The following is a 70,193-nucleotide window of genomic DNA, read 5'->3' as shown; positions in this document are numbered from 1 at the left end:
ACAAAATCAAATCCTAGCATGAATGAGGAAGATGAGAGTGAAACGAAATGAAGTAGTGGGAACTGATTAAAGAGAAATCGGTCAATGGAAAATCTGAATCGACGGTTTAGGCTCACGTCAAATCCGGATCAACGACTTAGGGTTGCGAAGTGCAAGCAAGAAGAAGATTGAGGGAAGTGCGAGCAAGAAGAACACCGAGAGAAGTACGAGGGAGGAACCCTAGGATACGAGCAAGAGATAACCATGGCCGCGAACGCGATATCAAGAGCTGAAAGAGAGAATCCATGGCCACAAACGCGAGACCGAGGTCAATTGTGAGCTGAAGAGAGAAGCGTGGTTACACAAGATCGAGATTGATTGTGAGTTAAAGAGAGAAACGTGCTTTTCTTTGTTTAATATATTTTTATTTTTTACTTTTTAATATATAATATATAATATAAATGTTCATATTTAATCAAGGGGTAATAATTCGCTGTTTAAAAATGGTAAAAGGGTTTCTTGCAAAAATTGTTGCAAAATTAAAATAATAGAACATTTTTGCCACTTTTCCTGCACATTTTTCCTACACATTAATTTGCTGTGAAATCATTAGCGAAAGTTTTCCTGCAAACTGAGGTAAAAAATAATGTTGCAGCAAATATTTAGATATAGCTATGAATAAATGTCGGTAGGTAATTTTGCAAGAAATTTAACAATTACCTGTGAATATTTCTTTGAAAAATGAATTCGCAGAAAACAACTTCTAAAATGCAGCAAAATTCGCAGGAAATGCCTGCGGAAAAAATTGATGGAAAAATATGTTGGTAATAAACACATTTATAGTAGTGTGTACCATACACGATAGATAATCATGTTCAAATCGAGAACATCCATATTAGAGCATCTTTAACCATGATATTCACTAAAGTATTTACATTTTACTTTTTACAACTCTCAATATTATCACATCATCTATATCATTTTATTAATTTTTACTCAAACCCAACAACTCTTAAAAGTTTATATAAAAAAATTATTTTATTAATTGCATGTTTTATTTAAACCTTTTATAAGCAATAATAAATGCAAACACACTTTTCATGACTAAATTGAGTATCTTATCTCACATACCCTCACTAGCCATGTTGGAATTAAAAATATGCTCCAATGGTAATAGATACCCTCACTTTTCATGACTAAATTGAGTATCTTCTCTCCCATTGGAGATGCTCTTATAGTGGGGCAACTCTAATAAAGCTCTATTGCAATTTGCAAATAACCAACTTAATATGACATGATTTCAAGATTCATAATTTATACATGGCTTAATTGCACATATGCTCCCTCATCTTTTACTATTGTGCGAAGTCACTCCCCCATGTTTAAAATGAGCGAATTTCCTCCCTCATGTTTCAAATTGTGCTGCCGTTAGCTTTCCTTCCAATTGCTAACGGCGGTTGCTATTTTCACCTCCTCCTTTTACTAACCACACATGTTGGAGAGAAGGGTGAAAGAGAGAGAAGTTTAGGATTAGAGAGAAGGCTCTTCTATGCTGGAATGATTTCCTTTAATTATATATATATATATATATATATATATGAAAATTAATTTTGGTACTTACCTTTCAATTTTTTTTATAGGCAAAATGAATTATAGGGAGCATAAGGAGTGTTCCAAACCCCTAAAACATAATTACATCTAGATAAGACTGCAAATTATTAAACAATAAAATATGCAGCTTGAGGATAGTAATAGAAAATATAAAAGAAACATTAACAAAAATAAATAAATGTAGTTCTCCTTCTACCATCCCAAGTCAACTATCAAATGATAAGGGTGCTTACTTCTCCTTCAAGAGACAACTGATTCACACTAACTTTATCTCATATGAGCTGTGAGAAGGAAACACAATATAGATGCATCCCTAGAATTAACTCTGGAAGATTAAATGAAGGTATCATGACAATAAGTCAGTGATGACTAATAGAAATCCAGGGCGTTCAATAAATGACAGGTGTCAGGTGTTTAAATTGTGTTTCCTTCTCACAACTCATACGAGAGAAAGTTAGTGTGGATCATTTATCTCTTGAAGGACAAGTAAGCGCTCTTATCACTATAATAATTATAATTAACTTGGTATGGTTGAAGGAGAACTACATTAATTTTTTTGTTATTGATTTTGGTTTGGCTGGCATGATAATTGACTCAAAATGAGTTGTTTGTGTGGATCTAGATCTGTTTAATAAAATCAGTGTTTGATAGTTAACTTGGTATGATTGATGACATTAGCTAAATTATATTTCTTTCTGATAGAGACCTTCATGTTCCTACTTTTCTATTTTCTATATTCCATTAGTGTGATATAAATTATGTTCACACTTTTAGCTACATTGAGCTGAAATTTAGTGATTTCTATATGTACATTGTATCAAGCTTGACATTTTTTTGCTTATAGGATATGTAGCTGGAAACGACTTGAAGATTTTGATCATTGTTTATTGTGCTGTTAATTACCAGGTTTAAACTTAGAAGTGATCTAGTTCCTAAGGAGGGATGATCAACACACATTAAACAGACAATCTGGGGTTAGGAATTGAAGGTTTTCTTTTTAGAAGATACTGAATGTTAAATCTCCCTAAATTTCTCAGAAGGCTTGTAAATTTCCATGTTTGCAAGTCTAAAGGTTAACTTTTCAAAGAGCAAAGTGGCGGGGATATGCATTGATAGAAGGGTTCTTGGTAGCTTTAATTTGCTTCTATGCTACATTGCAGACAGATGCAGTTGCCTTTCATATATCTCAGTATACTAGTGGGAGGGAATCCTAGAAGGTTGTCATTTTAGGAGTGAAGCCTAACATTCAGTCCACTAAAACAGATGTAGAAGAAAGATAGCATCTCCATCAAATCACTCACTATGATGAAATCTTAATGTTATCAATTTTTTTATATAGAAGACTTGGTCTACCAATACCAGGCTTTTTTTTAACTACTTTTACCACATGTCTATTTTTTTTTACGTATCTCCAATTCTCCATAACCAATAATCACTTGTGAGACTAATTCCTCATTCCATAATTAACACATTAAACTGCTCATTAATAAGTTTTTAAGTTTATAGTTTGAATATAATATGGTCGATGAAAATTTATATCATTTGAATTCTTATTTTTTTAGCTACGTCTAAATTTTTTTAACTCAAAGCAATTAAGCTTATGATGACAAATATCATTGTTCGAGATTTCTAAACCAAGCTATAGCTTAAGGAATCTAGGTTTTAATTGAGGGGCATCTTATATTGTTTTATATAGGTTTGGACACCTTGGCATCATCAGCGTTGTTACCCATAATGTGTTAGTTTGATCGAGGACGTATAAAATCAACCAAATTGACTTTGAAGTATATAAGTCACTAGAAAAAACAAGTGATATGAAAATCCTATTCTAATTATGACCGACAATGTCTAAGATCAACCAATATTGACTCCATTTTATAAGTCACTTGCAAAACTATTAAGAAACATGCATTAAAAATGTAAGGCGTGCCTGTTATCAGAAATATCCTCACATATATTGTTCCTCTCATCGCAGTTGTGCAGGCCTATGCTAGCTTAATTAGTTTTTATCGGTGCTTTATGTTTAGCTTCTAGTGAAAAAAGTACATTATCTCTTTAATTTGTTCATCACAAATATTCCTGATTAAGATGTAAGTTTAATTATACTAAGAAAGTTGATCTTAAGAATTCATAGTCTAGCTTCACATAATAAGAATGGTGATAGATTTACTAACCTTTATCTATGATGTGAGATTGATCCTTTTGAAGTTGTTGTAAAATGTTCTTGATCAGTGATGGAGAACCTATTCTATCTTCTTCCCTTTCTTTATATGTTCAATCTTTAGTGATAGAAATTGTAGAGTCAAACTATTATGGGTATAGATAGGGACAATGTTTAAATCCTTTAACATGATATATAATAATGCCCCCATCAAACACTATTTATAGACTTTTTACCAAGAGTCATTTCCTTTCATTAAAATTTTCATTAAAAGAGCCACATCTCTTCACTCAAATGTCAAATAATATATCATCATTTCATATGAGACATTTCTAAGATAATATCGATTACAATTAAGACAATTATGTATATAATAAAATCTCAAATTTCAATATCTAAGTATCATCCTAGGCAAGTTTGAAACTAGAGTCCCAATTTAGTGTAAAGTGCTAAAAGTCATGATCAATTCGAATGGCAAGTTTGGAGGAGTAGCTTGAAGTTTATCTTCGTAGAACATGTTAATTAATTTGAAGCTTCAAGATTATGCAAAGTTCAAGACAATTGAAGTCGTTAAGAAGATTGTTGTGGGAGACAGAGAAGCCCATGGGCCGAGGAGGACACCAAGAGATATTGACACTGCATTTTAACCTAAAATATTTAAGGCATTAGGTTTATGGGTCAATCTCCTTATAAACTCTCCCTATTACCTTGACTTCTCCGATGTGGGACTTGATTCTAACACTTGATTCCAACAATCTCCCCCTCAAGTGTGAGTCCCTCAACCACAGCATCCATGGTCCTTCCGTCTGCAGAAGCTATCCACCATCGCACCGTCGTTCGTTGCCAACGGAACTCGCCGCCTAGCCATTGCTAGGAAGACTTTCGACACAAGGAGTTACTATGGTCCCACGAACCATCGGCTCTTATACCACTTGTTGGGAGAGTCACGGCGAGAACCCGTGAGTCAAGGCCGAGGGGAGACATCAAGGAGATCTTGGACACCACATCTTAAACCAAAACCTTAAGGCATTAGGATCTCCTCGTCAAATGTGAGTCCTTCAACCACATCACCCATGGTCCTCCCGTCTGCAGAAGCTATCAGCTGTCACTAACCATCGGCCCCTCCGCAAGTGTTACCCGACCGTTACCATGGCCCCACGAACCATCGGCTCTGATACCACTTGTTGGGGGAGACAGGGGAAGCCCATGGATCATGGAGCAAGACACCAAGTGATATCGACGCTACATCTTAACCCAAAACCTTAAGGCATTAGGTTTATGGGTCCATCTCCTTATAAACTCTTTCTATTACCTTGACTGCTCCGATGTGAAACTTGACTCTAACACTTGATTCCAATAAAGACACTAGCGCTCAGGATCGAAAGCAGTTTCATGGAAGCAGTTATTTCCATCCTGGCCCTCATGGTTGTGCCAAATGTATGTGAGTATGTGACTATATCAGAAAGTTACTTTTAGTTTCAATATTGTAGATCTAGTAACAATTACTTTCTTTAATTTCAACTACTCTATTACTAGTTTCAGTAGTTTGTAATTCGAAGAAAATGTTGAATGTGGAATTACTGAGGAACTCTAAACGCCAATGTCAACAGAATATAACCACGACTACTATAAGTGTCAAATAAATTGATCTTCATTTCGTTTTTTGGCTGTTTCATGCAAATTAATATTACTTGTCGATCCTACTTCTACTTTAAGTTCTTGTAGATCCACTTTAAGTTATTTTCTCGTTTTCATGTTTTGATTTCTAATACTAAAGAATATAAATTTATCTCATGCTACTTGTATACTTATATACTACTTCAATTTGTATACCACTAAATTAATGAGCTCAAAAGCACCATTATTTATGTTACATCTTTAGATACATTTATTTATTTCACTTTAGCTAATACCTATTTTGTGACGTAATCAACTGCCATGGATAAAAAATCCACTTGATCCTTAGATGGTTGGAGCAATCATCCATTGTTGGTTTTACCTTCTTGATCCACTTGATCCTTAGTACATTTCTTCTTTTGTAACTTTTGTTTTCTTATTTCAAAATAAAACTTATTGTTTTCTTGGTCTATAATTCTTTTTTTTTTGGTAGCTTTCTAGCTATGTGGTTAGTGACCATCCTACTCGGCCCATGTTTCTCTCAAAAGCCCAATAGCTAATCTATATTATCCAAACTTCCACACACCATTGACAAAAAAAAAACACCTTCCACACACTATCTATGAAATGAGTTGATGTTATACAAAAAAATTGTCTAAATAATAACTCATGGAAAAGTTTAGGGTTAAAAAACTCATGATATATGTGAATCAATCGCATTTGAAATGAATGGAATAAAATTTTCATAATGTTTTTGTTTATTTATAAATAGTCCTATTAGGAGGCGTTTGTTTCAAGATTTGAAAAGAGATTCCCGGGAATATGAAGGTTGGGAATGAACATTCCTGCGTTTGTTACAAGATTGGGAACTATGATTCCTGGGTATCAATCATTCCCGGGAATAAAATAACTTCCACAATTTCCATGATTTCCTTCATATTAATTCTCACGAAAAAGGTTGGGAATCTTGCATTTCCATGGGAAAGATAAATGTAACTTCCCACTTCTCCCACAATTTATCATTTTTACCTCTATTTTTAAGTTTTTTTAATTTTTAAATTAAGAAAATTTTAAAATGTTCCCGGGAATACAAAATACTTACCAAACACATTTATAAAATTTACTCAGGAATAACATACCCGGTAATCATATTCCTAGGAATCACATTCCCGGGAATGTGATCTCAAACCTTGAAACAAACGCCCCCTTAGCCTATTAGTGTGAGGTTAGTTAACCCTTATGGGTAATTTAGCCAATCCAAAAAAAAACTTCCTAAGCTACACAGAGTCATATCATACGAAGCGCAAATTTAAAAACATGCCAAGTTCAAGCATAAATTGACCTTACACCAAAAAAAAAAGCATAAATTGACCAGCTCGGTTCGAAGATAGCCACACCCATGAGTATTTTTCTTTTTTTTCTATCCATTCTTAGAACCTTGTATTAATTTAATAGGACATGATTGTTAATTTGAAAGCGCACATGGATCGTACCACAAAGCAGTAGTAGTAGTTGGCTAACATATATGCTCAAAGTCGTTGTGAAAGTCTTCCTGCCAAAAGAAGTGCTTTTCCTGAAAAAGAAATGTGAAAAGTGGACATGCAAACCCCCCAAAAAGTCCAACAAAAAGTCTCAGATTCTGCACATTATCACATAGGAGAAGAGGGGCATGAGTATAGTGAGTGATAAAGTTGGTTTTAGACTAATTTGTATACATGTTCTCACCTGTACATACGAATATTAACACTCACATCAAAATAAAAATGAAATGAAATCTTATTATTAATTGAGATAAAAATTTGTTCACATTACATTCAACTCTATTCAAACACACACTAAGATCCATTACGTGCCTATTTATTGATTTACCTTATGTGGTGGGACGTGGTAATTAAGGTTTTGGAATATTTGACATAATAAAAGTTTAGTAACATGCATACCATGTACCAAAAAAAAAAGTAACATGCATACCAGACTTCAAAATGGGTAGTTTTCTTCCCCTGAAATACTTTATAACTGATTGGATTAAATAAGGTTTTGGTCCCTGCTTGATACGCTAAATCTGAAAATGATCATTTTCCGGAATAAAGTTTGAACTTAGTCTTACTGTTTGAGAAACTACCAAGTTTTAGTCCCTGCAAAGAGGCGGTGCTCCGATGACCTTTACCCTATAGCTTCACTGATCCTAGTGTAAATGTCACATGGCTTCACCAGATCTTGTCGGAGTTATGTTAATTAGTGAGTTAGTGGAAAAGGTCACCGGACCGCCACCTTCGACAGGGACCAAAACCAGCAGTTTTTCAAACAGTATGACTGAGTTAAAATACTCTAACTATCACATTATACACTATCTTTCGTTGCTTATGTCTAATCTCTTCCAATAACCTTTGAATCCAAAGTGTTTTAATTTCTTGCATGCTTTGGTAGCTTACATGTATTCTGCTTCTGTACTAGATAAAGCTACAACAATCTGCACTTTAGATAATCAACTCACCGCTCTTCTTGCAAGTTCATGTGAACACATAACATGTAGTCGATTTTCTTTTATCAACATGATATGCATAATCTGAATCCACGTATCCACTGACCACAAACTTCAATCCTCCAAAACACAATGCAACATCGAAGGTTCCTTTAATGTATCTCTGAATCCTTTTCACAACATCTCAATGTTTTCTAGTAAGATCTGCGACAAACTGACTGACTGCTTGACCAATATCAGTCTAGTACAAATCATAACATACATAAGATTTTCTGTCGTTGATGCATACAATACTCGAGAAAAACCCATGCTTTATATAATGCATATATTATCAAAACATAACTTTGGAATTTTCCAAATTTAACATGTATTAGGGTCCAAAACTTCCATTCAAAACCATGGGATGTGATAATTATACCAACAAGAAATATCTCATTCTTAATAGCATTAGTTTTTTGAGGGATAAGTTTTTAATATTTTTGCAGCACTAAATATTCAATACTTTCCCTGTCATAACATGTAAATAATTTTGTTTTTTGTTACATTGTTGTGTTTACATAGTGAACCCTAAAAGATCAAACTAAGAACAAATAAATTCAGAACTTAGTCTTTTGTATTCGAGTGAACTGACTTATGTATATATACATATGTAAACTGACCTAACCGCCCATTAATACGTGGTTACAAGGACCCCATACCAAGAAAGTGTGTTTTGACCTATACAAAACAGTCACCCTCATACAAATATCAATATCTATGACAACAGTCTCCTAGCTAAGGCAGTGAGCCTAATTATGCTTCTAGTCTACCTCGCCTAGACAAGTTGGTATCTTAAAGCAATTCAGCGGATAGAGAATTGGGCCTAGTCTTCAGACCCACTTTACCTACGCAGGTCAGTCTTAATCGATCGACCATACCAGTCCACAATGAAAAAATTGTAGTTTTTAAGACCATTTACAATGAGGGTGTTGAATTTCATTTTCAACAGTTGAACCAATGCAATGGGGATGTTGAATGACCCGTTGAACATTCAACGAGTTGAATGTTTTCAACTGGTTGAATGAATAGTAAGTGGGGGCCACTTAATACACTTGGCAAAATCTCATTGGTTGTTGTGATTTCCATATTTTTATTTTATCCTAATTACTTGGGGTCAATTATTTCGTAGTAAAATATATTTTTTAAATTTTTTTTTCACAAAAATTCATCAATTTTTTTGTCTATAAATAGAGACTTGATTCATTTGATTTGAACACAGAAAAAAACGACATTCTTCCCTCTAGTTTTTCTATTTAGCCTCAAATAAATTCTTTTTTGTAGCTCTAAATATATTTTTAGTGAAACAGATCCCAACAATAACCCTTTTAACACCCAAAATTCTGCCAATTACCCTTTCGATAATTGTTATTAATATATAATCACAAAAATAAAAACATAAAAGAAAATAAGAATATATAAATAAAAGTGGTGGGGTAGGGTGTTGAATTTTATTAAACATTGTAGTGAGTTAAAGTTGAATGTGTGTTGAATTATAAGGTGGAAGAGAGAGAAAATGATGTGGAGTGTAAAAACTAAAAAGTGAAAAAAAAAAAAGAGTGTTGAATCTTAAAACCATTGTATATAGTCTTACGGCATGTTTTTTTGGCTTTATCTCTCGTTCTCTTTTTTTTTTGGGCACCAAACTTTTTTTTGTTATTTTTTATTCATGGAAAGTTTGATATAAATGTAGGCCCAAATAACCTTAGAAATGCCGTTCTCTAAAGGGTATGAGTGAATTGACCAAAAAAAAAGGGTATGAGTGATGGGGGAGGTGCTTCTTCCTAATTCCTGTCCTGAATGCATATGCTTTGTTAACCTGTTAGGGTGAACCATGCATTACATTGATAGTAACATCTCATATATGCTTTTAATTAAAGGGGTGGAGGAGTAATTAAGGAGAAGAGGCCCCTAGCTCGTGAAAGGAACACCAACCTAATTATAAGTACAGTGAAGTTAAAATTACCAGATTTGCTTGTAATTTCATCATTAGTGGAAATATATTTACTTGATATGGAAAGACAAATTAATGAAAGAATTAACCTTGTCTTCTATTTGAGATACATATCTTTAAGCCGATTGTTGATGACTAATGATTATTTCCATTTACGTCTGGCCTGCTTCTTGAAACATATGCGGAAAGAAATTCAAATTATGAAGATCTAGGTAACTGTAGTAACACAACAATGTACTATTATCATTTCAAAAAAACAATGTACTATTATGATTGAGTGCTTAGCTTTTAATTATACTCCTCTGCCAAACAAATCCATGATTGTTTTTGGGCCACTGACATATTTGATATCATGCATTTCCAATTATCCAGAAGCACAAGCTCACATAACATCAATAGAAATAATGGAATAGACAAAAAAAAAACTCAGTGAATTAATTAAAAAGCGAATATTAATTGCACCCCATGTTAGCTTTTGTAGTGTAAAACAACCTATTGATAATGTAGCCTAACAAGTAAAGTTGGTAGATAGTTGAACTCCTTAAACATTTAGTCGAGAGTTTAAGTGTATAAAAAATAATTTATTAAGAGATTTATTCACTTAATACAATCTTCAATCCTTAAAAGTACATGAATGCAAACTAAGATTCAAAATACTACTAAATAATTGTAGACAAAGTTTTTGAGTTAAGTTACCATAATTCTAAAACTAAACTAATTTAACCCAAAATTTGTTGTGGCCCAAACAGCTATCACCCATCATCATCTTCATGTTAAATGCAATTTACAACTATAATGTTGACTAAAAGGGAGAGGAGCAACATGGGGAAAGTGAAACAAAAAGAAAGTAATAGCAAAGCTCCAACATAGGTCCTATTTTTAGGTCCTATAAATAAGCAACCTTACCTTACTCTTCATGGCAAAGTCCTTCAACCATTCAAAAGTACTTCACCGCCTCTAACGTTCTTCTCTTCTCACTTCTTCTCTTTTCAAATTTCAAACCAAACACAAACTAACTCATTAATCATGGTCGACGTGGACCGCCGAATGACCGGTCTGAACCAGGCTCACATTGCCGGTCTAAGAAGACTCTCAGCCCGAGCCGCCACCGTTTCCGCCGCCGCCACCACCGTACGCAACGGCCTTCTCTCCTTCTCACCTCTCGCCGACAAAGTCATAACCCACCTCCGCACCTCCGGCATAGAGGTCCAACCGGGTCTCTCCGACGCCGAATTCGCCCGCGCCGAGGCCGAGTTCGGCTTCGTCTTCCCACCTGACCTCCGAGCCATTCTCGCCGCCGGTTTACCCGTCGGCGCCGGATTCCCCAACTGGCGCGCCGCCGGAGGCGCGCGCCTCCACCTCCGGGCATCACTGGACCTCCCAATCGCGGCGATTTCGTTCCAAATCGCGAGAAACGCGCTCTGGGCACGGTGCTGGGGTCCGAGACCCGCTGAACCCGAAAAGGCTTTACGGGTCGCGAGGAACGCGTTGAAGAGAGCACCCCTCTTGATCCCAATCTTCAACCACTGCTACATTCCCTGCAACCCTTCCCTCGCCGGAAACCCCATCTTCTTCGTCGACGAAAGCCGCGTGTTCTGCTGCGGTTTCGACCTCTCAGATTTCTTCGACCGTGAGTCACCGTTTCGGGGCTCCGAATCGGAACCGGGTCCTCTTGTTCTCAAGAAGCAGAGATCCGTCGCTGAGAAAACAAAAACAACCTCCGTTTGCTCCGCCTCCGGGTTCCAACGGCGGAGCCTCGACGCCGGAGGGAGGACGCCGAGATGGGTGGAGTTTTGGAGTGACGCCGCCGTTGATCGTCGCCGGAGATTTTCTTCATCGTCGGTGACGGAGTCGGAGTCGCCGGAGAAATTCTTCGATGTGCGGCGGTGGGAGCTGCCGAAGTGGGTGGAGGATTATGTCGGCGGAATCGGGTCGGTTTTGAGAGAAGGTGGGTGGAGCGAATCGGATATATCCGAAATGGTGGAGGTTTCGGGTTCGGGCTTTTTTGAAGGTGATATGGTAATGTTGGATAATCAAGCAGTGTTGGATGCTATGTTATTGAAAGTGGATCGGTTTTCGGATTCGCTTCGAAAATCCGGGTGGAGCTCCGAAGAGGTTTCGGATGCTTTGGGATTCGATTTTCGATTACCGGAGAAAGAACGACGACCGCCTATGAAGCTGTCACCTGAACTGGTCCAGAGGATTGAGAAACTGGCAGAATCGGTTTCCCGGTCATGATACAATGGGAAATTGAATTGCATTTGTAATTTTTTTTTTTTCATTTATTTTTATCAGCAATAGAATTGAGGGGGAAAAAACATTATCCTGATGACATTGGTGTTTGTACCCTGCACTCTTTGGTAAGGAGAACTGGGAAATTGTATTGTAACATGAAACCAAGTGCACAAAATATATAGATAATTGCTTAGTGTTCAATGTTCATAATCATCCTCCTATTCATATTCATAAAAAAAAAAAAAACAATTGTTATTATACCATTTTTTAAGGTTTTATTTCATAGATATGTAATTTGGTCTATATAAGCTTCAATAACCTCTGGTTACTATCAGAATGGAACAAATGTGAAATCAAAATGGTGTGAATGAAAGTAGGGATGAGAAAACAAAATGGCAATGTGTGGGTAAAAAGTGGTGCAACTTCTTTCTGTGATGGAAAAAGAATTGACAAAGGACTATACAGTAATATAAATAAATATTCTTGTTTTGTTTTGGAATCAATTTTCTTTGGAATTTGAAAAAGGATGTGCAAAGGTTTTGGGCGTTTAGCTTTTAAGAGACAGAAATGGGATACATGTGTTGGTGTCTAATTTGGTTGAGAAAGGTGGATACACTTTGCAAGGTGTATCCAGATTTAGGCAGGGAAAAGACATAGCCAGAGAGAGAGAGAGCCAAATGTTTATTTTGAAATGAAGATTGGAAGGTACTGAGGAAAGAGATCAGGGACCCCATGATTAAGTTGGGGAAAGATCAACCCAATTTCCGTACCACTAAATTAAACAAGATGCATGAGGGGGTGTTTGCTATCTTTGTTTTTGATAGTTTCTTAGCATCTTCTCAGAATCAATTATCAGGTTGGGATAATGAGAAATGAATATGAAATTTTATTATTGTTTTTGCTTGTGTGTAAACAGATGGGAATTGTATTTGTCTTTTGCGCAGGTGCTCATGTGATAGGAGCGTGGGAATGATCCGGGGGAAAAGGATTCCAATTTCAAATATTTTTGAATCTAACTAAGTACTTCTTCAGTAATGTACCATTATTATAGAATTGTTACATCGTAGGCTAACGGGTCAATAACGTTTACAATTTTATCATAAAATTGCATACGATCTTCACCCCTCAAAATTTTGATGTGTGGTAAAATTTGCTAGGTAATGTGGATGATTAAAATAAAATCATAATCCACTTGAAGTTCACCTTCATGGATGTATTTCTTTGTATTTTCACATTCTTTGTATATTGGGCAGTATACCTTATACTTCACATCAATATATATTACATGACTTATAAAAAAAAAATGAAGTTGATTGGAGTGTTCATAGTTGGGGTTGGTTCAATTTTTCCGGAAAAATCCATTTGATTCAACATTTGTGATTTTGTCACTTCATTGTCCAATTAATTTTTCATTTTTTTTAAGGTGTCACTTCATACTCCAACTTTTAGCAGTTTGGATTGAATTGGATTGGATTTCTTTTTTTTAAAGACACAATAAATACATTATTATAGTATATGTCAACGTTATATCAATTCAGTAATGCCTAAAGTGATTCATATTAAGGTAAAAAAAACTAGTATTTAAATAGAAGACACGAACACATAATTACATTTGCATGTGTCTCAAGCAAAGCACCAAAATCTTTTGATTTTGCAACTACATAATTCATGAAATAACTAAAACATATAAAAATATATAGCATAAAGTTATATAATGTATATATTTAAGTATGAATATATGATATATGTATGAATAAAATTATATATATTTGGAAATATTCGGTTTGGAGGCCATGGAAATTCTACTAGGTCTTTCGCATGTGCTTGATACTCTTGTGAGAGAGTTGGTGGTGGAAATAGATTGTGAAAGTGTGTGAGGGAACTGCTAAAGTCTCGGTATAGTGTCATGTATTTAGGATTTGGTGAGGGAACTGCCAATAAAAAATAGTTTTTTTTTTTCGGTCCATTCAGTTATCGGGCTTTTTTATCAGTTTTTCGGTTTTAATCAGATTGGTTCAGCTATAAACACCTTTAAGTTGAGTCGTATCATGTGGAGTTCAATTATGCAAATGAAAACGCAAAGAAATTCCACAACCATTAATATGACCTTTATCTAATCAGTGGTGATTCCTGGACCACCAAAAGGTGTCCAGACACCAATTTTTGTGGCGGTTTAAGACCACCACAAAGTTGCAACCTTGAAAAAAATGCATTTGTTTGCAGTTTCACAATTTTGTGACGGTTTAAAACCGCCACAAATATCGGTGTCCAGGGGTGTTTTTACTGTAGCGTGGTTTACTAATTTTTTTGTTATCTAATAGCCTAATTTTTTTGAATAATTGATTGTTTGATATGGTATCAGAGTCTCTATAATCAAGCAGTCTGGAGTTCGATCATTGTCACGCTCAAATCTTCTAATAAAAATGAATCAAAGCACATAGTAGTTGAGTCTGGCATTTTCCACACTTCAAGCCCACACGGGCAAGCTCAAATGAGCTCTTACGTCAAGACACGTGTTAGAAATAATAATATGAAATCATTCATATGACTCTTACCTTTTAATTGAAGCTATTGAGATTGTTGTTTAACCGTAAGGATCCACTAACTCATTATCTTAAAATTTTGTGCTTAAACTTATGTTCTTAATCTCTTGGCCCAATGTGGAAACAATCACACATTAGCCCGTTTTGTTACATAACCCAACAATAACTCAAAAGTTTAATATGGAGCTGTCTAGGAATGAAAATCATTACTTTAAAGGAGCCGGACCCGTATGCTCACCACTGATCTTACCTCCAAAGTTTGGAGAAAACATCTGCCTAATTATGTGGTTTATCACTTAATGAGAGCCCTACAGTTTGTATAGAACACAAGTAATTAAAATAGGCAAATCCAAAAGCAATCAATAAATGCTACTACTTAGCTAAGGGTTACTCATCCCTGCATTTGCATTTGCATATGCATGATGACTCTTAAGTCTTAATCCTGAACCCCGACCGTTAAAATCGCCTTCACGTTCCACCGCATCAACATCATCCCTTCTTCCAGGTGCCACCACCTGCATTTAATATCCATGACTATATAATAACTCACCATGTATTATTCGGTATGGGCCTTCAGATCTTCCATCGTTTCTGTCTTCTGTGTCTATGGGCTTCCTATCACAAACACGAGATCTTAACCAACAGGGAACCCACACTTGGGTCCACGTGATTCATCTGCAACCCCCTACTATTCTCATCACAGCCATTGATCAAGGGGTGATTGATGTCAGTGATGTGATGGAATGCCATGGACGGTGGTTGTGAATTGCTATGTCAAACTTGTCTTTGTCATGTGTGTCTAGTGTGGGAAACTTGTCTTATTTTTGTCTCCTTTCTTATAATTTTAATTTGCAACATTATTTTGGTCAACATAATAAGATTGTGTTAGCAATTCATATCATTTTTTTCATTTGGAAAATGAGAAAAGTATACCAGTGATTTCAATCCAACATGTAGGTCATGGTTGTAAAGACTTGATTAATCTGTCGATTGACATTTCAAGTTCGAAGATTTGTGTTGTTCTTCGGTTTGTGTTTATGCAAGAGGAGACAATATCGGCATGGCATGGACTCTAATTAACAATAAACAGCTAGAGGGAGCAGTTGAAATTGTAGATGGTGACTAATCTTGTTAATATTAAGACAAGCCTGCCAAAATTTTCAACTATGTTATGCTCTGCTTATTATATGTCAATTTCTTCAAAGTGCATTATTGTAGGACCAAAATTAGCGTCCGTGCTAGCTAGTGACAATAATCCTTGAGAATTGGTAAATGGCACCAAACGAATTAATGGCATGTTTCTTGTTTTGTTTTGATTGAGTTATGTCCAAACAACACTTAGAAACAGTCACTCCATCATGAGTTGTTAAATTGTTATAGTTATATTGAGGCTGCAAAAACCTCTTGGTTCAATTTCTCCATCTCAGGAATAAAAATTACAACTATGTTGTGCTCTGCTTATTATATGTCAATTTCTTCAACTTAATGGTACCAAATGAATTCATGGCATGTTTTTCTTCTTTGGGCTACTGGCATGTTTCTTTTGAACATGAAAGTATTGATAGACATCTACTTTCTTAAGACATCCTTTAGACATACTACTTTGTGACAGTTTTTAACCGCCACAAAGTATTGTTGAGTTAAATACTGTCACAAAGTGAATGTTTCAAGTGTTCTTGAATAATAGTCAAAACAACCCTTAGAAATAATCATCATGAATTGTTATAAACCATGGAGGTTGCAAAAACCCACTTGGCTTAAATTGCACATATCTTTTCAGGTCATATAATGACTCTAACTCTTTTAGGGTGTCTTACAAAAAGTTTATTTGAACTTATCTTATAGTATATGCGTTTAAAAAGTTACACAAATGTTTGATTAAGCTTATAGTAATAATTTATGACAAATTTACAAGTTTTCTTCAACTTATTGTAATAAACTTAGCCTATGAATAAGTGTTTATACATACATATAAGTAACCTCTTTGGAGCGTATTTTGATAAGTTTTTCAAGTATGTTTTTTTTAAGCATTCGTGGATTTATTAGATTAAATCAAAGAAAGATCACGGTCCAAGAGTGGATTAGCCTCGGAAGGAGATTCTTCCACCCAAACAAAGTTCCCAACAGAAAAAGACAACTTGGCGAAATAGTCTTTCACACAATTGCCTGAACGGCTTACGAAAGTAAAATCAAGAACATCAAAATGTGAAACTAGAGCAAAACAATCAGCAAGAATGGACGCCACATAAGAAACTCCTCCCATGGGGTGCTTCCAACCGGTAAAGAGTTGAAGACAATCAGTCTCCAAACAAAGTCGACGGAAACCAAGCTCTGTAGCCAAAACAAGAGACCAACGCAAAGTAAGCACTTCAGCCACAAGAGGAGACAACATCTCCACCGGAGTTGAGCATGCTGCAGCAAGCACTTGACCTTCAAAATCACGAGCAATCATCCCAAAACCTGCCTTCTTGACCTTCAAGCACTTGACCTTCAAGTATGTTTCTCTATAAATAAACGCTTATTAACATGCATTAAGTAAGTTGAGTATCCAAATGCACCAGTAGCAGAGTGACAATTTAGCACACTTTAGCAAGAATTCCACATCCCCTTTCCTTACTTCCTTGGATTCTTCCTAAAAGACTTGTTTCAATTTACAACATGCGAGGATCAAGAATAAGGATCAGTTACAGATTTTAACTTTGCTAAGCCTTTCCCTTAAACAGAGCACGGATCCAACACAAGAAGAGATAGAAAGAGATTGTAGACAGTTGAAATTTTATTTTTGAAAGGAAGACAATTGAAATTGCTCCTTATATTAATAGGTAAACATGTCCTTTTTGTACATCACAATTAAAAGTATGAAAATTTCAAAGCCAGGCACTATGTACTATGGTAACTCCACTCATGACTCAACATTAAGCATGTGTAAGCTTATAGTACAAGCCATGATATAAATGCCTCTATGTCTAAAACATGTCATAACACAAGTGTTGAATGGAGTGCCTACTGCCTATGGACTATGGTAATAATCAATTTATACACAATCAATTTATAGTACACTTCCCTGAAGGAATGCAGATTGTGCTCCAACTGCAAACGTGTGTTGTATAAATTTTCTGTAACGTACAATTTGTAACTGAACAAAATCAATCATACTCCCTGCAAAATCTTTGTCCTTTCTTCCTCAGAGACTCTTGGAGCTGTTCTTGTCACCTTAACACGAAATGAAACCTGCAAATAACTCATGATCAGACATCATAAGTAATGCAGCATTTAAAATAAAGCTGCATTTTTTTCAGGCAAGGACAATGTAATTGATATGCATAAAATGATTATATGTCAGTGGATGAACAGAAGCATTTATCTCAAGATAAATGAGCAGGAAAATGTCACTTGCATAGTTTTTCTGCATTTAAGTATAAGTAACTGTTGATATTAAGTGTGAGAAAGGGATAGAGTAACAATAGTAATCTGAGATTGAACCTTCCAAGTACTGGTAATAGGAAATCAAACAAAAATTAATGATCAAACTGCAAACCTATTCATGGAAAGCAAATGCCAACCATGAAAACTGGTATTGGTACATTTGTCATATGGCATGCAAACACCTAATATACGTTTCTAGAATAAGCAAGTGTCAAACATGAAAATTGCAACTAGATTTTAGGACATTTATAAGGGATTGACTATCACCTTTCTAGAACCGAACTCAAGAACATCAGATGGATGGATACGAGCAGGGTAATTAGGAGGTACCCGGTACCGCTTTCCTTCAATGCTGAAAACACAATAAGAATGATATTACATTCATTTTTCAAGAGTTTATAATATGGTACTTTCTATTTACTTTACTTACTCAGAGATCCATGTTCCATGTTCACTTCGCAAATCAATCAAGAAGAAGCCACCGTCCTTGTAGTTAATTCGAGCATGCATTGGAGAAACCTTAAAAAGATAAACTATTAGTCCTGTTGCAAGATGTTGAAGAACAATACGCGTGGAAACATGTTAAATTCAGGTCATGATGAAATGTGCTACCTGGGGCGAAGGTATTGTAACTGAAGTGCCTTGCAGCTCACTCCTGCAATTATAAAAAACATATCAGAAAATGAACCGAAATTAATATATATATATATATATATGTGTGTATATATTGTGAGATAATTAAGAATGGAACAACGCACACTAATTGGTGAACAAAAAGTAAAATCATTGCTCATGTTTCAAATGGCACATTCAAAATCTGTTACTGTAAGAATATAAAGAAATTGAATACTTTAAATAGTAAATCATTTCCCAACATATTCCTCTTTATTATCTCTTGCATAATAGGTAAAACTTAAGAACTATTATATCACCACAATGTAAGTAGGTACAACTGTAGGCATACCCGATTATGCAGGGTTTCATCTCATTTTGACTTATACGTATGGGTTCTGAATGACCTGTTTCATCCCCACATGGTAATAAAGTCCACCTATAATTCAAACAAGAAGGATGAACATAAAATTATTTGATATACATATATGGTAAGAAATAAGTAAAAGGCCATAATCAATATTTAAAGTTTAAACATACTCTCCATTAATAGCACTCTCAAGTGCATCATCATCTTCGAACCATCTGCGTAACTGGTCATTTGCCTTCATATATAAACCAATCCCTATTAGCATCCAGATCATAACAAATCTAATAGACATAACCATATAAATTACAAGGTACAATTTCTTCTCAGCAGCGAAGTACAAAGGTAAACTATAACTGAGCAACGTACTTTGTCTGAGAGCCTGCAACTTAGCGGTCTTCCTTCAAGTTTGGAGCTGCAGAAGTGTAGTTGTGTTTCGTGTTGTAAGTAATCCAATTGCAGAAGTTTACATTTTATTATGCAAAATATTTCTGTCTTGTTGACAGTAAGGTAAAAACTGAACATTGTTTTCAATATCATCAGTTTCTTGGACTTCTCATCAATTTTTTTTTTGCCTATTGGCTCAGCTTTCTAGCATGCATGTTGAATGAGAGGACTAGAGTAAGTGAACCTCCAGATATCAATTTCAATAATTAATAGTGTAAGTCTTCAAGCAAAATATAGTTGGCTCCCATCATTACCTATTTCCACCTAAAATCCAGTCCAACATATACGGCATAAAAATGTCAACGAAAAACCTTCCTCCAACTCTTCCAGGATGTGGTATGCGAAACTTTGTCAAAAACTGCAAAGGAAGGAAAGAAATTAAAGAATATCTATTTGAAGAGACAACTTCACTATATTCTTCATACTATTATTTGAAAGATTTAGGTTGCTACCTCTAAAGGGCCAAGACCAACACCCAGATATGCCTTGTAGGTAGAAGCCATCAGAGCTGCCATTCTAGCCATTCCATGAATAATGGCGACTCGTAGTCTTCTTTCTCTCTCGTAGCTGGAAGAAATCATGGGAAAGGGATGAAAAAAGAGAGAGAAAGGAACCAATAGTCACCAAAGAGATTTACTGTTGAACCAGCTGATTTAAAAATGATGAAAGAGTAACTACTGGACCATGGTTGAAAAGCAAATGGTACATTACCTCCTTAGGGATGAATCAATTTCAATTGGTGACCCTGATCTAATACTTTGTTCCCATGCATTGTCCAACTCCGATGCAAGTTGATAACTGTCCTGTAATGATAAAATAAGCAAGTAAGAAAGGGTTTTTTTTTGTCTCTGTTGCAGTTTTTGATTGAGTAGCAGTCCCCTTCTTTGTAAATAGGAAATATTTTGATTTTGAAATGTTTCAGTGAGCTCTGCGTATATCAAACAGTGACATGGAGATAAAGTTGTTTATCTCAACAGCCTTTCAAGGAAAAGAATTAAAAACTTCAAGAAAACAAAGCCACTGGAAAAGGAAAAAGTCTGTAATATGGAAGTCCAGAAAATCAAAGAGATAACTGAATATGTATTTGGTCTAAATACATCAAAGTCGCTGAGTCTAATCAAAGAATAATAATCTACTACCTTATTATTAATCTATTTAGCTTTTAGCGATGTACATACAAGAGTTAGTCTTCTGTTGAAATTTTTCCTGCACAATATTTTCTGTTAAATACTTTTTCTTTTTTTCTCTATGAATCTATGTTTTTTTAATTAAAAATAAAGTGATGTGTTACTGTAGCTAATAATGTTATCTTTTGTCGAGAGAGGGTGATGGGAAAATACCAGATAAAAGAATATTATACCTCAATGGCCATGCATCCTCCTTGGCCCAGATTTGGCTGCATGGCATGGACAGAATCACCAAGCAAAGTCACACGACCCTTTCCCCATTTCAATGTAGGTATCTTGTCATATATGTCCCGTCGCAGAATTGCCTCTTCTTCCGTGGCGAGTATCAGATCTAGTGCGTTGTCACACCAGCCCTCAAATATACTAAGTAACCTTTTCTTTTTTCCTGCTCCGTAGAAAGAATTAAGAAATTAATTTTGTGATTTAACTTTTTCTCTCTTTGAAAACGATAAAAAGTAAAGATACACTTTCAGTATTTTTCAATATTGTCCAATTTCTATGTTTCCAATGCTAATATTACTGTTATAGTACCTAGTCAATCTGTATAGCAATCGTCATATTAATACCATTTAATAGAAATCGGGAGTCCATTCTACTGCATTTCAAGGAAGATGGAATAGATTCAGAAATCAATGAAGAAATGGAGTCCAGTATAGAATGGACTTGAGTGGTATTTAGGTGCATCTCTGTATTTTAACATGCTATCGTTAACTATTCTCAAAATATGTGCCCTTAAACGCTGAGATGACGATGCCATGAGCATCGCTCTCTACCTTGTTTTCTGCTTTTCCACATATAAAGTTTACGATGGAGAACTTAACATTTACAGAGTGTGCGCTTATAAGGAGCCAAATCTCATACACATAAAGAAGCATACCATTGGCATCATCAGCACCACCAGCAGGTTCGTTGTAAAAAGCATACCATTGCATTTTTCCGCCCCCAACATCTGATGATACAAAGTATTGTTTGTGTCCCAAGAATACTCGGTACCTTGAGCAAAGAAGTTCGAGTAAGATCATAGAATTATTGAGAATACAGTCAGATAAAATTGATTAATAGGAATGCAAGCCAACATACCCAACAGATTCAATGTCAGCAGGCACAAAATCTGCAATACCAGTATAACAAGTATAGCCAGAGTAAACAGCTTCTGTTAGCCCAAATAACTGTTTTCTCACCTATTCAGCAAAGAACAAAATAAGATTAAGTGCCGAATTTTTTATTATATGGATTTCCTAGAAATAGAATGAAAAAAAGAGTTAATCATTTCACAATGGAAAAACAAGTCAAACACACATGATCTCATCTGTGCTCATTATGCTAAGTTTGAGATTTACTCTCTTATCAGAAAAACTAATTGCTGATGAATAGGATGGGAATTAAGACCTTGGACCATATACCATCTGCCCCAACCAATAGATCTCCTTCGTATTTCTCACCATTCTCAAGCTCAACTGTTACCTGAAATTGTGGAATGCTGGATTAGAAGACAAGTAAAGGTAAACTGTAAAGTAAACAATATTTAATCACATTAATTTGCAAATGTATATTTAAGAATAACGAAATAAAGCTTCAGAAAATGCATGTTTTAATTGATATCAATAGGGGGAGAATCTTCAAAATAAAAGCTTTCTCTAATTACCTTGTTTCCATCATCCACAAAACTAACAACGTTACTGGCATTCATAATGATATCATCCCCAACTGCACGAGCAAGGATCCCTTGTAAAACCATTCGACTAATAACTCTTGTGACTGGAAGCCCACGTTCCACTGCAGGAGTGAATGTATCAAACTTGACATACCTGATGACCGACCACATATCAATCCATTGTACCAGATGTTGAAATTTGATAAAGGATACTGAAGAAAATATCTTTTGAATTGATATTAAGGAAAAGAGATTGTTGTTTGAGTGTAATAAAGAAAAAGAGATTGTTGTTTGAGGATTTACATTAACAGAACTCTCCTTTGCATAATTGCTAGAAGTAACTATATGTTTAGCTCCACAGTATATCCTATTGAACCCTTGAGCTTTGTCAACATTACAGATGAAAAATGTATTTATCAAGTGTAATCAATCTTATTGGCAAACAGGACATTAATATATTTTTAGCTAGGAATCTAGGGCCACCGACACAAACAATGATAAACATCAAAATTTGCATACATTGGCAACTATAAATAATCCGACTATTCATGTCCCGCAGTTAGGCTTTAAATTTTCAGTTTTGCCAAAAGTTTCTAACCAACCAATAGTATACTGTCAAGTATCAAACACCATCTGTCCTAAAGTTGCTGAAAATGGGTATAGATGTCATGTTACGAACATACTACATAGTTGAAACAAACCAATTAGTTTTTTGACGGTCTATGAGGCAGAACTAATCTAAGAATTTAAGGTACTCCCCTCATAAACCTAGAGTAGTCCTTAGGCTGAGTGCTCCTCCAACACATATTTTCAGATGTTGTCTGAAGAGGAAAACTATATATCATATAATTATCAAAACTGATAGATATTGATATTGCTGAAAATAGGGAAATTCCTCTTGATTTCAGAACACAATAGCAGAACTTTGAGGATCTGCCAAGCATCTCCATGCCTAAACGCCCCGAACTATCACAAATGACTAGACACCCTTCCCTCTCAGTCACTAACCCACTAACTAACTAACTATTAACCGACAGTATCTATCAAAACCCATCTGAGTGCATGTTTGGAAAGCCTTCTACAATTGATTCTAAAGCCCAAATCAATCATGGAGAGACCTTCTGCGTGTCAGAATTGATTCTGAGGAAATAAAAAAAACTGACCGAGACATGCTATAAATGTTCACACTTAAGGGCTACATATAGACCTAAAGAAGCCAACCAAATAACCATGGTTATTCTAAGTTGGAACAAGATAATCCAAAATCTCAAATTACTATGAAATTAAAGATCTTAAATAAATAAAAATCAATAATCCAATAGACATCATGCAGTACCCACCCCAATGTTGATAAATCCTCAAAATTTCAGTTCTTCTGCTCTTTAACATAAATCAAACCAGTCAGTATGAATATTAATATCTATCATACTTCTAAGGTGAAAACAAGAAGATAATAACCACACTTAAATACAGATGATTATGAACATTTAATTTACCAAGAACCAGAAACCCCATCCACAAGCCCATTGATTCTATCACCAGTGATGCAACCAAGCCTCATAACTTCATCAGCAACATCAGGATCAATAGCTTCCAAAGCAGCCAAAGCATTACTCTGTATCTGAATTGGACCCCTGTACTGTCCTTCCCCTCTCACAGCACTCAAATCCTTCTCAAACACCACAACCTCAAACCCCTTCTTCTTTGCAGCCAAAGCAAAAACCAACCCACCAATCCCACCACCTGCCACAAGCACCCTCAGCTGCTTCTTCTTCTGCGGTGATGATGCAGCTGGTGGAGCCTCACGCTCTGCCACTGCAGCTTTGACATGGGTCACCTTCTTCCCCTGCTTTGTTGCTCTGTTTCTTGTTCTTCCCAAGCGATGGACATAGCTGAGAAAAGGTGAAGTTTCCAGTGAATGGTCTTTGTTGGAAGGAACTGAGAAATTGGTTCTGGAGAAAGCTGCTGTTGAGGGATTGAGAGAGTTGTAGCACAAAGCCATGGTTGCAGCAGAAGCAGAACAAGCTTGGGAAATCAGCTCAATTGTGAGTTTGAGTTTGTGGTGGGCATGTTTTTCAGAACATAATTATAGTTTTGATATTTGAAACCATGAAGATATAGAAGTGGACAAAAATAAAAGACAATTTCTTCACAAACAAAATTTTCATTTATAATTTTCTGAATATTATTAGAATTAAGAGGTTCAGATTTTGACAATTTATGACATTTCTGATAAGGTAGAAAAAATCAGATCACTAGAATTGGTGGTTTGAAGTTGCAGCCCCTACAAATATCAGTACATGTCAAAGTCAATTCAATTGGTGGTTTGAAATTGCATTTCTTTTATATGCTTTTTTTTAACAAAAGTTTGTCGACTCTCGCTTGAGCTTCGGTTGTCATCACGGGTCAATGCATGCATTCGTGATCATAGGTTGTTCATATAGATATTTAAGGATTAAACACACAATTCTTTAAAGAAAGTAAGAAGTGGTTTGTCCTTACCAACTGAGTTAACATGAGCTAGAATATCTCTAGTATGTTATAATATTTTAACAATTAATATTTCAGTTGCAGAAAAGGTAGTAAGAGAGAATAAAAAGTATTTTTAATAGTATGTCGATTTTCAATTTTAGAAATAAGAAAATACTATAAAGCAAAGAATAATAATTTAAGGACAATGATGATCAAAGGGGTGAACTGTGGCTGGTAGTGATGAGTGAGTGTGACAGACACATCTTAATTAATTGTGGTATTAGATCATATATATGCGGGCGTATGTTGTAAGCTCACCCACGTATGACAGTCTGATTTGTGAACCAGTGCAATATCAAAACAACAAGTTCAATTGGCTTCTGATATTTGCCTATCTGGATAAGGACTTTTTATCCATTAGCTAGCCTTTTACTATTTTATTTTCTAGAATATTCCATTAGTTTCACTTTTTAGTAATTAAAAAATAAAAGTTTAAGTATGCATTTTGTTCTTTTCAAAATTAAACTCCAAAGTTAGAGACATATTGACAAGGAGTAGTGTTAGAGTGAATATGTCTTAACTCTATTATCTTAGTTTCTTTATATAGGATTAAGGGTGCCTTTTGGGCTTTAAGTTCGGGAGTTACATTTAGAGTGATTTATTAGGTTCTCAAATGATATAGTGATTAAGTCAGTGACCATGGGGTTTGGCTTCCAACCAGTGTTAGGTTGCAGTGTTGCACCCTCTGCTGATAAACAAATTTTGAAGAAGCATGCGGTAGTTTACTAGAATGAGGCTAGTTTAGCCTTAGATACCAAGTTTGGTGCCATCACTAAATGGAACGAGGATCTGACAGCTGGTTAAGCTAATATGATGCCGGGTCGGGGAGTACCTCCCACACTTGTCTGGGACAAGAGTGGGGAGAAAGGTCACTCAATAGTAAATGACAAACCGATATTCATATTCATGAACCTGTTGTTGAGCCTTGTTTTGTAGGTACACATGGCAATAGACAAGGAGACCAATATACTAGCACCTACAATCATGGATGGAGGAACCACCACAATCTCTCATGGAGTAGTAAACAAAGAGTTCCTACACAAAGCACCTATAGGTCCCCTCATATGCAAAATCAGGGCCAAAGGCACGAGGAGAGGAGGCCAAGCTTGAAGGATCTCTTAATTTAGAACATGAACCAAAGCATTGGAGACTCAGATCACCAACATAGCCACCATACTCTCTCAAAAAGCATCGATACATGTTCATCCCAACAAAAGTCAAGAGCAAGAGAAAGGAAAAAGAATCACACTTAAGTGGACCAGATAGAAGCATGTTAGAAGTGGAAGTGTCGCCTGAAGAGGAAAGAGATACTACTACTGAAAGGAGTCTGCAAGTGGAAACGACTGGTGGAGAACGCCAAAGTTAGACCTCTCGCTTTAGCAGGCAGTCCATTACATGTCCTAAATGAACATACAAAGGATGTCTTGATAGGAGTAGACAATTCATAGTAGACTTCGCAGTACTAGACATAGAAGAGGATGCAAATGCTCTAATCATATTAGGGTGGCCCTTCCTGAACACTGATGATGCACATATCAATGTGTGTCAAGGGATGATGACATTCAAGCTGGGGATGAGGAGATAAAAGTATTTGAACCCAAGAATCCTTCAGACTCAACTGGATTTAACCTTGTGCAGCACAACAACACAAGTGTGGGAAATGAGGGTGCCATGGACACATGTGAAGTTACTGATAATGGAATGAGTTGTTTCGTGAGCGAAGCAGACAAGCTCCTCCAAATGAGCCTAATATGAAGTTGATGCATTGAAGCTCTCAAGTTTAAAAGATTGAGAGCTTTATATCCTTTTATTTGCTTTCTAGTTTTTATCTTCATGTTTAGTTTTTCATTTTTATGTATTCTAATCATCACTGTCTCATACACAATGACACTATTCTCATGGCAATGGTAATTTTATTTGTTTTAGTCTGACTGTATCTCTTAAAGACATGGTTGCGGTCAGTTTAAAAAATTTATAAAAAGAAGGCTTAATTGCAGTTTTCATCCCTGATGTTTGACCTTTGTGCAATTTGAATCCCCTTTGTTTAAAACGAGCGATTTTAGTCCACAGACTTTCAATTTGTGTCAATTGGATCCTGCCGTTAGTCTACCGTTCAATTGAAACAGAAGTTACATACGTGGCGCTCATTAATGACGTGGCTCTGACACATTTAACCACTCAGATGCCACCTGGACTCCACGTAATACAAAATAAAATTAATTAAAATTCTAAAAAATAAAATAATCATAATTTTTTTATTTTTAATTTAATCAAATCTTTAATCTCTAATCACTCTCCATCTTCATATCCAATAAATCAACACCAAAAAGATCTGGAAATAAGTTTCAGAAGTAACAACAAAACAACAAGTTATAGAAATTCCAGAAACAAAAATCAACTTTTCCCCTTCCTTCGCCCAAATCTAGGAAAAAAAAATCCAGAAAGAGAAAAAAAAATCTGACATCAACCACCATCTCCATCTTCATCTCCATCTTCATCTTCATCCCAATAACACCAAAAACCTATTTCCATAAATAATAAGTCGCTCTCCTTGCTGTGCGTCCAAGATCCTTTCCTTTTTACGGTTTTACCCCATTCTCACTCCTTTTTACCCCTATTTCGTCTGGAGAGTGGTTGTAAGAACCCAGATCTGAAAGAAGAAGAAAGATGGGGGCCATTTGTCTTTTGTATTCGAAGAACCCAGATCTGAAACAATTGCGCCAACTTGAATAACAATGACCACAGGAAAGGGAATTGCGAGAACAAAAAAGAAATCAGAATCAATAGGAAGTTGAAATAAATTAAAGCAATCAGTTTTTGTGAATCGAAGAAAGATCTGAAGCAAATGAAATAGGTTTTTATCTTCATTCAAGGCTCGATTGGTTGAATGAAACACTCACAATCCTTCGTCCTTTCTGCTTATGATCACGGCTTTTTTGGATTTTGGTGAAAATGGTCGAAGAAAGATAATGAAGATGGTGGGATGCAGATGATAGAAGATACATTAGATTTTTTTTTTGACGTTCAATGATTAAAAATTGAAAAAAAAAATAGTTTATGTAGAATTTCATTTTTTTTTTCTTTAGTTTATTTAGTGATGTATCATCTTTTTTTTTTTTGAAAAGGTGATGTGTCATCTTTGGTGGTGTAATTAGCAAAAAAAAAAGAATCTATATAAGAATATTCTGTTTGGAATTTAACGGAGACTAACAGTAGGACTCAATTCGCACAATTTGAAAGTTCGTGGACTAAAATCGCTCGTTTTAAACAAAGGGGATTCAAATTGCACAAAGGTCAAATATCAGGGACGAAAAATGCAATTAAGCCTAAAAAGAATAAAAAAGTATCATAGTCGTGCATCCTTTGTCAGCACAGGAGTACCTATAAAATGTGGGAGAGTGGAACAAGCATTGTACACCCCATTCCTGCAGAAATCTTCTTCAACCTCCCCTTAATACTCTCAACTTCCTTCCATACTCATTTGAATCTACATCTTTTCGGGCTTCATTCCTACATTATTTCTAGAAAGTTTTACATGTCCTAACTTCATTTCATGCTTCATATTTTAGTTATCAATACATTATAGGTTGTTAGGAGTTATTCAAGTGAAAATTGGAAGTAGGAATTCGAATTGTCAGGTTGCTCGCGCATGACCATGTCCATGCTAAATGATTGGCATGATGATGCCCATTACAGACATAAGAAGGCTCAATTGAGCAAGGGCGTAGCAATGCTCAACATGCATGTGCTTAAACGTGACCTCGCTCGTGGCTAGTTAAGCACTATTATGGCCCTTCTCTATCCCAAATCTCAAACTTTTTCTATGTTTCCCTATTTTCAAATAGTTTACAAACAGGATAGAGCAGTAGCCACTTATTCCATCTATGCAAATGTAGATTAGAGAAGTGTTGAAATAGTTTCAAGTCTATTTCCAGGAGCTGCAGTCCTACTTACTTCACCGCACCAAACACTTCGATTAGACAGAGCTGAAGTGTTTGGACATCGTTGATGACCTATGTCCTTTCCTTAGGACTATCGGTTGGGAGAGAGTAGTAGGACATGATCGATGAGGCTACCTACAAGCAGATCACAGTGCATTTACTGGCCTCCTACCACCAGTATGTGGTGGACATAGAGCGCGGTATGGGCAGAGACAACTCTGATACACCACCACTCCATAGACACATGGCCTCATTCTATTTGATGGGTCAACTCTAATAGATCACTCTAGCGAAGTTCAACATATGGCTAGGTTTCCAGGTTGTTGTAGCGCTTGATCTATGAGGACAAACAGCTTTTGAGACAGATTCCGAAGGATTGAGGTGAAACCTTCATTTATCAAATTTCGTAAGTCCTACCGCTAAATCAACGAAGTGAGCTTGTCGTCAATGGTCCCAAACAATGGTTGTTCTGTAACAGAAGGTGCAGTCATTGTTAGTGAAGGCACCTATTTGGTAAAGAGAACCTCCCAACCAAAACACTAGTATAGCTCAAAGAAAATGGAATAAAGAAAACACAAAAAAAAAAGATAGCAAAGCTCATTTTTCTCATTAATTAATTCTCAGATAATAATAGTTTATTCCTTCATATCAATTCTCAAATAGAGAAAGCCCAACAAATTGCTCAATCTATATAAATAGAGAAAGTTAAATGTTGGCTCATTTAGTAGAAGCCTTTATTTTTGTCAAACAGTAGAAGCCTTTTAAATAAAATTCTTTAACCAAGCTGGCTTCTTAGTCATCCTCTTGGGCTTGTCTGCAGCAGATGGCCCAACGCCAACATAGTAGAAAAAGCCAACATCTTCAAAGTAGTTTCCATAACCATCTCCAAAATAGAAAAGGAAAACCAACTATGTTTGGAAGATTTAAGAGATGGTGGCGAACTTGTCCCTGAAAGTACTTCCCAATTATTACCCAAGACTAACCATAACATTGACAACCTACCAGAAACAATATACATTGATTCAATTTGAGTCAAAGCTCAATCAATTAAGAAGACACTGAATGACTGAAGGCAAGGAAACCAAATGATAAAATGAAACTTGTTCTTTGATACCAAATCTAAAATTTCCAAACAAGAGTTAATTCACCTCCAAACAAGATACATTAAAGTGAATGTTTACCATCATTTCCAAGCAAAATGCCCTGCTTGCCAACCTTTATATCAGGGCCATCCTTAGCATAAGGGATTCTATATAAACCTTTTCCACAAACAGTACATGGAGATGGTCACCTCATCATCTCAACTATGAGGAAGAAGGATCATTAATTCATTTCCTCCAACATCTAAAATAGGGGTAATCATGAAACAGATTGCTTCGAGTTTTGAGTAAAATAGAATTCAGACCGGTAAAATTAAATTGGTTTGGTTTGATTTTCAAACTTTTTTTCCAACAAATCCTAATTAACCAAACCAATTCGATTAAAATCATTTTAGTTTGGTTTGAGCTTCAAGTTAGAATATAAAAATTAAATCATTATATTTTAAATTTTTGTCTATATATATAATTATCTTTTATGTAGAAAATTTTAAATTTTACATCACTATAAGTAAAGTAGTTCGTTGCTTAATAATTTTATAGAATAATAAACTCAATTCTAAATGTTAGATTTTACTTAATAACTGTTAATAAACTCAATTAATTCACTCACCGTCTAAAATGTTATGGCCTCCCTATAATTGACAACATATGGATTTGTTGGATGAAATTAATTGGATACTGAAGCTGGAACCCACCTTTGCCGACAAATGGAATCACTCAATAGAGAAACCAATCTTTTTTGGTCTAACTAAATACAACCAGGATCTTTGTGTCAGTTCATTTTCTGCATTTAGTACATTTTTCCGAAACATCATTATATTCGAGTATCATCTAATCTAATTACTCTTATTTCTTTTATAAAAAAAAGAACATGAACTTGTTTAAAAAGTTAATGAAAATTAACTACTTTTGGTTTAATAATGGATTTATTGTAGTTTTTTTTACTGAAAATTAAATTCACTTCAGAAGAGTTCTATTAATATGGATGAGTAACTTCATGAGGAGTTGTTCTCAGGGAGAGGGTTTCAGTAGCTGCATTTGTGACTCGAATGGGAATTGGTGTATGAGCTTCTATGGATCTTGAAAATGGAGTTGCTGGCTATATATATTTGAAGCTAGGCTTCAAGGTTGCTAGGGAGAAAAACTTCAAATATGTTATTTGCCAAACAAATGAGCCTTCGATGAAGCATACATTTTCAACGTTAATTTGGGACATCATGATAGAATGTTAATTTTTGTGGTTCATAACTTCATATATACTTTTGAGAAGTTGGGTGCTCGAGGACCATCCTTTAGTAGTCTCACTTTGTCCTTCTACTAGATTAATTAGATCAGTTTCTTATGAGTAATGTTAGGGACTTAGGGGTGTCTTTTTTTAGAGTGCTTAGTCGTGTAGCTTTGTGTTAGTTTACTTTTGTTTCTTTTCTTTTTCCTGATTCTTTTGGCTATTAGCTCCCTTCTGATATAAAAAAAAAAAAAAAAAAAAAAAAAAACTTGTATACATTTTTATTTATTTTTTAGCACACAATTATTCTTCAGAAAGACAATTATATTTGAAGTAGGAATATCTCAACTAGAGTGTTTTCCAGTCATAATACCTTTTTTTTGAACAGTTTTCCATTCATAATACTTGAACTTATTTGAATATGTACTTAAATCAATCACCCGATATTTATTTTATTTTATTTCAATGATTAAAAATCAATTTTTTATCAAAATAATTAACAGTTAAAACAGATAAAATCACTTTTTAATCAAGAAAATTGTCTCATTGGCCTATTACTTTTTAGGTAAAAAAATAATTTAAAAACAACTCCAACCAGAGAGTTCTATCGTCCGTCGTCTATAGTGGTTATATCTTACTCAAAAATAATAACCTCATTTAGAGTATATATTGGTTTGAAAAGATTACAACAAGAACATATAAACAATGTATAGACCAATAAAGTGTTCGGGGTCTAGTAGTAGTTAAGTTAGCCCTCAAGGTGGACACAAGTTCAAATTAAAAAAAAATCATTTATGAGAAGAGACATTTATAAGTTTTCATATGAGTGATGACTCCACAAAAGGTAGAAAAAAAGGGGTAAATATTACATTCATCTCTCTTGAAATTTGTCATTATTGCACTAATCTCTTCTCTAGTTTGCAAAATGTAAAGACCTCATCATTCATATATAATTTAGAAGGACAGAGAAGTGTCGAGTGTTATAATAATAAATCTTAGGAGATGTTAATACAATGATAATATACTTCATAGTAGATTAGTGCAATATGCTCAATAAAGTAAGAGTAGTTAGTGTTTTATTGTGTAATAGAGGGGAGCTCATTGCAATTTCGATAAACAATTAAAATTAGTATTATTCCCCCTTCTTTTAGAAAATGTTGTAATTAGTCCTTGAAGATGAAACTCAAAGAATCTTATCTAATAGTAATTAAATTTAAATTCTACATGTAATTAATAATTATATCAATTTAAATTCATTCATTAAAAAATAAAGACCATCCCCCTCCTTCAAAATTTTTAATTTTCACATATATAATGTTGATGTGAGCTTATTTGAAAATTATATAAATGAAAACTTATTAATTTTTTTACTTTGACAATTTTTTTTTTTTATCAAGACCATGCTCCTCCCATCAAATTGTTTTGTTTAACCATGTCCGAACTGCCTCTGCGGCCCACTGCATGTGAAGGCATTTGGAATTTACACACGACATGACAAGTGCAAAGGTGGGTGGTGTCTTGGAACTCTAAATAATCAAAATGTTTCATACCTCATCTCCACGTCCCTTTCCCAACCGCTTCCTTCTTCCTAACACATTATTTATTTTCCACAAACATATTTGTATACACTATACACCATTTTTGTTAGAAATTTGGGTATGATAATCCTGGAAAAACTTCGAAGAATTGTGTTCGTACACTTTCCGAATAAAGTATTTCGACCCTATTTTTGTCTGGGTTCACGAAATCCTTGTTGGGATAATTCTTGAAGAACAATCTGCTTCTGGCAATAGAGAACATATCAGGAATGTAGAGAGAAATTATAGTTTCTGTTTTCTGTATTCAAAACTGAGGCCAAATGACTCCTTATAAAAGAGTTTGTTTCAGAAACCGAAAAACGGTTAATAAAACAGAATTATTTTTCGAAAAATTTCAGCCAGGCCCCTTGGAACCCGCAATCTAATCGCAGTCAATTATGCGTTGGCTCAACAAGCGTGCACTCCGCACTACCCTAACTCATTTCCGAGCTTAACGCATAATCGCATCGGCCTATAATAAATCACATTACTATTAAAATCCATTGATTATACTAAAATCACCAACAATTTTTACTGCAGATACAAGAGATGTTGTAGGGGTTAAAGTTTTTTATATAAACCCTGTTGTAGTTTGTAGGGTTATTGTAAGTGTTTGTCGTATGCTAATAAAATGGTATATATACATGCTCTATTTTCCACCCACAATGAATTGTCCGCTCTCTCCCTAACCAAATGCTTATTTGACTAACGTGACATGTCTACCCTCACAATGTCCACATTCTAGGAATGTTCATCCAACCACAAAACGTTACTCCAAACCGATTATCCCTCAGAGCCACTGCACAAAGATAAAGGTTGTCTTAACGTTCTGATACAAAGTGAAAAGAAGAGAAATAGGAAGAAGAAAAAATATGCGATGTGATATGATTAATATAGAAAATAGAAAACATACATAGAAAATAAAAAAGAAAATAAAGTGATAGAGTGAATGAAACATAATTTTTATTTATCGCAAAAATGTGTATGAGTAACTGTTAAAATTCTCTTATATAATAGTATTATGTTGAGATTTTGTAATTTATATGATAAAAAAAATATAAGTAAAATATTTTGGATCAATTTATGAATAAACACTTGTATCAATTTTTAATTTATTTTTATGAACTTATTAAATTAATAATGACTTTGCTATAAGCACATCCTAATTATTTAGCAATAATGTCACCTTCTTCCTCAACCTTTTACAATCGGGAGTACGTCGTTCCTCTTCCATCAACGCTTTCTCTAGAGTGCTTTGACTAGTTCAATCACTTTTCTAGTTTCAAGCTTAGTTGTTACAATTATATATTAATTCATTGCACAACTCCCAGTTAGTTATCAGTCTCTTTTGCATTGGTGTAACCTTTATTATTCATGAAGCATGACCGGTCAAATTTTAATGTGGTTCCTTTTTGGGCACAAGGAATCTGATCAGATTTAAGTACCACCGAAACATCAACCTCAAGCTCAACTGCTCAAGTAGTAAAAGTAGAAACAGGGAAAGAAAAAGAGTAGTAGTATAGTACCTCTGCAACCAAATGGAACTCTCTAACTCACTCAGCAGTGACATGAAGAACACCTCATCTTCTTCCTCTTCCCATAACCATGGCAGTTTCCCAAGCCCAGGTGCACCATATTACAGGGAAAGAACCAGAGATCATCAGAATCAAAAGGGGTGGAGCTCAGAGAGAGTATCAAATTCAAAGCTTAACAACTTCAGCAGAAGACACACCATGTCTGGGCTAACACCCTTCAATTTCATTGGTGGAGGAAGAACAATGCCTTCTAAATGGGATGAAGCTGAGAGGTGGATTTGTAGTCCAGTTTCAGCAGCTGAGAGCAGAAGAAGAAGCTCACGTTCTCAGCTTCAGCGGCGGCCAAAATCTATAAGCGGCCCAATTGTGCCTCCTCCTCCTCCTGGAGTGGTGGCGGCTAACTTCTACTCACCTGGAATCCAACATCGCCAAGGCTTTGTTGTGAGGAACTTGATGGTGGGGTCCCCTTTCTCCACTGGAGTGCTGGCACCGGTTGCTGTTTCTGTCCACCATTATTATGACCCTCATGGACATGATGTTGATGATGGTGTTTCTGTTTATGGGTGTGACATTGACAATGTTGGAATGCAATATGCTGGTCCTGTGCATTCATCAACCTCCACTGTACCCATGTGTTCTCAACTGCCACCATCTCCTCTCTCTACAGGTATTCAGGCACGCATATTTGAAAATTCTTCTAGGATTAATTCTGAAGTCGAAATTAATTCTGGAGACAAACTTTTACGAATAACTTATGAGTTTTAGAATTGATTTGAGAAGCTGATCCAAATATGTCATAAAAAACTATATTGCATATTCCATGTGTACACATGTATAAGATACTCTTTGTTTGTCATCAATATTTGATTATAGCATACGAAACTGATTCTAACAGCATGTGTGACTAGATTACAGGGGATAATTAATGCGCACCGCCACTGTGTTAGATTCAGAACAATATTGCCCAACAAGACAAATTTATTCATCAAAGAATGAGTGAATTTTTGCATATCTATGTTGTTTAATCATTCACTACTTTGATTTGGCAATGTAACTTTGGCCTTGGTTCATCTAGGACTAGGAGGAGGAAAATCAGTGAAAGTGTTTGACTATGTTATCTGTTTTTTCTCCCCTTAATCATAGGATAAGAGGGTCATCAGTCATCACTCACTAGAGCTTTTATATATAACATGTCTGGATCAGCAGAAGCTACTCACGTTAATTTCTTCACATAATTGATTTTGACTTTAAAATCAATTGTAGAAGGTTTTCCAAACATGCTCATAGTATTATATGTTCACTTCAACATGTTGAATACATTCTGTTATTTTAATTTACAGATGAGAAGCATGATGTATTGAAGAATGAGGAAACCCTGATGTCTCTTTCCGCAAGATGCGATAAAGGCACCCAAATGAGCCCTGAAGAAAGTGAGAATGACTCACATTCATCTCGAAAATCTTCTACCAATTCAGTCATGGATCAACAAGCTTGCCATTCTCCCAAGTTAGAAGTCAGGGATGTGCAGGTTGATTGTCAAGCTACTGTTGTGAGGGGGTCCAAGAGGCATTCAACCAAATTGACCAAAAAAGACTCACTACACAGCACAGACTCAAGAGAGAATAGTGCTGAAGCTCAAGTTACATGTTGGGATATTGAAGAGTCAACCTTAGACAATTCCAAGTATGTTTGCATAAATACTAAATATTATATTTTTCTCAAATTAAATGTGATTTGGAATATGATACCAGTTGAGTGCAATGTGAACGGTTTTTCATCTCAATTCATAAGAAAACTTATGTTCACTTTAACCTCAAAGTGAGTACTAATATCCGTTTATATTGGTGCCAACCGATATTTGAACAGTCCCTTTGGTTCCTTGACTTGGGGTTGCAGCAGAACAATTTCCTAATATAGATCAAAATTGAGGCTTCAAATGAATCCGAAAATTTAAGGCTTAGATTTTCAGTTCCTTAGATTATCATTAGCTAGACATTTGAATATCTCCAATATTCATTCAGAGAGCATAAGACATATGTAATATGATGCTTTTAGTTATGCATTTATTCATGAACTTCTGCTCTGGCGCAGGTTACAGAGAGAGGAGGCTAAAATCATTGCCTGGGAGAATTTGCAGAAAGCAAAAGCCGAAGCTGCAATACGGAAACTAGAGGTTTATTTTTCGTATTCATCATCATTTGTCTTACGTTTCTCACACCATGACAGTTTTGAGCCTAAAACAAATTAGTATCAACATTATCCTCATGTGTTGAAGTTTCACATGATATTCTCGTATTGAAATTTTGTGTTTATGTCTCCTGATTGATATCAAATAAGTGATAATGTCTTTCCTGATGATGATCATGTTTCTTGGCACAGATGAAACTGGAAAAGAAGAGATCATCATCGATGGATAAGATTCTAAACAAGCTGAGAAGGGCACAGTTGAAAGCTGAAAACAAAAGAAGCGTAATGCCTGTACAACAGGTTTCCAAGCTTTGCAAAGTATTTTCATTCCCCAAATATGTCCAGATATGGTCTCCAGGAACCTGCTTCCGTAGCCATGCATCATAGGTTATAAAATAATGTTACATTTTCTTAATGTCACTTGATGAAGTTGGAATGTGTTTATAAATAAGCCAAATAATCTTCACTTGTACCTAGATGTGTTACTTGTATATAATAAAACACAACGGTTTATGTGGTGGACGAACTTTCCTTTTATTTCTTTTCAAAGTATATGTTTCTTTTATTGTTCTTTATGGACAAAAACGTAGTCTAAGACGAAGAGTACTATGCTAGTGATTGAGACACCCAACCAATCCAGCAGAAGTGAATCTTTGGCCACAGTTGTGTTCTTTGGAAATAACATTTTTAAAAGAGATTTCCTTTACTAGCCAATGGATTTTTAACTCCAGAAGGTTAGATCACTTTATGAAGTGTAAATAATCACTCCATGAAAATATTGACAAACTAAATGTAATGTGTTAACCTTAATGAGCTAACTATTTAGCACGTGAAGTGCCACCATCTGAATGTATCTTTGTCAAACCCTAAATCAACTCTAAAGTTGGTTTCATCCAATTGTTTTTTTTTTTTTTTGATAGGCGGTTCCATCCAATTGTAATAGAGGGCCCTAGGGGAGGCAATAATACTCACATGCCACAGCACAATATAACTTTGTAATTTACGATACATATAATACTTATTTTGATACAATACAAATTTTTGTATATATTGCAATGCGAATCTAAAATGTATTTGATTACAGTTCACTGCCAAATCTTACAATTCAAAGTTGTGTGAATGTTACTCTTTAGTCCAACTTGTTTGAGTATATAGCTTGGAACTAAGCTGCCTTTTATCACTTTAGTCCAACTTGTTTAATAAGATCTAAGTATTAGCAAAATAATTTGGGTGCGTTTAATGGGCACCACTTGAGTAGGTGGTGTATCCATACACCACAAAAGTTAACCACAGGATATAATATTAAAAAAATTAACGGTAGAGATCAAAACTAGATAGGTGATTTAAATTACATTCATATCCTTTAATAATAATAAAATGGAAAAGATATGTCCAAACTTCTAGTGGCGGCCAGAAGCAGAGGGTTGCCATTGTTGGTGCTCTAGCAGAAGCTTGCAAAGTTCTATTTTTGGATGAGCTAACCACATTCTTAGACGAAACTGATCAGGTTGGGGTTATCAAAGTTGTTAGGAACACTTTGGACACCTCTGCAGATGTCATAGCATTATGGGTCACCCATCGTTTGGAAGAACTAGAATATGCATAAGGAGTTTCATTGAAGCCAGACAATCCGCTTACATTACCCAAAATAATTCCTAAACAAGTCTCCAGAAATTGCTTCCCATTAGTTTTCAAATTTGTCCTCAATCAGTCTAAGAAAATGACTCAGAGGGAAGAACCCAGATTAGATTTCATAGTGGTGCTATCCATGCTGAGTTCTTCGAAAGTGATAGATTAAATTTCATGTGCGACACCAACCAGACAATGGTTTCAAACACAGTGAAGAGAAAGAAGAAAGAAAAGGCATGAGGAGAGAAAAGAAAAGAAAATGCATACATCAGAAGTAAACCCAAAGTAGTAAAACATAGCACCAGTGGATCAGGAAACAGCTCATCAGTAAACCCAAAGTTCTCATCTTTGTTTCCACTTCTCTTCTGTGTTCGGGTGAACCAATCTTTAACTTGCTAACCCCAAAGAAAAGTATTTGATAATTTTTCAATAGTTATCCTAACGTGACCGGTGTTGTAGATATTCAATTGCAACAAAGGATAAACATAAATTAACGGAAGGTACATGTTGGAGGAAGGGGAAGGCGGTGAGGTAGGATGACTGCTGTGTTACTCCAGGGCCAGCTGCTCCAGCTATAACTGCTGTGTTACTCTTGGAAGACTATGCCCTGCAAGGATCCAAGGGAGCACCACAGAGGCCTGAATTATTTGCATAACTGTCTGCTGAAGCTACACCGCTTCTAAATGTCGGAATTTGCCCTGTCAAAAAATTATTGGAAACAGAAAATGACTTAAGCCGCGAAAGCTGAGTTAATTCTTTAGGAATTTGACAAGTGAGTTGGTTTTTGTCAAGTCTGATGGTATTAAGATAGGTACAGTTTGCAAGAGACACAGGGATTGGCCCAGTGAAGCCATTTGAAGATAGATCAAGGGATGTCACAAAGGTGAGAAGGATAGATATATCTTTTGGAATGGTTTTAGAGAGCTTGTTATTTGACAAATCCAATCCTGTTAAGCTTGAGCAATTTCGAATGCCACGAGGGAACTGGCCCTTGAGTGCCATGTTGGACAGTTTGAGATTCAAGACCCTGTTCTCATGAGGATGCCAACATTCAACCCCAGTAAACTTGCAGATAAACCCTTCTGTCTTGTGGTCGAAATTCCAGGATTGCAAATAATTGTAAGGGTCTTCAAGTGAAGCCTTCACACTTTTCAAGCAGGAGATATCACTTTCAGTCCCATATGTCACACCACATGCAATCAGCAGAAAGAATGCAACAATAACACAAGGCCACACTGGCTGGCGGCGCTCATTATTGGCCACAAGTTTGAAGGTGAGAAGCGGTGAGAGCAATGGAGGCTGATTGGGTGGGGGCGAAGATGAGATTTGGTGCGACAGCGGGTGGGAGCGGTGGTGCAAAACTAGGGTTGGAAGGTAGAAGACAGGGACAACCTAGTAATTTCGCTCATAAATTTGATGGAGGACAGGTACACCACCTAATTAGGTGGTGTCCATTAAACGCACCCAAATAATTTGCCTTTTATCATTTTATTGATGTTTTTTTGGCATATAGCTTGGAACTAAGTTGAAACACTTGTACTTTGTGCTAACTAATTTTCTTCTTATGACTTGGATCTTTAATGATTTTGAAGTATATTTATATGACTTGGATCTTTAATGATTTTGAAGTATATTTATATGATATATCAGTATATTATTCAATTTATGACTTAATATTTTTGTATTTGTATCTTACAATACATTACACGATTCAAAAATTCGAGTCTAGCAACACAGATCTATAACTCGATTAGATAACCATGATTTGATTTGAACTCCAATTTGAATACTTCAGCAAGTTTCATGGAGAATGCATGTCCAACCATGGCAATTGTGTCTCAATTTTGCTGTAATAGAACCTCAGTTGCTGTTTGGACTTCTAAAGTAAAACCAAGAGGAATGCAAAGACTACCCTTTAATACAGAATAAAATGACTATTTACACCTTCAAATAAAGTAAATTGTCGGATCCAAGTCCTCAAAGTATCACTAACCACAATACTTATACAAACTAGAACATATTGTCATTGTATTTCTGTAAGCACATATTCAAGGCAGTTCAAATGTGCTTTAGGTAAATCCATCTCTTATATCCTCTTTTATCATTGGAGTAAATGTGTTTTTGGCAAACATGAAAATAAATACAAACACACACTAAGTATGTGCTTGAAATGTAAATATAATTTCACACATCTCAATGCACAAAGGGAGAATCCAGATTTTGAAATGTTGAATTCAAGAGAAACCAAAAACACACTAAACATGCGAAAACACAACTCCAAGGTATCTCTACTAGGGTAAAGCAGTTTTCTTTACAAGTACAAGTACACACAGTTATTTTATATCATGTGTTGAGAAATCTCACATTGACTAGAAATACGAGCCTCCCAAAATCTAATATCATAAATATATAATGCGCGTGAAATGTTTTAGAACAAAAAGTGCGTTTGAAGAACTTGAGTAAATTAAATATCAAGAAATGCCTTCATAGATGAATAACAGTCGCCAATATATTTTCATAATATATGCACTACAACTAGACACAATCTTCAATCATACAATATTAAGTTCAAGTACATGAAGAATTTATCTGGTCTACAATAGATTAAGTAATCGAATTCATAAAGCTTATAATAATTTAAAACTATTCTCAATAGGACAACCTGCATTACAGTTCCTGAAACCTGTAGTAGTAGCATTTGGAATGCAATGCCGCCAATAAAACCATGCTGTCTTAGTATGGTCTATACCTCCAATCCGCTCTTGATGGCGGCCTCCCCCTGGGAACTCCATAACCCCACTGCAAAACAATAGTAATAATAATAAAAATAATTATTATAATAATAATAATGACAACAACAACAACAGCAATAATAATAATAATAATAGTGTGACCAGAAGCTAGAAGCATGCAGCTAGATTCAATATTCCAATATTTTACTTTGGAAACACATTATCCATTCTTTTAAACGTAATGATAAAACAGAGAATTTTATACAGCAGATTAATTCACTTACACTACTGAACAAGACAAAAAAAAAACTTTCGAAGGACCTTAGATTCCAGAAAATCATGAAATATGCAAATTCTTGGCTTGTCATTCCTCGTACGTGTTTGTTAAAAAATCTTTAATGTCTCTATTTTCTATACTATACTTACATCATCGTAGTCTAGGCTGCCATACATTCTCCCATAAGGTCGCACAGGACCACCAAATCCCCCAAAAGAATCCATGCTATTCAACATAAAATTCCCACTGGGCCCTGCATCATCAAGAGGTGTTGCTGAATCTATGGCCACCTGCAGCAGCAATTTGTTAAGAAATCAGATTATTTATCAATCCAATACATGTTTATACTTGCAGTGATTATATTAATAGTGCATACATGATAATTCTAGTTTCAGATGAACAGATTCGTGCAGTCTTAACACATGCATACATAATAAACAGAATGACCATTGGAGTTCATCCTGACAATCACAGAATGTTGTCATAAGGAATCTGCACTTTCAGTAATCAGAGATCGACTATTCAGGTCATTTGCGAATAAATGTTCGTTTGGATGAATCGATTCTCAAATGAATAAGCTACTCTCAGTAGCTTTTGGATCCATGCAATTTTTTAGTCAAACACGACTCCCTGACGCATTTCCAAACACGTGGTCAATAATTTACAACGCACTGCGAGGCAATGTCACATAGACACTGTTGGCAGTAACAGAATCTCAAATACAAACTTTATGATTCGTTCCCTTCCAACAGGAGGTGCTAACTAGATGAGCTCTCTTGAGTTCATACTTGGCACCAAGAAAGGACCTTTTCAAAAGGAGGGTAGGAAAATAAAAAGGAAAACAAAGGCCATGCAAGTAGGGTAGTAATGCACGATAACAGCAAATCCAAAATCAGTACCTGGTGTCCACAAATCTCATGAGGTCTTCGAGCGACGCGATCCGCAACACCATCTTCAGCAAAAGTCACAAAACCAAAACCTCTATGACCTGATCTCTTGGCATCCTAAATCAAAATAAACAGGTGAGTTAGTCAGCTCTAGTGCTCTACACATTTGTATTCATTTTCTTTAATATCTTACCCTGGGAATATAAACATCTAATATATGGCCAAATCTTCCAAAATACTGGCGAAGATCCTCAGTGGTAGCCTCTTGGGGAAGATGACCAACAAAAATCTTTTTGCCCACTTCACGAGCAGGTTCTCCCCCTAATTACAAAATAAAGTAATCACTATGAAGCAACATTAATAATTAATAATTTTAAATTAAGATCAGTGCTTGCATCCTTACTTCCATAAACTGAACCCGGATTGTCATATAAAGTAGGAGCACCTAGTGCTGCGTATCTAGTTGTTGCAGAAATATATGCATTGTATGCACCATATCCTCCCTGTGACATTCTCCCCATTGATCCTCCCTGTGGCATTCTCCCAATTGGCTTGAAATCATCTTCCTGCAAAAATGGTCAATCTTATAAGCGAAAGTCAAACTAAAGAAAATAAAGATAACAAAAAAATAAAACACATTTACAGTTTTGGCTTGCTTTGTTACTTATGTATCTCCATGTGCAATGAGAAGTGAACACTTACACCATACAGTTATATAGAAATATTTGTTGCTTGGTTTATTTAATTACATTTCCGTACCAATAAGCAGCCACAATTCAGCTGACCAAAAGATTAATTTTATTATAAAACAGAAGATTTCCAGTTGAGTTTAAAAAGCTATTTTCATTATTTAAAACAGGAGCTACATTGATTTCATTTAAGAAGGGACCAATAATCTGCCTGAGTTCAACTAACCCCCTCAATTAATTGTCAAGGGCCTTGGGACCAACTAGCCATCACCACCACACAGTTTGATTATTACATCTTTGGATTATAATCCACTAGTAAAATCACAAGCCCAATTAATGCACTTTTGGTCCCCCACTTTAATCAAATGTGTGAGTTTGGTCCTTAACAAAATTTATTAGCAATTTTCGTCCCTCACGTTTACTGACGTTTGCAATTTTGATTTTCCGTTCAAAACTGTTAAAAGATTTAACGGTTTTCTGAGAAAAAATTAAAAACAAAAAACAAAAATGATGAATTTTCATCTTCAACCTCCATGCTCACCTTCTTCTTCTTTTTCTGAAAGTTGAATAAGACCAATTCATAAGGCCGAACAACATAGCTAGCAGACATTGAATACTATCCCATGAGTAGCATTTCTCACTGGAGAAATCAAACAAAGTTTACTAATAACTTAACTAATTAAAACAGTACAATGTGGTAAGTATAATTGTTCTTCGTTATGTCCAAATAGTAAATAGTGATTAACAAATAAATTTTTAACAATGATATCCACAACATAAAGGGGCAAAGAATAGAGAAGTGAGAAAAAGGCTACAAAGGCAGAATCATCGAAATTCACCAGAGACGTGGAGCAGTGGAGGTGTTTCTCTCGCTGCTTCGAGAGAGAAATGGAGAACATTAGAAACAAATCGCTGGGTTGGGAAACAAAGAAAAGACCCAGAAATTATTCTACCTTCTTCTTAGACCTATAAATTAATTATTCCAGAACAGCAAGACGAACCCAGAAATCAGCAAAACCCACGGTAACAAGAATCAAGCAAATGCCTCATTCTAGAAACCATTCAACCCATAAACCTCAGAAACCAACAAACCCAGAAATCCCTTCACCAAAAAAACCCATAACACACAAATCGGGTCAGATCGGAGCAATTCTCCCAACCACCACCAGCGGACCAAAACGATCACCCCACCCTTACTTCAGATCGGACGACGTAGATCCTGGGTCCAATGGAAGCGAGACGCGCGTGGGAAACGAGGGAGTGGAAGCTCTCTAGGGAGACCACGTCGTTGCAGGGGAGGAAGAGGGAGGGGTTCCATTGGAATAGAGGAGGGTGACGGAGACGAGGCCGAGGTCGATGGCGGCGAGAGCGAGGGCGGAGGTCGTTGAAGTCGAGGGAGTGAAGGAGGCAGGACCAGCGGCGATGGACGAGGAAGAGGGGCGACGGTGGTGGTGTCGCTTGGATTTTGTGGTTGAAGTGGAAGGAGGTGATTTTGAGGCTGAAATGAAGAAGGTGAGAATGGAGACTGAAGATGAAGATGATGAAGATTCCTCATTTCTGTTTTTTTTTGTTTTTATTAAAAAAAATTCAGAAAACCGTTAAATCTTTAACAGTTTTGGACGGAAAATCAAAATTGCAAACGTTAGTAAACGTGAGGGACGAAAATTGCTAATAAATTTTGTTAAGGACCAAAATCACACATTTAATTAAAGTGGGGGACTAAAAGTGCAGTTAAGCCTTATTTAAAATGTTCAAAACTAAATGCATGAACACTAAGAAGAGATCAATTACTAGCAATATGCAAAAGGAAATTTTATTTAAATATGCATTAATAAATATAAGAACACTAATGATATCACCGATAATCAATAATAAGGGTGGGGGGGTAAAATGAATCTCGCATGCAATTCTTGATAGTCCTTATATTTGCAAAATAGAATCCCAAAATCATCATCATTGGTCTTTTTTTACACTTAAATTATATGTATATAAAATCACTATTATTGTCATAATTGAGTTATTTTCCTTCATTAACCAACAAAACACAACAAAATATTGAATTATTTTAGCTTCTAGGTGTTGTGAAAACTAAACAAACAAAACAGTTATAAGAGTAGTCACAAAACTCTTCACCCTATTTATGAAGATGAAAGTATAAGACACTAACCATTTCTAAAGCCAAATCATAAGAACCTGAATCAGTGACACTAGCTAGTCTAAGCCACAATAAAATAAACATCAAATATGTCATGTCACTTGCAACAAGCAAAACAAATGCTGGGTAATCATACCATTGACACAATAACGAAAGGAGAAGAACAAGGTGTAGGTTAATAGAGAACCAAAACAAAATCTGGTTGGAAATGATCTATTGGAGAGAAATCAGAGTTAATACAAAAGGAAACACCATGAGACACTAAAGCTAAGCTCCTAAAAAGAGCCAGTCTCTCCGCTCACAACAGGAAAGTGTAACTTTCTCTTACACCTCTCTCCTCGCCCAATTCCCTATAAACTGCTACTATCTGCTAACCAACTCCTCTCTCTCACACCACATGCCACATCATCCACTAATTACCATCCAGCTCACACCCCTCTCTTTCTCCTAGAATATATACTTTCGAAGTGACTGGTTTATATGGACTCATGTCCAATATGTGATCGGTTGCATAATTGGGTTCACGAACCTCATCATTGGCCAAGAAACAAATAAGGGAAGCAGAACTGCACCCTCTCCCTCAATTTCGATTTATATACCATGGTTGCTAGCTCTTCAATTTGATCATCATCAAGATTATATCTTGACTTTTCAACACTTCATCTTCTATGATTCCTAACTAATAATGAGATGATTCAAAAAATCCCCCAACAAATTTTTCCTTGATTTTCTCTACAAGATTCTTATACTTTTCTAAAATCTTTGTCCATCTATCCATATAAATTATCTTTTTTCTTTATTTAAAAATGATCTATATATTGTTTTGGAGCTGTGATTAATACGTGCAAATTGGGTGCTCTCCATGCATTAAGTTTCATGCATTTCATCATATGTAAGGCATTTCATGCATACAAAAATTAAAATGCATAACTTTCTCAAAGTCACTTTAGAAGAAAAATAGACTTAGAGATCTTCGGCAAGCAAACTTTATACTGCTCTTAAATACATGATGAGTTCATACAGTACTCGTAATAATTAAATATCATTTTCTAATAAAAGGTTTTTAGCGGCAATAACAATGGTAATTTATATTATATGCAATATGCATATAGCTAGGGATTTATGAGTAATGCATGATGCATGTAGGCATGGAAATAAACGCGGCTGGATTGGGCTCTGAAGCATAAGCCTAACCTACTTCCCGGACTCAAGGTTTGAGTCTCGCCAGTTGGCTTGATATAGGCTCCATTTCAAGATCTGTTAAAGCCCTTTTAAAAGTTTAGGGCCTGAAAAACTATTAAAAAAATCTACTTCATTATTAAGTATTTAAACAGGTCATAAGTCTATCTCTAAATAGACTAACATGATTAAATCTTTATATAGACTAACATGTTTAAATCTTTAAACAAGTCAATAGGTAAATAGTTTAAAGATATTCTAACAAAAATTTAATATATTAATTATATAAATAATAAAAAACATTATACCATTTACAATTACTTATAAGGTTGAACAGCTAACTTGCCTGCGGATTTTATGGCCAAATGTGCTATTTCTACTCGTTTTGTTTGGATTGATGAGTTCCCCTCTGGGTTGGAACTAATCCTTATCTCTGATGTAAGGTCTTTGCCAGTTAATTGTGTTACAGAACGTTTCCTTCCAAAAAAAAAGGTTGGCCTAAATGGCTTTCTGAATGACCTAAAACCTGATCTTTTTAACTAAATAGTTTTTTAAAAAGCCATTGCCTGATTTATTTAGTAAAATGTATGGTCTTTCCTGGGCTTGATATAGGCAAGATCATAGGTCTCTTATAGCCAACCCTAAATACATGCTCGTTGCAAACAGATAATAACTTTAACAAAAGGGGCAAAGAAAAGTGCCATAATAACACATTAACTATTTCAGAAAAGAATAAGCTCTAAATAATCTTGCCTTAGGCGTTGCTCGATCAACGACCACAGTAGAACCTTCCAGTTCATGGGTTTCTTTCATCAAATTCTCTACAGAATCTGCAACACAAACATCTTCCTTACAGTCTTGATATATCATATATCCTTCCCAGTTCTTTCAAAATTAAGACTATGGTAAAAACAAAACAGAAAGGACATTCACAGATCTCTTATGACTGTAGCATAAGCATCAGTTAGATTATCTCCAAAAGCTATCCCAAAATGTTATAACTGATAGATAAACATATAACTCTCATAGGAAGTAAAAGAAGTAACACACGAAATATGACAAATGAAGAGAGAAATTATCAAGCCTTATACTTAGCACCTTGTTAATATTAAAATTCCAAAGCCACTTGAATTAGGGGGAATGTGGAAAACCTATGAGAAAACTTTTTTGTTTTCATTTGTTGTTTTAAATTTTATTTACAAAATGCCACCATATTTTCATTTTATTTCCTGTTTTCAAATAGATTTTTTACAATTTTCTATACAAATCTTTGAAAACAAAAAACAAGATGAAAGCAATGAGGCATTTTAATATTTAAAAGTTAAACCCCTTTTATTTACTTGTAGAGGAAAAAAAAATGCATACCAACCCTGTCCATGGTACACACAAAATTCCCCTTTTGAGTTTTGACAATGTTAATCAAGATCCTAGTTAACTATCTAAATTAAATAAATTGAAATTCAAGGATTATAAACATATGAAAAATCCATAAACTTAAAACACGCAGAAAAAGATGGCCCAACCTGCATTTGCATAAGTGATAAAACCAATTCCACGATGCGTTTTTGATCTTTGATCCTGTTGGGAATAAATGATAAGCTATATAAAATTTAAAAAAAAAAGACAAATAATATATGGAGAAGTGTTTAGTAAATTTGTATAACTGCTAACTGCAATTAGCATTGTCTTATGTGCATATGTACACAGCACACCTAAATGCATGCCAACTACATCAAAACTTTACACATGTGACAATAAATGGGAGAAAGTACCTTTGGCATGTATAGATCTGTAATATCACCATATTTCTCAAAATGACTGCAAAGAATATAAGGAAAAAGGCAAAGAAAAAATGTTAGAGTAGTACACCAATTTCCTCAGCATCAGTCAGTATATCGTAAAATTTATCACAGCAAAAAATACTCCTAATTCTTTCAATACAGAATCACACTCATATACCTTCTGAAGGTTGCTTCTGTTACTGATGGTGGGATTCTGGCTATAAATATTCTGTTAACTTTTTTTACCGGTGCCTTCATCTCCTCCTTTAGAATGAATAGCAAAATCAGTAGTGAAATCACACAATATTATCATGATTATTCATATAAGTACACCAGCCATAAGCCAGGCTATAAATAAATACACATGACTCTATATTTATGCATTGCTTTGACTAAAACCTTTGGTGTGGCCACTTTGACTTCCAGCATCCTGTTACCCAGATTGTGTTCAATGGATAATACATTCTGCAGCCAGAAGGACATCCAAGTTTAGATAAAGCTTATAGGACTAGGAGTTAACTTAGCATATACCAGCTATCCGTGTTTGTATGTGTTAATGAACTTACCTTAGCATCATCCACTGATGTAAATGTAACATATCCAAAACCTCGAGACCGACCAGTTGCCCGCTCCTAAACACACATGTAAGTAGATCAAAATGTGCCTCCAGAAATGTCATAAATCATAACGCAAGTAGATTTTTTTTTATTCTTCCTTTCATCCATGGTGTGTGTGTGAGACAACAAGGTAAAGCATATCACTTATTATCTTCAAACGTAACACAAATACAAATGAACGATGAAGAATGTAATAGAAACATTCAACAAATTTAGCATCATGATATGGTAGACAATCATAAATCAAAAATGTAATATCAATAATCGACAAACGGAAAGAGGCTTACCTTCATAACAATACAATCTTCCAGCTCACCAAATTTGCTCATATATTCTTTCAAGCCATCAGTATCCACTTCCCATGGGATACCCAAAACCTAAAATGCAATTTTTATGAGAACAAATAAGCTAAATTCAAATTAAAAAGATGCTAAGAATCTGAACTTTTGCAATTGAAAAGCAAATCAATATAAAATGCAAAAGGAATAAATAAATAACTAACCACAAGCTTCCTTTGCTCCATGGGAAACTTGAACACAATAGAAATCTGAAAACCCTAAAATTTGAAGAAACAGCAGCAACAAAAAGAAAAAGAAAACTCAAAATCTCTCGACCTCGTCTTTGGGAATCTCGCAGAAGAGCACTCAGCGTTCTCACACCACTCTCTCTAAATCTCACACACTCTTCGCTCCCTGCACATAACAACAACATTTCTTTCTCACACACAATTTTTGTCGCCATTGATGAAAATTGAGCTTTTTGGGGCTTCAAATTCAACTGCGTTGCGTTCCAATTACAGCTCAAAAAATAAAATTAAACGAAGAAAAATAGGAATTGCGAGAAATTCAGTGGATTACGCGCTCACTGACCTTGGGAATTTGGGGAAAATCGAAACCCTAAATCAGAGATCTGGCAATGTCTTTCTCTCTCTCGCTAGCTCGCTCCGTACCTTGTCTATTCTCGTGTCAGTTCAATTTGGGGCTTCTCAGGGGAAATCAACGGACCCGGTTTAGAAATGAACCGGATATTTACCCGAACCGTTAGGCAACCAGATTGTTTAACCCGTCCTAGAAAATATATCAAATTTTCCAAATGGGCTTTATTGGTAAAAATAAGTGATATTTATTGTTGAATTTTTAAAAAGTTTTTTTTTTTTTGAAGCTGAATTTTTAAAAAGTTAGATATATGTAACTTGTTGGGATTGATATAAGGAACTAGACTAAATGTAAGTTTTATCCATTTGTTGTTGCACTTCCGAACAATTTTTTTGCATATTCCAACTTAATTTTTTTGGTTAAATATTTTTTTTCCCAACTTATACACCTGAACATAAAACGGTCTTGAAGAAAATTTTCTCTTTTTGTCCTTGAAAATTGTTATTTGATTTAAAATATTCTTTATGACGTCATAAGACATCTTTGGAATATTTTTCTTCCAGCCACAAGCTCACTTGACAAAACTACTCAAATATAGGTGTTCAAGTGTAATTTTTATATCTGTTTTAGTACTTTAAAGTTTTGTCCCACAAAACCTCACATGAATGAAAAAGAAAAAATATTTTTTAATTTAAGATCTTGGTTTGGTCTAGTGTCTTAGTTTGGATATAGATCTTAAAAATAAAATCTTACACCTTCTACATCAGCTTGCTCCAATGCAACGAAATTTAAGATAAAAGATCTTAAGATAAGATTCAGCTCTAAGGTACTACATTAGAGATGTTCTTACACTGTCAGTTTTCATTGCTTAAAAAAACAGTGATGATCCATAAACCACTTCAAAATGTATAACATGCACTTGCATTTTCTCTCTACCTCTCTTATGATTACCACACATCATATAATATATAATATAATATATAATATATATAGATATAGATATTATATCACTTATTCTTGGTCCGGTCTTTATAAATAAATTAAAAAACTTTTAAGAATGTGTCGATTTATATACACTAGGATTATGTCCCGTTGCCGTGCGATGCACGAACGAGCGATTCTGTGTGTTATGATTTTTAATTCAATGATTTATAAAATTAACAAATTTATTTATACACCATTAACTTTATCGAAACATTGGTGATGTTAAACTAATTATTAACTTTAGTGTATATAGTATATAAAATATATGGACATTTGAAGTTTTTACATACGTGTGATGCACAGATGCAAGGAAAAGACAATATACAATTATACATATTTAGTTGAATAATTTATTAAGGTGAATAAATTAACTAATTTACCAATAATTTTTAATATTTTAACATATATTAAGAAAACTACACCCACCCCTAAGAAAAGACTTAAAAGAGAGCATCTCCAACCCAAGTTCCTTATTTTGGTTTCTTAAACACTATTCTGCACTATTTTTATGGGCTCATACTGCCACGTAGGTTTAGCCAATATATATGTCACAATACCTCACATCAGTACTGAGTATCGATGGAGCAAACACTCCTTCAGCAACCCACCTGACTTTTGTCAAGCTCGAGAACACGTGGGCTCTTATGCACCCACATCCAAAACTGCATATTGAAGATGGCAAGGTAGTGACAATTCCTTGGTTGCTCCAAAACCTCATTGTTCTTCACCCAACAATTCTGATTTATAAATTTCAGTACAATTTCTCTTCCACTACCTTTTACGACACATTCCTTTTGAGATGCCTCTAAAAAGAGTGAAAACAAATATAGATAAATAAGATGGAATATGAATTGAGGGTCTGCTCTATTGCTAAGAAAGCAAATAATTCTTGCTGGCATAGAAAAACTAACAAAACATTGAGTTGTTCTTCCGGAAATTGAAAACCATTGTTGCCTCATTCTTTTCTCTTTGTGGTTGATTTGACTCTAGTATTAGGGTTTAATGTTCACAGAAAAAGCTTCAGTTCAGCAAACTGTTTGTTAAGATAATGCCAGGTGGAGAAAAAAATAGAGAAAAAAATCTATGAGGAAGAAATTATGCATCTTAGTTCAAAAAATTTGAGCACGATACTAAAATACATGGCCAACCATTCTATAAGAAAATTCAAAATTTGAGGTTATAAACAACACTTAATAAAATGTTTATAAACTAATATTTTCCTTTTCTGCCTACTTACATTAGCAAACAGTCAACATTACCCACTTGGTCATAAAACATTAAAACTGAAACAATAAAAATGAAGATCATAAATAAATGAAAGGAAGCAAAAATATGGTTCATTCACAATCTTCATAGTTGTGCTTACCCACTATTATATAAAACATTATAGATTAAATTGATCCCACTGCTTCGATCAATAATAGGTAAAAAGCATTCGTCCATCACAGTTAGTGCAATAGCTAGCTTGGAATTGCATTCGAACCCTGTACCATTCACACTTAACCCTTCTGATCTCCTACGCCAAATTAGTCCTATCACTTCGGCTAACATTCAAAAAAAACCCTAACTTTCACTTCATATTGAATTCCAAAGCTAAATAATATGGTTCTATGGATCAGGTTCTATAATCCTAGTATATCATATAAAACTAATAAACGCTTTAAATTTTTTCTTTTAATTGAAATAAAACAATCACTAAAAAAATATAATACTAACTTTTTATTCATTGTCGTACTTTTAAATTTTACTAACTTAAATAAAATAACATAAATAAATCAATATTATAATCTAATAAAATAAACTTATATTTGTCTAAATTAATAAAATATTTATAAAATTTTATATTCACACTTGAATGGTCATTATTTTAAACAAAAATAATTATAATTTGTTATAAAGAAATCATAATAAAAAAATACAATAAACTTTAAGCTTAAATCATTATTAAAAAACCTATCAGCTATTGGAATAAACTCCTTTATAAGAAAATTTTCTAGAACTTTTAAGCTAGTCAAATTAGTTTCAAGCTAGTGAAAAAAAGTTATAAGTTAACTAAAATAACATACCAAACATAGCCATAAAAAGTAAATTATAAATTTTTTGTAAAATCAAGTTTTGATCGAGTAGTACAACTCTATGTTTTGATGATTACAAGTTAACATTTGAGTATGAACAATTATGGTACTCTAACGTGTTTTTCTGAGTGTGCTATTTACAGGCTCTGACCTCAATTCAATCTCACACAAATCAGAAGCACTGTGCATAAAGAGTGACCTAAGCAACGCTTTCGCAACATCTATGTTCACCATGAACAGTAGAAATGCTTCAGAAGATCTGAAGTTATACAAGCTCTGATAAGGACTCAGTCACTAAAAGTTCTGAAGATCTAGAAGTTCTGACAACCAAGAAACACTGAAGGTTCAAATGTTCTTATGGTGTAGAAGACTCTGAAGATCCAGAAGCTGATTAGTGGAAACTCTGATGTCCAGAAGCAAGAAACTCTGAAGACCATGTACTTCCCTCTGAGTTCAGAATCAGAAGATACAACGGTCAGAGGATCTGTGCTTTCCCTCTGACTCTGATCAACTGGCTTCACAAGTTCCAACATGAAGCATTCCCCTGATCAGAAGTCTCCTAGGTTTAAAGGTCAAGTCACTATCCAAGTACAAAAGCATATGTACTATCCTGACGACCTACCTAACGTTCTCAGCCACAACAGAAGCTGGAATTTCCAGAACTGCCCTCCAACGGTAGCATTTCCATGCAGCGTTCAAAACCTAATCCTTGGAGTATAAATAGAGGCTGAAGTTTGAAAGATGCGGTTGGAAGAATTACACACGCGCAAGCTATATTCAAAAACCTTCAAGCATTCTTTCATCTGAATTCATTGTGTTTACTATTAGCTTTTCAGAAGCAAATCTCTTGTAAACATTCTTTGTTAAACAGTTTGTTTAGTTACCTTTAGGAGATCAAGGTTGATCGGATCCTAGAGAAGACTAAGAGAGTGAATCTTAGTGTGAGCTAAGTCAGTGTAATTGTTAGTCACTTGTAGGTTTCAAGTGCAGTTGTAACACTTTACCTGATTAGTGGATTGCTTTCATTCTAAGAAGGAAGAAATCACCTTGACGGGTGGACTGGATTAGTTTGAGGGATTTATCAAGTGAACCAGGATAAAAATCCTTGTGTGCTTTTCTATCTCTTATCTTTAGCACTTAAGTCTCGAAAGATTTGTTAAAATCTTTAAGGTGGAAGTTTTTATTTGAAAACATTATTCAAACCCCCCCTTTCTACCGTTTTTCATACCTTCAATTTTTACATATGATCAACATAAAAATGATAAAGAAGATTAATATGAAAGTAATTAATTATAGCAAAATGAATTTATAAAAAATAACAAACTTATGTACTAAATTCAAATATGCTTACAAAAAACTAAATTCAAATATAAGAACATCTAAAGAAAAAAGAAGAAGCAATTAATACTTAAATTTTCCAAGCTTGCTTCCTTCGAAATACTCGCACAAATTTAATGTCTCACGGTTGATCAAATTTCCTGTCCCAATACCTACAATAAGTAAAAATTAATTTAAAGATTATTTATACAAAATTAATTTTACTTAATATTTTAAATAATAAATGTTGAAAAAAGGGAGAAAACCGGCCAAAACTTAAAAAAAACCGGCTCCAGCCGGTCAAAACCGGTCTGGAACCGGTCAACAACAGTTGGATGACCTGCTCAGCAGGTCACCCACTATATAAACTTCATTCCACTCTTTCTCACCCCAAAAACCCTAGCTGCCCACCTCTCATCTCTCATTCTCTCTGAAACGTCTTCGTCCTCCTCTATTCTCCTCACTTCTTCTTCTTCTTCTTCTTCTTCTTCTTCTTCTTCTTCTTCTTCTTCTTCTTCTTCTTCTTCTTCTTCCTCCCTTTCTCCTTCTCATCTTCTCTTCCCCTTCTTCTTCTTCTTCTTCTTCTTCTTCTTCTTCTTCTTCTTCTTCTTCTTCTTCTTCTTCTTCTTCTTCATTTTCGCCCCCAACCGATCTAAAACCCTAACTTTTGCCCCCTGCCGATCGAAAACCCTCATTTTTCTCCAAAACCGAGTCAAGAAGAAACTGCATTGGAGATTTTTAAAACGATTTGATGCATGCAAGGCTCGTTGCTATCCAAGCAACGATTTTTTCACCAAAATCCGAGGGAAGAAGTGCCCGGATCGGACATTTAAGGCTCTGAGGTATGTAAAAATCAAATTTTTACTTGATTTTGTTTGTTTAAAATTTGCACTAACTGAATCCCTCTCCTCTCCCTTCCAGATCATCTCCCTGTCAACCAAACTGGACTTGCAAGCCAGCCACTGAAGATGGATTTTTTTTTCCATGTAAATATCAATATTCAGTGTAAAAGAACGATTTTTTACTATAAAGTTTGATTTTTTATGTAAAGTTTGGATTTTTATTAATATTGCTATAAGATGTATGCTAAATGCTAACCTCTTTAATGCTCCCTTTCTCCTGCTTGTTGATGCAAGTTTGCCTCTACTGTAAAGTTTGATTTTTTATGTAAAGTTTGGATTTTTTATGTAAAGTGAATGATGGGAGTAGAGTAGAGTCATGGAAGGTGGTACGACTGATTGAACAGGTGAACACGGGGAAGGAGGAAAGTGATGCATGAATAGTGCAATGAATAGTGCTCTTAGCTGGAATCAGGACTTTGAAAATAGCCTTTAGATTAGCAGTTGAAATCAACGGTCAGGATTTCATTTCCCTTATGAATAGTGCTTTTCAAACAGCCCATTAAGTAGATGTAGATTCCAGAAAGAACGGTTTTGGGTTTTAATTTGATCATTGATCTACATTTAGAAGGAAAGTAGAATAGTTGGTGGTTGCGGTAGACATAATATGAAAGATGGTTCTCTATGAATGGGATTGGAATGATAAGGAGGAAGAATTTATTCAGGGAGAAGGATATATACAATGCACCAAATAGAGATAATGCATTATGCAGATGATTGCATGGTCGACGCAGATATTGCTATTTCCTCTTTAGTCTTTATTCTCTGCTAAATAAACAATTAAAAACCTCATCTAATTGGGTGTGTCGGGACCGTAGTGGAATATCTCACATGGCTCGAATTTACTATCTAAAATGTGCCTTGTCCATATCTCACACTTTTTATTTTTTCCTCTTCTATTTTCTACATTTAATAGAGGAATTAAAATAATGTTTATTTGTGAGGCATGATCCTTCAGACATGAACACCTAAATTATTCGACCTTGCTGCAGGAGGCAACCTACTTCTACCACCCTTCTCGTTCCCTTCTCTTGTGAGAGACCAGCTAAAGTAGTATGGGTGCAAAAGAGACAAGAGAAGATAATATATAATAAACCCAAATTAATGGTTTTTTTTTCTTCATTTAGTATTCTATGTATGAAGACCATTTGACTTTTTTGCTGTATATTAATGTTGCATACGTAACTTGACTTCAGTTTATTAGAGGCAAATCAAAGTTAAGAAGTGGATAATAACATGATCTCGCACAAATCCGTACCACGACAAACTATTTTGTAGGATTCAGAATTTTATTTTGCATCAATAAAAGGGTGGTCTAAATGGACCATGAGAAAATTTGGGTTAAGTAAATCATCGTTGACGTTTAATCACATTGAAGATAAGTGAGTTAGAATTTCTATATTTTATTTATTAATTTATATATAATAAATCCTATTGGTCTATTGAGTTGTGGGTTAGTAATATACATGAGTCATTTACACAACCCCATCAATAAAATGTGAGATAGCTTAACAAAATAAAATGGGTAGTTTAAATGATTCATCGAAAACTTTGGGTTCAATAACTCGTAGTCATGGGTGGACCAATCACATTTAAGATAAGTAGAATATATTTCTTATATTTTATTTATTAATTTATTTATAAATAATTTTATTGGTTCATTAGAGTGAAGTTAAGTATAATCTTATTCCGGAAGTAGATATGTTCAAAAGCCTTTGGAACATTCTGGCGCCCCCAAATGTTTAGCATTTTCATGGAAAGTTCTCATTGACATAACCCAAACAAGGGCCAATCTCCTTAGACGAGGTGTGATTCAATTAAATGATGAAGCATCTTGCCCCTTTTGCTTGCGGGTAATAGAGACAGGTTCCCATCTGTTCTTTTCTTGTCCATTTTCTTGGAGCATTTGGATGGCTTGCAATAATTTTTTGGGAGTGACTACTGTATTACTAGAGGAGGGAAAGTCACATTTTCTCCAGCATAACTATCCTAGGTGGTCTCAGAAACAGAGAAGAGGGGCCTGGGTTGTCTGGGTTTCGGTCATATGGTCAATTTGGACCATGAGAAATGCTTGCATCTTTAAGGGCGAAGTCCCTGCGCTTGACAGAGTCATGGATTTGATTCAGTTTCGTTCGTGGAGCTGGTTGAGGGAAAAAAAGGAATGGATTTGTTTGCTCTCTCTACGAGTGGCAGGTCCACAACTCGATTTTTTGGCTCTGATGTAGCTTCGGCTTCTTAGATTTGTGGGTCTGATTGAACAGCTAGCACTCGATAGGTTTGGCAAAGGAAATTAGCTCCCAACAAGTGCACTCCTTTAGGGCTAATTATGGGTTTTCTTAGGCTCTGTTTGTAATTCTTTTTCTTTGCTCTGTTTTCCCCATTTCTTTTCTTTTCTTTGTATTTCAATGGGTTTGAAGAACCCCTTGTTCTTCGAAAACACCAATGTCGAGCGCACTTTCTGAGTGTGTCCGCGTTGCACTTTAAAGAACTTCTTAATGTGTGATTGTCACGCACTGTGAGGGTGCGGTGTGGACGCACCTTCAAGGTGCGATGTTGACACACTTTGAGAGTGCGTTTGAAACGCACCGGCCTTTGACTGAACCAGCCAAAACAATTAAATATTACGCTACTTCCTATGCTACTTGAGGCTCTATAAATAGGGCTTCTCCAATCCTTCTTTTTCACACAAATCTCTCCTTTCATTCTCTTCTTTTTTTGTTCATACTCTTCCTTTTTAATACTTCTTATGGTTTAGGGTTTTGAGTGGTTCAGGTGAAGTTGATATTATCCCCAACATTAGCTTCTTTGAGTATTCTGAATTTGGTTATTCAAAAATTCAGAATACCAAAGTAGCTAATGTAGTGGTTACCATCCTTGGTTATTCGAAATACTCAAAGAAGCTAAATAGAATGGGACCAAGCTCCAGTAGAAAATGCCCTATGGAGTCCATATGTAATGATGGAAACATCTAGGCTCAGTTACGGGCACTGGAATCTGCACTAGGCCTGAAGAAGAGGAGAGGACCAGAAGAAGAGGAAGATTAAAATAGTCCTGATGGTATCCTCTAGGGGTCATTGTACTTGTATTTTTCGAGTATTAAGTTTAGGGTTTAGGGGACCTTGTACTTGTATATGTTAACAGATTTTGTAAGATATCTTCAAAAGTTTATAAATAAAGACTTTGTTTTCTGTTTATATTCTTTCTATTTATATTCTTACTGATTTATATATTGTCAGTTTCATATTGATTTTCTGTTTCATTCTCATTTCTGTTTCATATGTTTTCTATTTCATATTGGTTTTATGTTTTATTCCTATTACTGTTTCATATGTTTTCTGTTTCATTCCCATGGAAGCTTGATTGGGCACCTAAGTTCCTTTTGCAGTATGACACCTCAACGAACGAGGATCCTCAACATGTTGGTTGGCTATTATACAACTGTATAAAAGAACACATCGATGAACTGAAGAGCCAGTACAAAAAGGAGGCTCTTGGACAACATACTGACCAGCACCTATGTAAGTTGTTTTTCATTGATGGATGTGCGTTGCTGTATTATATGGAGAACTTTGATCTCTACAAAACAAAGAACTTAGAGTTGGACCTTCATGAAGTCCTGGAAGTGACCAAAGATATATTACTTCTTGAAAATCATGTACCAGTAAGGCTACTAAAAATATTGTGTGAAGATGTTTTCTCTTTTCTAAAATTACAATTGTGGATTTTCACTAGTTGTGGTGAAATGAGGACTCAATCTGACATTGCCCGCGCAGTAAACATTCATGACCATGCTCATTTACTAGATTTCATGCGCTCTTTGTATCTATATCCAACTATAGTTGACGGTAAAGATTCGATAAATTCTGATGGTGCAACTGCTGGTGGTATTACTCGTTTGATGGATTTTACGGATGACCTTAGTAGGCAATTACACAAGGCTGTGACAGACCTCAAGAAATTAGGGGTTAAGGTGTGTGTCACTAAGAAAACTGGTGGGCAGAGCAATCTGAGATGGAATCCTTTAACCTTCAAATCAAATTTATTGAGTGGAGAGTTGAATCTACCAAAATTTGTATTCAATGTTTTTACAGGGGTGTTCTGGTAAATATAATCGATTGGAAAAGACCAAACCCTATAAATAAACAATAGAACACCCCCTTTTAAGTTGAAGTCGCGTCTAAGAAGAGAAAGAGGGATGGAACCGTCATCTCCATTCAACCTCGACGGCGCAAGGCATCTTCCCCTCTCATTTCCCTTCTACCTTGACGTTGACGACATTAGTGGTGATACTTGCGTTCAAGTTGCAGACGATTGTAGAATTCCTCTTCCGCTCACACCGGTTTCCATATGTTTTATCTTAGTAACCACTCTACCATGAAGTTTGGCGTCGCCCACATCTTTTCCGCCATTTTAACTTAATTTCGTGGCCATTTCACCCCGGGTTGGGGCGACATCGCTTCACCATTTCGAATTAGTGGATTGGCCCTGCACTGCTGACTCAAAGGCCAAGCACCACTGTTTGGGAATGTGAATGGAGGCGATCAAGAAGGTTTCATTCGAACCAGAATCCGCGAGGGTCCAGTTTCGGTGGCGTTGAAAGGGTCAGTTAGCGACGTGCTACTGCTCCTCCCCTAGGTGTGTTCTGTATTCAATTAATTTTTCTAATTGCTCTCTGAATTTGTTCCTTTGGTTAGTAGCATTTAGAATAATACGAAACAAAACACATGCTTTATTTGTCATATGTTAACAACAGAATAAGACAATGTTGTAAGAGTGGAAGACTTTCAGTGGAACATGCAACTTTCGTTCCATCTCTCTGTTTCAGCAAATTATTGAAGGATGGGGTTGGAAATTGTATAAGAGTTTTACCTATTCATTCTAATTCTAGCATTTGAACTTTTCCCTGATGTCAAGAACCCAAAATATCAGTGTTGTTCAATGTTTAGCCTTTTGGACTCTATGATTGACTCTACTGAGGATATCTGAGAGCTAAGATTGGATGGGGTCTTTATAAATTTGTTGGGGAGTGATGAAGAGTTGGCAGAGCTCGTGAATGAGATGGGTAAAGATCTTCCGACAAAGATGTTTGCTACTATTTTGGGTACTAGACTAGTAGCCCACAACAGGAAGTTTGTATATATTAGGAGTGGAATGGAAAACCACTACAACAAAAAATTTAAGACATTTTGGGCGGAAGTTTAAGGAACATACTTTAGTAAGCCATGAAACATACTGGCTTTATTGGCTACAGTATTCGCTTTTGCGATAACACTCATCCAGATATAGTATGCAGCTGCACACTATTACTACAAGTAATTGTGTTTTAAAATACTTGATGCTTTAAGTAGTAGTACCATACTATTAAAAATACTTTTATATTGTTTAATATTTAAATAATAGTATGGAGGTGTTGAACACCATAATGATTTCTGTGTTTTCTGGTGCTCACAGTTTCCAATAGCTGTTTCCTTGAGAAATAGTGCCTTCTGGACATTTCAACTATTCGTTTCACCGAGATTCTATCTTTCAATTATGAAAATAACTTGTGAAATCACAATTTTTGTTCTTCAGTGTTCCGATTCCTGAAATTTCAAGCCATGTTAAAACCAAGTCAACCAAGGTAAAAAAAAACATAACAGGCCGGGCCAGCATCCAAAAGCTTGTCTAGTGTTGGTAACAAGGATGTTAAAAACTATTGATACGTTAGCTTCTTCTTCTTCTTATGAATTACACATTGACACATGATAGTTTTTTATGAATTATTGAACATCTAAACTTACCAAAATAGATATCATTATACACCTATATGTACATAACTTCAAAACTGGAAATGAACTATTTTTACCTTAATCATAGGCACCAAATCATGTGATGCCCTTAATCAATAGGAGGGAGAAAGTGCTACATAAACTAAATAAATATGTGAATCAAACATGAAAAAGTTCTTACCACATTTTTCTTCAACATCTTCTTCCACAGGTTCTCCCATCACAGAATGATCGCCAAAATCATCGCACTGATCATTATCTAAAGTGTATACCCAATTAAAAAAAGAAAATATTAGACAATTAACCCTAGGATAATTATGTAAGATAACATGTATCTATAAAATGTGAATGTGAAAAGTATTACCACTAGAATCTTGAGCAAAACCGTGCAACCAATTCCTAGTGAAAATCAGCATCTCAATATTTTCAAGGAGGGTTGAACTTCTATATTTTGTGAGAATACATCTATCAATACTAAAAGCAGACTCAGACGCCATTGTGGTAATAGGGATACTTAGCACATCTCGTGCCAATATAGAAAGTATAGGAAAGTTTTTATCATTAGTCTTCCAAAACTCAAGCAAATCAAAATCGTTGTCATCGCCTTTATCCTCAACTTGTGGATCATCCAAATACACATTTAGTTCACTCTTACCAATGGTTATTCTAGCTTCCTTCTTATGTTTTTTATAGGCCTAGGATAGAAAATACATTAATTATATACTAACAGGAAGAAATAAAGAAAATAATGGTTAAGTGAGTATAAAAACTTACATTGACAACTTTTTGTCGCTTGGGCTTACCCTTTTCTCCAACTAGCTTAGGCAGCGAAATACATTCATTGGATGATTGAGATTGAAAACAGTCGTGTTGGTTAAATATTCTTCATAAAGCCTCTGAAGTTTTTCCTTCACATAATTAACCTCACTTTTGGTGGTTGAAGAATTAACTCTAGTGTAGCAATAATCTAAAAAGGGAAGCTTCAATCGCGGGTCAAGAATAGCCCAGAAAGCTAACACAACATTGTACTCTTTCCAATATTTATCAAATTTATCTTTCATCTTATCTGCCATATTCCATATGACAATATCATCCTCATCACTAGATTTGTGTTTCTCCAAGTAGTATTGAATTTTCCAAACTTCATTAAAATACAAGTTGGAAGTCGGATAAGAGGAACAATAGATCATAATAGTAATCTCATGAAATGGTTCTAAGGGCTCACAAATTTTCTCTCATTTTCTCCATTCTTCATGAGTTGGAAAACATTTATAACATTTATTTATAACTTTTATATGTCATTCTAAAAAAATTCAAAAGCTAGTTCATATTTGAGGGCACTTTCAAGCATCAAATATGTCGAATTCCACCTTGTATGCACATCTAGTTTTAAACTAGTGCTCATGTCTAAGCATGCATTCTTAACACAACCTTTGAATTTTGTTATCCTCTCATCTAATCCTTTAATATACTTAACACTCTCTCTTATCTTATGAAGTGTTCCACTAGCCACCGTCAAGCTATCTTTAACCATTAAATTAAGTACATGAGCTGAGCAACGAATATGAAAAAAACTCTCCACTACAAAACAAGTCTCTCTCAAAAGAAGATTTTTCAAAGTATTTTGCATGCTATCATTAGCATAAGCATTGTCCAACGTGATTGAGAACACTTTCTTATCAATATCTCAATTCTTCATACAATCAAGTATAAGCGCTTCCATAGCATCACCCGTATGAGGAGGTATCATTCGAGTGAGTTAAGAATCTTACTAACTAGCTTCCAATTTTCAACGACAAAATGATCGGTGAGATAAAGGTAACCCTCTGTACTAGCTAACGTCCAACAATTAGAGGTTAGACACACTCTATTTGGAATCCTACACATTAGTTCCTTAAGTTTGTTCTTCTCTCTAGCATATAATTTATTAATATCTAACACAAGAGTGTTCCTGGAGAGCATTATAACTTCAGGATTCAAATAATTCACCCAATTTCTAATTTTCTGATACTCAACAAAACTGAAAGCGAGATCGTGCATAGTTATGGCTTGAGCTAGCATATCTCGATGGGTTTTTTTGATTAATCTTTGCATACTTTCCATCTTGCTTAAGACTCACACCTATAGTTGAACTTTCAATTTTTTTACAAACAAGTAGGTGCCGACTTAAGTGTGAGGTCTCATAGTTAATGTTACTCTTAGGATTTCTCCCAACTGCATAATCACGACCACAATAATTACAAGCATCTCTTTCAATGTCATTTTTTTCTAGACCAATTTTTGTAAAAAATGTCCACACACCTGTCATATCTCTTTCTCAACACTTTCACATTTCACGGGAGGAGTTTCAGAAACATCATCATCAACCACATTCATATTGTTACTTGCAGATTCATAATTCAATTTATGGCACCTGTGAATTAAAACATAAAACACAAAAAAAGATCAAAACAACAACAAACCCATAAAATTTGTGTGTATAGTTTCAATTAAAATCCAATAGATCATTGTCAACCTCACAAATCAAGTCAACACCCATAAAAAGAAAACAATTATGCATCTTTATAACTCAATGGTTATGTATGTGCAGTTTCAATTAAAACACAAATAAGCTAGTTTCAATTAAAAACACAAATAAGCTCAAAGGGTGATTAAAGGAAGCGTGCATAAATATGAAAGCCTTAACAACAACAAAACCCTTGCTAGCACTCATCCAAAATCAAAGCTTAAGATTAATGCAAATACAGATTGTGAGAGAGATACCCAACAGGGAGAAAGTGGCGGCTAGGTTTTAGAAATTTCAAATTAGGTTTCTGAATTGAAAAATTGGGGATTAAGTTTATTATTTTTGTTTTGTTTTGTTTTTTGAAAAAAAAAAATCTCAGAAAAAATTTCAGGATACTTGACAATCTCAGTTTGGTAATCTCTAGTAATGTACCAATCCTAGTGAAACATAAAACTCATAATCTTATTAGTTGTCTCTAGTAATGTACCAATCCTAATTAATCAATTTTTTGAAGGATTCTGGGGGTTACCTGAGCAGATACGACTGGAGCAATTTGATGACTTTCTTTCTAGAGGTACGCACGACTGAGCTTCAAAAGAGACCTAGAAGAGAGCCATATCTAAGCGAGTATTTGCGTGCCGCATATACTTGTGCCTTGGCTTCTAGATGTGATTGGTCAGATTTGGTTAATAACTTTTACAAATGGTTGTTAGATGATCGGCACACTATTATGGAGCTTTATGGAGAATAATTACTTGATTTTTTACGATGGTGGTCGTGTGGTGAAAATGTTTATTATTATTATTATTTTAGACAGAATTAATCTTTTAATTTAAAATTTAAAAAACTGTTAAAAAAAATTAAGTGGGCTAGCCCTATTTGGGTTGGGGCTTAACAACCCACATATAATAATGGGGCTATGTGGGCTTGGGCCAAGAAAGGCGAGCTTGGGGCTGGCACTAAGGCTTATGTCCAATTGACATATCTATGTGAGACAATTTTTTACCAAAGAAAATATGAAACAACTTGACATATTATCAAGATGGAACAGGGTTCCGACCACTAGTGACAGATCCAGAAACTTTCAGTCGTGGGTGAAAAATATACATATAAGTTAAAAAAATTAAAAATATAACATATTAATATTAAAAGTTTATAATTGTTCTCTATGAGTTTTCAATTTTGTTAAACTCTACACAAGTTTTTCATTCTCAACCATATTACATTTTTGTGGCTTCATGTGTTTTTTTACAATGTCAGATTTCTATGCCAGTTGAACAAAAGCATATAAATCAAATAGTATCAAATAATAACTAGACTTTTGAGGTTCCACACCAAAACCCTACCTTCTCTCAGTCATTACACTGGACTCAGCTATGGAAGTGTATATGAAGGGAGACGAGATAGCAAGTGGTGCCACAACCAAAGTTTTCGAAGCCTATTCCCCAGCTGACCTTAAGTAAAGGCAGTTAAGTCTTCCCCTCTCAATGAGGAGGACGATGTCCTTAAGTTAAAGAAGGAACAATGCATTCTAATGAATGAACTGAAAAATTGTACTGAAGTGGCTGACTGTTTTGGAGGTGGAGTGAGGCCCGAAGATAATCCCCAATGCTATGATAGCATTCTTGAGTTATCATATTTTAGATCCTTGATTTTATTAAGAAGGATTGTCAACCTCTTCCCTTTGAAAATCAAGATAAGAGGGAGGTTGCGAAGCTAAAAAAGATTAGAAAAATGTATTTACTTCAAATCATGAAAGGACTGGAATGCATGCACAACAAAGGAATCACCCAGTGAATGTATTAATTTTTTCTTCTCCGGATGCTGGTGCAGAGCATAAAGTCATGAAACTGGGTGATTTCGGCAAGGCACGAAGAGATCACGATTCTGTAAACGACCCAATAAATTGGAATTTTAGGTTGTGGAGTACTCCTAAAGTAATGTCCCCGAAGGCAATTGCCTATGACGACCTCCGTCCTCCCATGGACATATGGGTCGTCGGGTTATTAGTTTTTGAGTTACTCTTTTGGGCTAATACATGGGAAAAAATATGTTTTTGATTCTATGGAAGACTTCATGATTAGGGTGGGTATAATGCAGCTTTGTCCGAACCTTATAGTCCTACGAGACCAAGTTACTTAAGACTTTCTTGAGAGGTTGATAAGTGTCATTTTTACGCATATTTGATTATCTTTTTAGGCACTTATCTCACGTGTGCGCTTCATTTATTCATCATTTTAGTCCCCAGAGTAGTGGATTTAGTAAATACTTAATTTTGATGTAGAAATCGTGTAAATATTGTGAGTTTTATGTTTCATCTTTTGTTTTTTTATGTAGGTTAGAGTTTCATGAAGATTTGAGCAAGAAAACCAAGTGAGGAAAGTTGGCTCAAATTTAGCTTGAGCGGACTAGAAACAGAACTAAAAAATAAGCAAAGGAAAGAGTTCGCTCAAAAGTTGGCTCAAGCCACCACTTTACAGTAGATTTTCAGCATAGTTCGCTTGAGCCAACTCGAGTTAGCTTGAGCCAATTGAAGGCGGTTTTAACTACTTCAGCATGAAGAAAAGGTTCGCTTGAGCCAACTTAGCTTGGCTTGAGCCAACTAAGGTCGGCCAGAAACTCTATAAAAGGCCAGACCACGAAATTTTCAGGATCTCTTCCATTCTTCACCATTTTTCCTCCCTAAAACATTCAGAGGAGGCTGGGCTTCATGGGGGAAGGGTCCCTGGGTCTAGGATTGACAGATTGAAGCTCCGGAGCGTGGCGGCAACCGCCGAAGGACCGTGACAACCTCTCGGAGGCAATGGAAAGCTTGGGAAAGCTTCTATCGCCGTGGGTGCTTCGTCGTTCTTCTAGGTTTCATCTCTTCTTCCTTATCCCTTGTACTTTTTAATTCTATTTTTGTATTTAGGATGTTATAACTTGATGCTTTGATTGTTGTAAGCTCTTCTCATGAATGTAAATGATAATATTTCATGTATGGTGTTTCTTTCTATGCTTCATGCTTCTAACCAATCAATTGATAGTCAAATGAGCTTCAATGATATTAAATAGATCGAGAGGTTGATATGAGTAAGTGAATGCTTAGATAAATGAAAGTAGAGCGCCTATGTCTTAGGTCACAACACTGTGTTAAAGTTTTACTTTCTTCGCTTCAAGTATCGATTGATTTGCGTTAAATTTCCAAGGACTAGCATGAGATCGGGAGATAATTGCGGGTCCGGTTCAAGAGAGAAACCACTCAATGAACTAGTTGTCTTAAGGTTATAATATCTTGGGTAGGAACAATAGTGGACTTCCACGTGACAGGTGTGGTTCTGAGTTCTAACAGGAGTTTCCGAAGTGACAACGGAGATTCGCAAACCTAGGGTACCTTGTCTTAGGATGAATCAGTCATTGGGAATGTCTTTGAGAGAGAATTTGAGCTTTAGTGTTCTTTTTGGGTTTTCTAGATGGTAAGGGATTACGTCTAGGAATTCCAACTGATAGATTCATCTAGACTAGGGATAGTTAGGTGGATAACTCTCGGTATCATAAGTGAAATGTACCTTTACAGAAGTGATTGAGTGGAAACAATTAGAGGATTAGGTTAAAATGCAATCTGAATATGTGTTCTTCTTTGTTACCTCTGTAAACTTTCTTTTACTGCTTTCATTTATATTCAAAAACAACAAAAACAATTTTATCAAACATATTTTCATCTGCTCAAATCAATATTTAGCTCGTGGAACCAATGTTCACACAATCCCTGAGGACGATAAACCCGTATCTGCTTTGCTATGATTGAATCATAAGGGTTTAGTTCCAAAGCAGTACTAACAAGGAAAAAACCTTTATCAAATTTGGCGCCGTTGCCGGGGATTGTGTTTGTAATGTTGGTGAAGCTAGTGGAATGTTGATTTGAGTTGAAAAAAGGTAAATAGTGTACATATTCTATGTTTTGTTCTTATGTGTCAATTTCACTGATTTGTTCTTGTTATTAATGCTTGTTGTAGCCTGATCACCTATAACATGATTTGAGAATTGAAATTCTTTGAATCTGACCTAGAATGAATCAGCTAGTGAATCTAATCTCAATTAGGTCATTAGTCATGAAATGATGGTTTTGATACATAGGTTTGTTTTATATATGTGAATTGTACATATTTGTTGTTTTCTTATTCTTGTTTTCCTATTTTTGTTTTTAAATTCCCTAAGGATTCCTCACTTTTGGTTCTTGAGTGATATTTTGCAAGTTTACATGATGAATATCCTCTTTTGAGTTATTTGAATCACAATAGAACCATAAGTTTTGGAAACCATGAGTTTTTGATGTATTTTTAGAACTAGGATAGTGATTTTGTGAAGTTATGCCAAAATCTGAGTTTTTATGAGCTTCACAAATTTTATCCAGCATATGAAGATTGTTCAATGAGTTTGGATACAACAAATGTGATCAAATCAAATTTTAGGGGTGAGACTTGTTGAATTTGTATGTGGAATGGAATGTGAATTGGATTATGTGCTTTTGATTCTAACAATCTGCAATTGAGACTTGACACAGGTCCAAAATAGTGTTTTTCATGCATAGGGAGGAATGGAAAGCAAGGATGGTAAGTATTGCAAAATCTGAGGTATGAGGTTGTGTTAAAATAGAAGAAAATCATGTCTTTAAGTGAAATTGCTGCATAATTATGCAAGTTGCTCTCCAAGACCTTTGAATTTTCTCATGTTCAATGTTAGTTTAGTTTATTTATGCATTGTGTTTTGTGTATTGTTGTTTTGGTTTGTTAAATTTCAAGTTTGGTTTGATTTTAGCACTTTGCAGCTCTGGAGGTTTCAGTTTTTAGTTTTATGAACTGAGTTTTTGATCTTGTGGATTCAATGTCTAAATGCTAGATTTTAAGATTTCCACAATTTTTCCTTGATGATTATATCATGTTCAATCAAGTTTGGGGTAAATTTTTAGCATGAATTGGTTTTTCGTGTATGGAGTTGTGAAATACTTGAGAAATTCCCTGGAATCCTGTCAAATCTGCATAATTCTCTTGTAGTTCGCTCAAGCCAACATACAGTTCGCTCAAGCGAACACTTATTAACCCCCAGGCGAACTTGACTTCGTGATTCTGGAAAAACTTGGCTTGAGCAAACTCTAAGCCAACACAACTTTGCTCAAGTGACTACAACTTTGCTCAAGCCAAGTACTTGCCCAGAAAATGCATCTTCCACTGGAAAAGGTTGGCTCAAGCGATGCTTAAGCGAAATACATACTCAAAAACACTGTTTTGAGTTCTGAAGTGCTAAAAGGGGTGTTTTTTTGAATTTTATTATGCTTAAGCTCATAATTTGATTATTCTTACCCCTCTTTTGCGTTCTAACTTGATTTTAAGTGACTTGAAGGCAGGTTCATGATGATATTTACATTTAGCTTGAGGACAGTCCATATCTCTTGGAGGGGATGAGAGCTTTGATGAGCAACCTTGGACTAAATGCAAAGCATCATGAGGGAGTACTTTTTGTCCTTCTTTCTTTTGTTTTTAATATCTTATTAGCATTTTGGTATATATATTAATTAACACTTTGTGTAGATTTCATCGATAGCTGACTGGTTTTAACTGGCATGGTTAATGAAACATCAATATAATTGCATGATATGCTTTTAAACGCAATTTGAATTGTTTGATTCCTTGATTTAATTGGTGTTTGCGCTCAGAGATAGCATGATTTGATATGATTGTATGATTCACATGAAATTCATAGGCATAACATGAAATTTTTTGAAAATCAGGGAATGCTTTGAATCCAAACCAATGTGAGGGAGTGTTCCTAAACACTTGTGAGCTGAGAGATTCCTCATTGTGTTGCCTGATTGGTTTTGTTTGAGTCTCCGATTATCATTGTTGTATGCAATTTCCTGGAAATGATCAAGGCATATTTTGTTCGTTATATACAACCACTTAGCCATATAACCTACCATTTACATTTTAATTCCATTGTTAGCCCCTTTGAGCCTGGAGAAGAATATTTTTGTGATTTGTTCGTGTTTATAACCTTGAGCCTTAAAAGAAAAACAATGATCTCACCAAAGTTGAATGGGTTAAGAGAGCACATGTTCAAGATATGGTTGTATTCAAGTTGGGGGGAGAAGAATAAGAGTGTTATTCTTGTGTGGTTTGTGTATCAATCTGTTTGTACATACTTGAAAGTGAAAAAAAAAGATGAGAAAGGAGAAAAAGAGAATTAAAAAGAAAAAAAAAAAGAGATTGATGAAAAGGGTGAAAAGAAAACAAAATGGTGAATGAGAGAGTTGGTTAAAGCAAAAGAGTGATCTTTATCATTTATGATTGGTTTAAAGTGTGATTGCTCTCTTAGCTTGTTAAGTTTCTTTGCATATCCAGAAAAACCAATTTTCTTTGAAGCCTAACCAAATTACAACCCTCAAAGACCTTAGAGATCCTTGATTGAACATGCAGCCTTGATAACTACGGAGACGGGTAACAAAATTGATTTCTGTGATTCAGTGAGTGAACTGAGTGAAACACTCACCCTACTTTGAACATAATGAACTGATGAGTGAATGAGTATTCTTTGGTTGGATAGGAATGGATTGTATGCTTATTGATTTTCAGTGTGGATGTGCATTAGTATCGCTGTTGTGTTTTTCTTTTGTGGGCATCACATTTCTAATTTTGGATCCTTCAATTTAAAATCTTAAGAAATCTTGCAATTTGAGCTTTTGAGGATTCAAAGACCATGCTTGTTGAATGAAAGTCATGACCTTTTGTTTGAGGACAAACAAAGTGTTAAGTTGGGGGGAGTTGATAAGTGTCATTTTTACGCATATTTGGTTATCTTTTTAGGCACTTATCTCACGTGTGTGCTTCATTTATTCATCATTTTAGTCCCCAGAGTAGTGGATTTAGTAAATACTTAATTTTGATGTAGAAATCGTGTAAATATTGTGAGTTTTATGTTTCATCTTTTGTTTTTTTATGTAGGTTAGAGTTTCATGAAGATTTGAGCAAGAAAACCAAGTGAGGAAAGTTGGCTCAAATTTAGCTTGAGCGGACTGGAAACATAACTAAAAAATAAGCAAAGGAAAGAGTTCGCTCAAAAGTTGGCTCAAGCCACCACTTTACAGTAGATTTTCAGCATAGTTCGCTTGAGCCAACTCGAGTTAGCTTGAGCCAACTGAAGGCGGTTTTAACTACTTCAGCATGAAGAAAAGGTTCGCTTGAGCCAACTTAGCTTGGCTTGAGCCAACTAAGGTCGGCCAGAAACTCTATAAAAGGCCAGACCACGAAATTTTCAGGATCTCTTCCATTCTTCACCATTTTTCCTCCCTAAAACATTCAGAGGAGGCTGGGCTTCATGGGGGAAGGGTCCCTGGGTCTAGGATTGACAGATTGAAGCTCCGGAGCGTGGCGGCAACCGCC

General features: G+C 35.2%; 4 protein-coding genes across 6 annotated transcripts; 2 read left to right on the top strand and 2 right to left on the bottom strand.

Annotated features, from left to right (window-relative positions):
* The first annotated feature begins 10,673 nt into the window (after nt 1-10,673).
* On the top strand, nt 10,674-12,276 carry LOC130716186 (uncharacterized). Its single transcript, XM_057566391.1, has one exon. It carries the CDS (start codon nt 10,867-10,869, stop codon nt 12,076-12,078), a length of 1,212 nt encoding a protein of 403 aa, XP_057422374.1. The 5' UTR covers nt 10,674-10,866; the 3' UTR covers nt 12,079-12,276.
* A 5,139-nt stretch (nt 12,277-17,415) lies between these two features.
* On the bottom strand, nt 17,416-24,427 carry LOC130716185 (zeaxanthin epoxidase, chloroplastic-like). The gene is made up of 16 exons (XM_057566390.1): nt 23,808-24,427; nt 22,303-22,465; nt 22,047-22,121; nt 21,738-21,838; nt 21,535-21,650; nt 20,831-21,042; nt 20,182-20,273; nt 19,923-20,037; nt 19,725-19,828; nt 19,393-19,438; nt 19,197-19,261; nt 19,009-19,095; nt 18,657-18,699; nt 18,475-18,563; nt 18,312-18,396; nt 17,416-17,849 (listed from the first exon to the last, which is right to left on the bottom strand). The coding sequence occupies exons 1-16, from the start codon at nt 24,311-24,313 to the stop codon at nt 17,769-17,771; spliced, it is 1,980 nt and encodes a 659-aa protein (XP_057422373.1). The 5' UTR covers nt 24,314-24,427; the 3' UTR covers nt 17,416-17,768.
* A 9,464-nt stretch (nt 24,428-33,891) lies between these two features.
* LOC130716106 (uncharacterized) lies at nt 33,892-36,930 on the top strand. The gene is made up of 4 exons (XM_057566297.1): nt 33,892-34,888; nt 35,562-35,904; nt 36,313-36,394; nt 36,601-36,930. Exons 1-4 carry the CDS (start codon nt 34,225-34,227, stop codon nt 36,793-36,795), a joined length of 1,284 nt encoding a protein of 427 aa, XP_057422280.1. The 5' UTR covers nt 33,892-34,224; the 3' UTR covers nt 36,796-36,930.
* Nucleotides 36,931-40,497: 3,567 nt separating this feature from the next.
* On the bottom strand, nt 40,498-49,372 carry LOC130711776 (uncharacterized). 3 transcript variants are annotated; one of them, XM_057561513.1, is made up of 14 exons: nt 49,224-49,372; nt 48,857-49,046; nt 48,642-48,731; nt 48,304-48,369; nt 48,137-48,202; nt 47,916-48,001; nt 47,729-47,774; nt 47,480-47,534; nt 46,710-46,786; nt 42,337-42,499; nt 42,127-42,254; nt 41,946-42,050; nt 41,196-41,336; nt 40,498-40,836 (listed from the first exon to the last, which is right to left on the bottom strand). In XM_057561513.1, exons 2-14 carry the CDS (start codon nt 48,875-48,877, stop codon nt 40,771-40,773), a joined length of 1,110 nt encoding a protein of 369 aa, XP_057417496.1. In that variant the 5' UTR covers nt 48,878-49,046; nt 49,224-49,372; the 3' UTR covers nt 40,498-40,770. The 3 variants fall into 3 exon arrangements, with proteins under 3 accessions (XP_057417496.1, XP_057417497.1, XP_057417498.1); XM_057561514.1 differs by having other exon boundaries at nt 48,857-48,910; nt 49,224-49,326; XM_057561515.1 differs by lacking the exon at nt 48,857-49,046 and having other exon boundaries at nt 49,224-49,315.
* Between the last annotated feature and the right edge of the window lie 20,821 nt (nt 49,373-70,193).

Source organism: Lotus japonicus, chromosome 4, assembly GCF_012489685.1.
Source record: "Lotus japonicus ecotype B-129 chromosome 4, LjGifu_v1.2".
Classification (NCBI taxonomy): domain Eukaryota; kingdom Viridiplantae; phylum Streptophyta; class Magnoliopsida; order Fabales; family Fabaceae; genus Lotus; species Lotus japonicus.
The sequence above is the reverse complement of the archived record's forward strand: the minus strand, read 5'-3'. Positions and strand labels throughout refer to the sequence as shown.

Excerpts from the sequence above, each read along its gene's own strand:
- LOC130716186 (XM_057566391.1), top strand. The coding sequence starts at position 10,867 with ATGGTCGACGTGGACCGCCGAATGACCGGTCTGAACCAGGCTCACATT.
- LOC130716185 (XM_057566390.1), bottom strand. The coding sequence starts at position 24,313 with ATGGCTTTGTGCTACAACTCTCTCAATCCCTCAACAGCAGCTTTCTCC. Across the intron at positions 20,274-20,830 it reads GAGGATGCATGGCCATTGAG|GACAGTTATCAACTTGCATC; the intron begins GTATAATATTCT and ends TTATCATTACAG. Across the intron at positions 18,397-18,474 it reads CATGGAACATGGATCTCTGA|CATTGAAGGAAAGCGGTACC; the intron begins GTAAGTAAAGTA and ends TTGTGTTTTCAG.
- LOC130716106 (XM_057566297.1), top strand. The coding sequence starts at position 34,225 with ATGGAACTCTCTAACTCACTCAGCAGTGACATGAAGAACACCTCATCT. Across the intron at positions 35,905-36,312 it reads TCAACCTTAGACAATTCCAA|GTTACAGAGAGAGGAGGCTA; the intron begins GTATGTTTGCAT and ends GCTCTGGCGCAG. Across the intron at positions 36,395-36,600 it reads CTGCAATACGGAAACTAGAG|ATGAAACTGGAAAAGAAGAG; the intron begins GTTTATTTTTCG and ends TTCTTGGCACAG.
- LOC130711776 (XM_057561513.1), bottom strand. The coding sequence starts at position 48,877 with ATGGAGCAAAGGAAGCTTGTG. Across the intron at positions 48,732-48,856 it reads TGGAGCAAAGGAAGCTTGTG|GTTTTGGGTATCCCATGGGA; the intron begins GTTAGTTATTTA and ends ATTGCATTTTAG. Across the intron at positions 47,775-47,915 it reads ACAGAAGCAACCTTCAGAAG|TCATTTTGAGAAATATGGTG; the intron begins GTATATGAGTGT and ends TATTCTTTGCAG.